Source organism: Nicotiana tabacum, chromosome 13 (assembly GCF_000715075.1).
Source record: "Nicotiana tabacum cultivar K326 chromosome 13, ASM71507v2, whole genome shotgun sequence".
NCBI lineage: Eukaryota > Viridiplantae > Streptophyta > Magnoliopsida > Solanales > Solanaceae > Nicotiana > Nicotiana tabacum.
Window position 1 is genome coordinate 88,555,011 of NC_134092.1, and position 72,089 is coordinate 88,627,099.

General features: G+C 36.9%; 1 protein-coding gene across 6 annotated transcripts; it reads left to right on the forward strand.

Moving 5' to 3' along the window:
* The first annotated feature begins 15,813 nt into the window (after positions 1 to 15,813).
* LOC107810545 (pentatricopeptide repeat-containing protein At4g33990-like) lies at positions 15,814 to 36,209 on the forward strand. Of its 6 annotated transcripts, none has more exons than XM_075228127.1 (7): positions 15,814 to 16,150; positions 18,908 to 19,102; positions 21,447 to 21,615; positions 25,603 to 28,211; positions 28,438 to 28,746; positions 29,320 to 29,441; positions 32,626 to 36,209. In XM_075228127.1, exons 3-4 carry the CDS (start codon positions 21,503 to 21,505, stop codon positions 28,052 to 28,054), a joined length of 2,565 nt encoding a protein of 854 aa, XP_075084228.1. In that variant the 5' UTR covers positions 15,814 to 16,150; positions 18,908 to 19,102; positions 21,447 to 21,502; the 3' UTR covers positions 28,055 to 28,211; positions 28,438 to 28,746; positions 29,320 to 29,441; positions 32,626 to 36,209. The 6 variants fall into 6 exon arrangements, with proteins under 6 accessions (XP_075084228.1, XP_075084227.1, XP_075084229.1 ...); XM_075228126.1 differs by lacking the exon at positions 18,908 to 19,102 and adding an exon at positions 20,525 to 20,694; XM_075228128.1 differs by lacking the exon at positions 18,908 to 19,102 and having other exon boundaries at positions 32,626 to 32,711; positions 35,848 to 36,209.
* The last annotated feature ends 35,880 nt before the right edge of the window (positions 36,210 to 72,089 follow it).

Genomic DNA, 72,089 nt, shown 5'->3' on the forward strand with positions numbered 1-72,089 from the left:
GTAGAATTTATCCATAGTTTTGAAGCGTACCAACAGCTACGCACCGAGTAGTTACCTATGTATAAAATAAATAAAAAATTTGAAATTATAAAATTTTCTAAAACTAAATTTCAAATGTAGATGTAAAATATGTAAACCTCAAAAATTTTGAGATTTCATAAGTTGTAAAACAACAATCAAAGGTTCATCTATAGATCCATTCAAGTGAGGTTGAATTTCATCCACAAGTTCACCCCATAAGGTTGTTGAAACCTCCTATATGTTTCAAGGTAATTGTTCATCAACGAAAATATATGTAGTTATATTGTAAAAGTATAGTTTGTATTTGTGAATGACTTACTGCTCATCTTCGAGTTCAACATTCATAAAGACACTTTTGTAATCTCCTTGCGTATAGGTCTGAACATTTTCATAGGTCACAACCTGACCAATCACATCTACAAATATAAAAGTTAGTCGCAAAGTTTACAAAACCTAATATTAAAATAAAATAGAAGAGAAGACCGAATAATTCTGCCTCATCGACATGATATTGATTTGTTAGCTTGTCAAAAGGACGAAGGATAAAGATTTTCATATGAAATGAAGAATCAGTTGTATCCTCAACAACTGTCCTCTGTGTAAATGTCAGCCTCAGATTGTGTGTCATAGTCTTTAATTTCAAGTTATTTGGCCAGACAACAAAGTAGTTCATACGATATAAGTCGAGTTCTTGTATCTTGGTCCTAAAGAACTTAATTACATTACTGATTGAGGCATGTATACGATCACCCTAGAAAGGTACATTCATTATTAGGTTGCATTGCTATGTGAGATGACCATATATAATATCTGCCAGTGATTTACTTTGAACATAGTTGATGTTATTAAGTACAAAGATTCACTATAGGTGAACTATACTAATCGCTACGGTTCGTTCCATATCAATGAAATAACAATTTATATAAATGACTGGAGCAACTTCTTAGACCTTTGAGGCTATGGGGAACAAAGAAATTTCATATCAGTCTTAGCAAGTTAAGTAAGAGAATCGTGTAAATATCACTCCACAAACAGAGCCTCCTACCTACTGCCGCTATATATCTAAAGCCCCAAAATGCAAAACATTTGTTCAGATCCAGATTGTGAAGAAAATATGTTAATACTACAAAAAAATCACTCCACAAATAGAGTCTCGTACTAACAATTCAAACTACAACTAATGAACAAATGACAATTCCATGTTCAGCACACTCATGCACCCTCTGAATATTTTTGAATGTTCAACACACTCATACTTGCTTAAATAAGCTTATTGGGGAAGTGATAATCAATGAAAGCTTCTACAGTGATACTATCACTATGTATGATTGTACTTTGCCTATTTGGAGTTATTTAAAATTATGGTTCCAATGTCAGTATCTATTTAGACTTAAATAAAATATGCAGCATCTCAGATGAAGGACATGGTTGGATTGGTATATATACCTTATTTCAGTAACTTGACGACTTGACGGGAAGCCATATACAACTTTCGCAGCATGTATTGTGTTTACCCAAAAAATCAGATATAGTTGAATTTGTATGTAGTTCTAAGGGTATGTGGTATAGCTTGATACAAATCGTAAAGAGAAATAGAAATATCTAATCTTGACTATAAGAACGAAAGATACAAACTGTTGAAAAGAGGAAATAAAATAAAGTAAGAGAGCTCAAAGGATTGATCTTTCAATATAAGGAATAATCTTTTGTTACAATGTGTGAATGTGTCCCTCAGAGAAACAACAATTATCCCCTTTATAGTGGAGTGGTCCTACTTTAGATATAATAAAAAATACATAGTGGAGAACCCATGACCATGAGGACCTAGTTTTTCCAAATTTCTACCAAGATTCTCTCTCCTAGTATGGTTGCAACGACTCTTGTCTGTGAGCTCATTATTGACTCGAGCTCTCGATCTTGACTCGAGCGCGATTCTGACTCGGAGTCTGGTATTGATTCGGGGTCAGTATCGGTCGGTCTATGCATCTTAAGCTCGATAATTTTGCCTCGCCACGTAGTTCGATTTGGATACGAGCTCGATAATGATACCGAGCTTGTCATTGATCAGTCCTAGAACTCGAAGCTTGATGACCTGACTTCGGACCTCGACCTGGTATTATGAAGCCGCGCTTCGATCAAAGTATTATCATACCGATCAGTCCGTACGACGGACTAATCGGTTTTGACCGTATATAGATAGTCCTCGCATTTCACGGAAAGAATGTAACGAGAAACGATATAATTTTTCAACTGTATGATTAGATATATACTGACGTGTGCATCGAATCCGATCGTGACGTACACGATAGTTGTCCCATCGGTTCAGTTTACAGAGGCATTTAATGCATGTCAGACGGTGGTCGGCCATTACCGATATTGAACCGCCACTGCTCAGCCTATAAATATCCCCTTCTTTCACCATTAATCAATTTTACATCTTCTAATCTCAAAATTCCCTAAGCATTCTCACATACCTTCTAAATTAAGTGCGGAATTTTCCTTCTGTGTTTTTTACTGCAAAATCTTTCATTGAAACACCACATCTTCTTTATTTCTTTCTTCTAAATTTAAAAAATGGTGAAAACATCAAAAATCGTCCCTCAAAAAGAAGAGGCTTCTTCTTCACAGCCCGCCGCCGATAAAACACCGGTGGAGCCACAACCTGAGGAGTTTGTTCCCGGAACATGTCTTCTCACCTCCGATTTTAAGGTCGATAAGGGCTCGTTGGTTCCCGGTCGGTGTGAGCTGGTATCGAGGTATTTGTGCTCGTTAACCAACAAGCAACTTGCTTAGTTAAAGATAGATTGCAACTGGGATAACAATGATGTGGTAATTCCGGCTCCCGATGACGATATTACCACCCACGTGGAAGGGTTCCTTAGTGTGTATACTTACCCTTTTATGTTAGGGCCTCTCAACCTTGTTATCATCGATTTTTGTCGTCAATACCGAATAACTCTAGGTCAGATTCATCCTTCCTTTTGGCGGATTGTTATCCTGATCCGTTTCTTTGCAAGCAAGATCGAGGGGATGCCTTTCACCCTTGATCATCTTATTAGATTGTAAAGTCCTCGCCTCTTTCGAGGTGGATTAATAAAGCTTCAATGTCGGGCTACCAAGGTACTGTTCTCGAGCATAGATGAGGACAAGGATCGAGGTTGGATGGGCAGGTTTGTTCAAGTGAAGACTTCGGACATGATCCTAACCGAAACGATGCCATTCCCCGAAGAATGGAATATGAAGCGTAAGTGTAATTTTGCTGCTTATTCGCTATCATCTTGTCTCTTTGTTTCTTTCTCACTGATATCTCTTTTGTGATGCAGCGGTTCCTTGGATGCCCCGGTGTCGTTCCCGATCTTAAGAGATGGGTATAGGCCCTGGCTTCGACCTCTACATACGCCGAACGTTCGTGGAATGATTTGGCAAAGGGCCAATGGGAGGCCAAAAATCATGGTAAGCCTATTTCTCATGTTTTGAGAGTTCGAACAAAATATTTTTCACATATTCAACCGATTTTCTTGGGTGTAGGCCTGGGCAGAGATGCGGTTTTGAGGCCCCTGCCTGGCAAGGAAAAAGCCTCAGACCCTGTTTCTAAACTGGTGGAGGGAAATAAGAGAAAAAGGGTCTCTACTTCCGAAAATCCAAAACCGAAGGCAAGGTTGACTCGTAAGTCGAGGAAGAATACCATCCCTTTGACCTTAGAATCAATTCAGCATCTAAGAGATAAAGATGAGGAAGAGGAAGACGACGGGTCTGCACTGGTGGCCCGATCGAAGAAGACCACCGACATTCCACATGCAACTGGATCGATGGTGGTTTATAAGGCTCCGCCTCGAACTGAGGATATATCGGAGAAAGATTCGGGCAGAGTCCCCGAGTCATTGGATATCGAGGATGCTTCCCATCGAAGCCAACAGATGGGGGATATGTCTGAAGGGGCTCTCCCCGAATCTCTTCGAACCGAAGAGAATGCCCCAAGTGACTCACTTGGGGCAGTAGCAATCTAAGACTTGCCCACCTTCCCTGTTTTTTTCGATGGGGCGATTCGGGAAGCCCAAGCTTTGGGGGGCCTCGAACTAGACAGGCCTCATGAGGGAGAGGATCCTTTTTGTGACCTGTTTACCGGTATCGAGGACGCTTCCGGCACTAGTGATGCATCGGATCTTTTTAACGAAGTGCAGCAAGCTTTGAATCAGGTAAGCCTTAAATTATTTTGTTGGTATTATCTCTTATGTCTGTTTTTCTTTTCTTACTTTGTTTCTTCTTTCTTCGTAGGCTGTGGTAGCCCATCGAGAAGCATGTTCTCGATCCCGAGCTGAGTTGCGTCTATACGAGGTCGATCTCCGACGAGCCCCAGAGGAGAGTAAGGCCCTTAAACTCCTCTTAGGGCAAAGTGGAAAAGAAATCAAAGACCTCCAAGCTGAGTTGGCCAAAGCTCACCAAGATCAGACTGATCTGTCCGAGCAGGTAATGACACTATTAAAAACCTATGGACTTGATACTGGAACAATAGTTAATCTTTCGATCTCACAGCTGTAGCAGAAGATTGAGATGATCAGGATGCTCCGTGAGGAAGTCGATGTGATAAAGGCGGAGTCCTTGAAATGGAAAGAAAATATGGACCGCTTTGTTGCAGAGAAAGAGGCTGCTCGAGCCCAATTATCATCGGCCGAAAATCAACTTTAGAGTCTGAAGGAGAAAAACTTGGTTCAAACAAGGAAAACAGAGAAGCTCGAGGCTCGGTTGGCTTCTAAACTTGCCAAGGCTAAAAAGACAAAGGCCGATGCAGACGCATTTGTGGCTGTTTATCGGACCGATGCTGAGGCCGCTCAGTCGCATGCGATAGAAGTAGCCGAGATCGCTCGAACTCGAGCACATTGGATTGCCGAATTTGCCAAATGCCAATCTCGAAGGGAAACCCTCGAGGAGATCCATTCTCTAGGATTCGATCTTACTGAAGAGATAATAAAGGCAAAAGAGCTTGAAGCCGATGATGGGGCCTTGGCCTCCGGTGATGATGATGACGATGACAGTGATGGGAGCAAGAGCGGGTCTCAGAGTGGGGAGGAGCCCGATGGAGAAAAAGACTGCTCCCGTAGATAATTAGGGCTTTTATTATTTTGATCTTTTCGTGTAAGGTCCTGATCGGGAATTTTGTAAACATATATATAAAGGTCTTTTTCTTTTCCCAACTTGTCTCTGTTTTCTTTTCTGCCTAGTAAAGATTTTGTTTTACTTGTGTCTTATGAAAATATTCATAAGTTTGAGGATTTAGTTGAGTGAGTGTTTGCTCGAACTTTTAGTAAAGCAACCCTTAGGATTAATAGTTGAGTGAGCGATTGCTCGAACTCGAAGAGATATATTCCTTAGGCTCAAGAGTTGAGCGAGTGATTGCTTGAACTCGAAGTATTTCAGCCCGTAGGCTTTATGGTCGAGTGAGTGATTCGAACTCGAAGTAATGTAGCCCGTAGGCTATATGGTCGAGTGAGAGTTTGCTCGAACTCAAAATAAGAGTAGCCCGTAGGCTTAGTCGAGTAAGTGTTTTCTCGAACTCGAAGTAATGTAGCCCGTAGGCTTAATGGTCAAGTGAGAGTGTTTGCTCGAACTTGAAATAAGAGTAGCCCGTAGGCTTAGTAGTCGAGTGAGTGATTCGAACTCGAAGTAATGTAGCTCGTAGGCTTAATGGTCGAGTGAGAGTTTGCTCGATCTCGAAATAAGAGTAGCTCGTAGGCTTAGTAGTCGAGTGAGTGATTCAAACTTGAAGTAGTGTAGCTCGTAGGCTTAATGGTCGAGTGAGAGTTTGCTCGAACTCGAAATAAGAGTAGCCCGTAGGCTTAGTAGTCGAGTGAGTGATTCGAACTCGAAGTAATGTAGCCCGTAGGCTTAATGGTCGAGTGAGAGTTTGCTCGAACTCGAAATAAGAGTAGCATGTAGGCTTGATGGTGTAAGTTTTTTCAAACTCCTTCGGTAGTGGTCGACCCTTAAGCCTATTTGAATCATGAAGCAGGACAAAAATTTTCAAAATATGAGTTATCGGTAAAGAGGTCATTATACATATGTTCGTATTTTGTGCCATGGCTCGACCAAAACTATGCGGGCATGGTTCGTTTTGACCATTTGGCCCTTATACTTTTCCCTATCGAGACCCTGTTTGATATGACTTTGGTACGAAATAACCTTTTTGTATCGAAATCGATTTATTCGATGGTAAATCCCCCACTATTCGAGGTTGATTATAAAGAAGCCTTGGATACTATTGAAATGTCCTCATGTAGCACATAGTTGTTGTCTCGTTAAAAACTTTCCCGAAAAAACCCAGTTGGGATAAAAATCGATCTAAGGGAAAAAGAGTGCAACGCGTACTTTAAAACCTGAGGTCTCGATGTTTTTGGCTGAACTCCTGCAATGAGTTAGTATCGAATATATATAGACGAAGGAATGGAGAAAATCATACCTTAACAATAATATCGTTTGAGGTGTGACACGTTCCAAATGATTGGTAATTGTTCGTCATTTATAATACCGAGTTTGTAGGATCCTTTACCGACGTTTTCGAGTACTTGATATGGTCCTTCCCAGTTCGGACCCAGTTTTTCTTCGTTTGGATTTTAGGTGTCGAGGGTGACTTTCCTTAGCACTAAGTCCCCGATTTTAAAATGGCGAAGTTCGGTTCTTCGATTATAGTATCTTTCGATCCGCCGCTTTTGGGCGGCCAATCGGACGAGAGTGGATTCTCGTTTTTCATCCAATAATTCGAGGCTAGTATTCATAGCCTCGTGAATTGACTTTTCTGTTGTATATAGAAACCTAGCACTGGGTTCTCCGACTTTGACTGGAATCAAGGCTTAGATGCCATATACTTAGAAGAATGGGGTTGCCCCCGTACTGGATTTTGATGTTGTTCGATACGCCCAAAGAACTTCGGGTAGGATTTCTCTCCATTTTCCCTTGGCGTCGTTTAACCTTTTCTTTAGATTTTGAATGATAGTTTTGTTCATCGATTCGGCCTGTCCGCTCATACTAGGGTGATACGGTGTTGATAATATCCTTTTTATCTTATGGTCTTCGAGAAATTTCGTCACTTTGCTGCCGATAAATTATTTTCCATTGTCACACACTATTTCGGCGGGTATCCCAAATCGGCATACGATATGATCCCAGATGAAGTCTATAACCTCTTTCTCTCTAACTTTTTCGAACGCATGTGCTTCAACCCATTTAGCGAAATAGTCAGTCATAAATAAAATAAACTTATCTTTACCTGGGGGTCGATGGCAGAGGGCCGACGATATCCATTCCCCATTTCATGAATGGCCATGGGGATAGGACTGAGTGAAGTTGCTCTCTGGGCTGATGGATCATCGGTGCAAACCTTTGACATTAGTTATATTTTCGAACAAACTCCTTTGCATCTTTGTCCATATCGATCCAATAATATCCTGCTCTGATTATTTTTTGGACTAACGAATCTGTACTGGAATGATTTCCACAAGTACCCCTGTGAATCTCACGTAGGAAGTAATCGGTGTCCCCTGCTCCTAAGCATACTGCCAATGGTCCATCAAATGTCCTTCGGTATAATGTTCCATCTACAGTCAATATGAACCGAGCAACTTTGGTTCGTAGGGCCCTCAAATTTTTAGGGTCCGATGGGAGCTTTCTGTTCTTTAAGTATTCAATATACTTATTCCTCCAACCCAGGTTAAGCTTGTAGAGTTTATCTCGGCGTGACCTTCCTCGATCACGGATCTCTAGAGTTAAACGACAGTCCCCAAACTGATCTCATCTTTCCCGACCGATAATCCCATATTTGCAAGTGTATCAGCCTCACTGTTTTATTCTCGAGGTACATGTTGTAAGGTCCATTCTTCGAAACTGTGCAAAGTTACTTGTAGTTTGTCCAAATACCTTTGCATTCTATCTTCTCGAACTTCGAAGGTTTTGTTTACTTGATTTACCACCAGCAAAGAGTCACACTTGGCTTCAATGATTTCTACTCCCAAGCTTTTAGCTAGCTCGAGACCTGCAATCATAGCCTCATACTCGGCCTCGTTGTTAGTCAATCTAGTAGTTTTAATAAATTGTCTAATAATGTTACCCGTGGGCGGCTTTAAAACGATGCCTAACCCGGACCCCTTCACGTTCGAAGCCCCATCCGTGAAAAGGGTCCATACCCCCGATGATGTACCCGATTTCAATAAGAGTTCTTTTTCAACTTCGGGTACGAGTGTCGGTGTGAAATAGGCCACGAAGTCCGTTAAAATTTAAGATTTGATGGTCGTACGGGGTTGATATTCGTTATTGTACCCACTGAGTTTGATGACCCATTTGGCCAATCGGGCTGATAGTTTAGGCTTGCGCAAAATATTACGAAGCGGGTAAGTGGTTAATATGCATATGGGGTGACATTGAAAGTATGGTCTTAACTTTCTAGAGGCGCTTATCAGTGCAAGTGCCAATTTTTCTAGGTGTGCATATCTAGTTTCTTCTTCTCCTAAGGTTCGACTTACATAATAAACGGGAAATTGCGTACCTTGATCTTCTCGAACTAGGACACCACTTACCGCGATTTTCGATACTGCCAAGTACAAGCAAAGTTTTTTGTCTGTTTTGGGAGTATGAAGCAGTGGTGGGCTCGATAGATATTGCTTTAATTCCTCTAATGCATGTTGACATTCCGGGGTCCAAGCGAAATCGTTCTTCTTTTTTAGTAGAGAGAAAAATGTGTGACTTCGATCAGACGACCTTGAAATGAATCGGCCTAAGGCAGCAATCCGTCTCGTTAGACTCTGTATGACTTTTACACTGTCCACGATGGCGATGTCTTCGATGGCCTTGATTTTATCGGGGTTAATCTCGATCCCCCAATTTGATGTCATGAAGCCGAGGAACTTGCCCGAACCGACCCCGAAAGTGCATTTCTCGAGGTTGAGCTTCATGTTGTATTTCCTTAATGCAAATGAGCCAAATGGTCCTCTACGCGCAGGAACTTAACTAGCATGTCATCAATATAAACCTCCATTGATTTACCTATTTGTTCCTCGAACATTTTATTTACTAGGCGTTGGTAAGTAGCTCCTGTATTGTTTATCCCGAAGGGCATCACATTATAACAATATGTTCCATATTTGGTGACAAATGAAGTCTTTTCTTGGTCTTCCGGGTTCATTTGGATTTGATTATACCCGGAATAGGCATCGAGAAATGTAAGTACCTCGTGGCCGACCGTGGCATCGATCATGCGATCGATGTTGGGCAGCGGAAAAGAATTTGTAGGACATGCCTTGTTTAAATCCTTATAATCTACACACATTCTAAGTTTGTTCCCTTTTTTAAGGACTACAACTATATTGGCTAACCATTCGGGATATTTCACCTCCCGAATGGACCCTATTTTGAGAAATTTAGTTACCTCGTCTTTTATGAATACGTGCTTTACCTCGAACTGGGGTCTTTTTTTTTTCTTCACCGGTTTGAACCTAGGGTCCAGACTTAGCCAATGCGTTGTTATATCCGGTGGGATCCCTATTATATCTAAATGGGACCAAGCAAAGCAATCTATGTTATCGATAATAAATTAAGTAAGACTTTTCCTGAGTTCGGGGGTTAATCCTGTTCCCAGGTATACCTTTTTCTCGGGAAGATGCTTGATCAATATAACCTATTCTAGTTCCTCGATTGTTGTTTTGGTGGCGTCAGAATCTTCAGGGGTGATAAAAGTTCGAGGCGTCAGAAAATCCTCCTCATCTTCTTCCATTTTATGCTTCCCTGATTCGGTCGAGATTGGCGGCTGTGATTGCTATTTGACTTCTCGCTTACCTTTAATGCTCGATATTTCTGAGGTTGAGAGTGTTGATATCGGTGTTACCCCATCGACTGCAAACATTTCCTTTGTAGCATGTTGCTCCCCGTATACTGTTTTCACGCCGTCCGATGCCGGGAATTTCATTACTTGGTTGAGAGTCAAGGGTACTGCTCTCATATTGTGGATCCAAGGCGATTACGTGGAACTTGGTACTTTGGATGGTCCCAGCCACGTTCACCGGTAGAATAATCTCCCATTTAGTTGTTTTACTGGCCATATTGAAGCCGTTTAAGACCCAAGCTGCGGGCATGACTTGATTTTGCAGACCGAGCTGCTCCACAACCCTCGATCGGATGATGTTCGCAGAGCTACCTGGATCCACTAAAACACGCTTAACTTGAACTTTATTTAATAGGATAAAAATTACCAAAGCGCCATTGTGGGGATGAGAAATGCCTTCTGCTTCTTCGTTGTCGAATGATAAAGTGCCTTTGGGCACATAATCTCAAGTTGGTTTTACCCCAGTGGTCGGTACTTTATTGCGTTTGAGTACGGATCCCTATGGAGTGTCGACCCCACCGATGATCATATGAATGATATGTTGAGGTTACTCTTGTTCATTTTTTCTATTGGCGTCCCTTTCTCTAAAGTGATTCTTGGCTCGATTGCTGAGAAACTCTCGAAGGTGGCCCTCATTGAATAGACGGGCTACCTCTTCCCTTAATTATTTGCAATACTCGATCTTGTGGCCATGCGTACCATGATATTTGCACATCGAATTTGAGTTTCTCTGGAAAGGATCGGTTTGCATGGGTCTGGGCCACATAGTGTCTTTGATTCTTCTGATTGCTGATACAGTGTCAGATGCATCGACGCTGAAGTTATATTCTGATAACCGAGGTGCCCCTATATGATCGGCATATTTGTCAAAACCACCCTTGTTCATAAGTCCCCGAAAATTCTGATCTTCGATTGTTCCGGACGGAATTGTGTCCCGAACCATTGTTCTTTCGATATGCAATGTAAGGTTGATATCGGTCTCTGTTCGACCTTGGCTCTCTGTCGATGTACCTTTGGTTTTTAATAACCGACATAGCCGACTTGTTTGGATGTACTAATCTGGGATGAGCTCTTCATTGGTCTTCGACCCTGGTTTTTGATTGGTATCGATTGTGTACATCTGCCCAAATTATTACTGGATACTCGATCAAATTTTATTTCAACCGACGTGATGCTATCGAACTTCGCTAGTTCAACCTTTGGGTGAAAGCTTGAACGGCCCAATCGTCTATAACCGGTGGCAATTCCATGCGTTCCATTTGAAATCGGGACACGAACTCCCTCGGCATTTCATTATCCCTTTGTTTTATTTTGAAAAGGTATGATTTCCTTGTTGCGACTTTTATGGCATCAGTGTGTGCCTTTATAAAATAATCTGCTAACATGGCAAATGAGTCGATGAAATTCAGTAGTAGGTTGTGATACCAAATCATTGCTCCCTTCGAGAGGGTCTCTCCGAATTTTTTTAACAACACAGATTCGATTTCATCATCTTCTAAATCGTTACCCTTGATGGCATACGTGTAAGAGGTGACATGTTCGTTGGGGTCGGTCGTTCTGTTATATTTGGGAATTTCGGGCATACATAATATTTTGGGGATTGGTTTTGGGGCTGCGCTTGAGGGAAAAGGATTTTGCACAAATTTTTTGAATCCAACTCTTTTATCATTGGTGGAGCCCCCGGGATCTGATCGACCCTGGAGTCATATGTTTCTACTTTTCTATCGTTGGCTTCCACTCACTTTGTGAGCTCCTCGAGTATTTTAGCAATTTCGGGAGTAGTCCCCGATTCTTGCTCATTTGACCTCACTATGGCTAGCTCCGTTATGTGGGCAACTTCTCGAGGTGGACTGGGCTCCGGCCTGCTCGGTAGCTGGGTTTGGCTCTGCAACTGAGCTATCGCTACCTGTTGGGCTTGCAACATTTCAAAAATTATACGCAAGCTGACGTCGTTGTCCTCAATGTTATGGGTGTCTCGGGCAGATCGAGTGCCACCATTGATGCTATGTTCAGGTTCAGAACGTTGGTTTGCCTTAAGGGCCGCATGCGAATTAACGTCTAGTAGTACTTCGACTCGAACTTCAATGACATCGACAAGCGACTTTCCGACTCTAGGCGTCAAGTTGTTGGTTTCATCTTGAAGGCCGGCTTCGTTGTCGATAGGTAAAGCCATTAATTAGGGGTTTGTCCTTGCTAATCCGAAGCCAAAGATACTCTCGAAAGACAAGCGTAAAACGGTGTGCTTTGCAGGTTTGTATCAAACAACCACTGTTATCCCTAGCCTCACGGTGGGCTCCAAACTGTTTATCCAAAAAATTATATATAGTTAAATTTGTACGTAGTTCTACGGGTATGTGGTATAACTTGATACAATTCGTAAAGAGAAATAGAAATATCCAATCTTGACTATAAGAACGAAAGATAAAAACTGTTGAAAAGAGGAAATAAAATGAAGTAAGAGAGCTCAAAGGATTGATCTTTCAATATAAAGAATAATCTTTTGTTACAATGTGTGAATGTGTCCCTCACAGAAACAACAATCATCCCTTTTATAATGGAGGGATCCTACTTTAGATATAATAAAAAATACATAGCGGAGAACCCATGAGGAACTAGTTTTTCCATAATTCCTGCCAAGATTATCTCTCCTAGTGTGGTTGCAATGACTCTTATCTGTGAGCTCGATATTGACTCGAGCTCTCGATCTTGACTCGAGCTCAATTCTGACTCGGAGTCTAGTATTGATTCGGGGTCGGTGTCGGTCGGTCTATGCATCTTAGGCTCGATAATTTCGTCTCGCCCCGTAGTTCGATTTGGATACGAGCTCGATAATGATACCGAACTTGTCATTGATCAGTCTTAGAACTCGAAACTTGATGACCTGACTTTGGACCTCGACCTGGTATTACGAAGCCGCCCTTCGATCAAAGTATTATCATACCGACCAGTCCGTACGACAGACTAATCGATTTTGAACGTATACATACTGCCTATCGGCTACGATAAGTAGTAAGCTTTTCAGAATATAGTGATGTATTAGATATTAAAGAGCCAAGAAAATCCGATTGCCGAAATTCTGTTCCTTAATTAGAATAACCTTAAAATTGAAAATTCATCTAACAAAATATTTGGTTCACCCTACAAAGCTACATTCATTATTAGAATATATCATATTGTTATGTGAGACGACCATATATAATATCTGCCAGAGATTTACTTTGAACATAATAGATGTTATTAAGTTAAAGATTCACTACAGGTGAACTATACTAATTGCTATGGTTCGTTCCATATCAATGAAATAATATTTTTTTGGAATTGGAGTATATTTCTTTTACTTTTCGGTTTTAAAAAATGTGTGCCTAAAAATATGGGATTTCATGATGTGAATAACGAATTTGTTAATTCTTTAAAAAATTGTAAGTTTTTTTTTCTATTTCAAATTTTTTTTAATCTCCAAATTTATTGAAGTTTTGTCTTAAAACATGACATATGTTGATATTTCGAAGTGACACTTGGCATAATGTTTATTTTTCTTTTCTTCCTATTTGTATGTGAAAAATAATTGTAGTAAATTTTTTAGGTTTATAATAAATTAAATAAAAAACTAATGAAAAAATGTGGGAGTCCATTTTTTGAATAGATCGTGGAGTGTTTTTTTATTACTATTTCTATGTAAAAAAAAATTCTTGAATTTTTATTTATAATAAATTAAACAAAAAACTTATGAAAAAATGTGGGAGTCCATTTTTTGGAATTGGAGTATTTTTTTTTACTTTTCAGTTTTAAAAAATGTGTGCCTAAAAACATGGGATTCCATGATGTGAATAACTGAATTTGTTAATTTTTTAAAATTTTGTAAGTTTTTTTCTATTTCAATTTTTTTTTGAATCTCCAAATTTATTGGAGTTATGTCTTAAAACATGATACGTGTTGATATTTCGTAGTGACACTTGACATAATATCATGGATTTGCTTCTCCTTTTATATATAAATTTATTACTATTTCTATGTTAAAAAAATTGTTGAATTTTTATTTATAATAAATTAAACAAAAAACTTATGAAAAAACGTGGGAGTCCATTTTTTTGGAATTGGAGTATTTTTTTTACTTTTTAGTTTTAAAAAATGTGTGCCTAAAATCATGGGACTCCATGATGTGAATAACTGAATTTGTTAATTCTTTAAAATTTTGTAAGTTTTTTTCAATTTCAATTTTTTTTTTGAATCTCCAAATTTATTGGAGTTGTCTTAAAACATGACACATGTTGATATTTCGTAGTGACACTTAGCATAATATCATGGATTTGCTTCTCCTTTTATATATATATATATATATATATATATATATATAAATAGGTTTATTACTATTTCTATGTAAAAAAATGTTCAGTTTTTATTTATAATAAATTAAACAAAAAACTTATGAAAAAACGTGGAAGTTTATTTTTTGGAATTGGAGTATTTTTTTTTTAATCTTTTCAGTTTTAAAAAAGAAAAATTGGCATCCTATAACAACACATAACATGAATTGGTAATTTTTTAGCCTTATATTAGGTTTGTCAAAGATAGCCCCAAACAATTGGTATTATATAGCCAAATCTTAAAAAAACTACTCTCTTTTATATTCTCTCTCAAAACAAACTACACGCTTATTTTGGCTTCCCACCCCTTTTCTATCCTTGTATTTCTTCTTCTATCTCTTCTCTTTTCTATCATAGTTTAGCAAAATTTCTTGCAAATTATGCAAAAAAAAAAAGATCAGTTGGATAAAAAGGTAAGGTTGATCTCACATCAGAGAAAATCAGAAGTAAAAACTAAGAGAGAAAAAATATATTTCAACTTTGTTTTTCTTTTCTCTTCTTTTTTTGGTTGGATTAAATGAGTGGGTGTAATTGAAATTAGTTGAAAATATCTAAACGAGGCTATATACAAAATTTGAGCAAGATTAACAAAAACTAAGAGAGAAAAAATATATTTCAACTTCGTTTTTCTTCTCTCTTCTTTTTTCTGTTTGGATTGAATGAGTGAGTATGATTAAAATTGGTTGAAAATATCTAAACAAGGCTATATACAAAAATTGAGCAAGATTATAAGTGATTTAGACTGGTTTCAGGTAAAAAATCAGACCTAAAAATCCAAATGCGACATATGTATATCACGTTGTATATCGTGTACATCAGTGTATATCACACAAGTTGTATATCGTGTACATCAGTGTATAGTTGTATATCTATAACTAGGGCTATTTTCTACCAATTATATGAATATGTTGTTATACCATGCCAAAATCCCTTTAAAAAATGTGTGCCTAAAAACACGGGACTCCATGATGTGAATAACTGAATTTGTTAATTCTTTAAAAATTTTAGGTTTATAATAAATTAAATAAAAAACTAATGAAAAAATGTGGCAGTCCATTTTTTGAATAGATCATGGAGTGTTTTTTTTAATTACTATTTCTATGTAAAAAAAATTGTTGAATTTTTATTTATAATAAATTAAACAAAAAACTTATGAAAAAATGTGGGAGTCCATTTTTTGGAATTGGAGTATTTTTTTTACTTTTCAGTTTTAAAAAATGTGTGCCTAAAAACATGGGACTCCATGATGTGAATAACTGAATTTGTTAATTTTTTAAAATTTTGTAAGTTTTTTTCTATTTCAATTTTCTTTTGAATCTCCAAATTTATTAGAGTTATGTCTTAAAACATGACAGGTGCTTGATATTTTGTCTTAAAACATGACGTGTTAGATATTTGATAGTGACACTTGACATAATATGATGATTTGCTTATCCTTTTATATATAGATAAATAGATTGATAGATATAATTTTTTTTCTTTATAATATTTTTTTACGTAATAACAATTAATTAACTTTTAACCAAAAAGTTAGGCAAAATAATCAAGTTTATTAGAACCTTCCATTATCTCTCAACAAACATAAACCCAAAAGAATACCCAGATCATATAAGGCAAAAAGAAGGATTCTTTATGGAATTAAACCTCAACCCATAACCAAATTCGATAAATCAGAAATGAGAACCAATTTGGCGTTCATACTATTTGTGCGTGATTGAGATTTCTATAATTTTTCAATTAGGGTTTCGATTAAAATTATAATAATAACTTGAAAGAATGAAGAAGAAGACGAGAGGTTGACGCTAAGAAATAACCAAAACACAACCAAAGTTTCTTCCATCTCTTCGATCCCGTTTCTCGCTGAAAATTGTCGCTGGTAATTGTGGGAGAAACCATCGCTGTAAGTTTTTTTTTTTTTTTTGGATAACCACATTCGTTGGTTGTGTGTTTGAATTAAGCTTTCAGTTTTAGTGTTCCTTGTTACCCTAGTCTTTGATTTTTATTTTTATATTTGGGAGTATTTGAGCAATATAGTCTGATTGAATGCGTACAAACAATTCTTATGGGCTGTTCATATCTTGATTTACTTTCTAGTATTATTTGAATTGATATGCTTTTCTGGAGTTTACATGTTTTGACAATCAGTAGGGTCTGCATCAGTAGTTTAAATTATGTTTCTGGAATCACATTTTAAAGTTTAATATTGCAAGATCGAATGGAATTGAGTTTGAAGAGGTCCCATCAGAACTCTACAGATCCCGATTTTGTTCTCCTGAATTTGAAACTTCAAACCTGTTTTTTCTTTTTCGTATCTCTCATTTTCTCTATCTAGGGTAAGAGTTACTTGAAAAAAACTAGAGATTGACTATCCAGTTTACGATCGGAAGCTCTTCAGTTCAATCCTCCATCAGCTGTCCATGTTAACCATAACTTCAATCTACTGTGCTTTTGGTAATTATTATCTTTCTAATTAAGCTTTTGTTAGTGAACTGTTATGTGGACTTTCATTGTACTTCCATCAGTCCATGTATGATAACCCCTATTTCTTATACAAAAATTAAAATTCTTTTTACTTTTATAAAGGATATAATCTTTACTCTAATCGAGTCAAAATACTGTTATTGGCTTTCTTTATGGGACTCCTAAGTTTCTTAGTGAGTATATTATTTAACCTATTTATGTCACAATTTCAAATTCCTCCAAACAATAAATCTTGTAAATATTTCTTGGTTCAAGTAACGATCATTCAATTAAGTGAAAATGACTCTCATCTATATCTAAGTGTGATGAAGAATTCTTAAAGTACCTCAAGGATATATTTGCTTCAAATCTATTAGTTCTCTTTCTTTGCCTTAAATTTTTGAGCTCTCTTTCTTGAATGTTTTGCTTTTCAGTTTGTGGTGTCTTTGGATTTTTTGATTGCATGTCTGTGATTGTATCTTGAAACTAAGTTTCGAATTCCTTTTTGCTAGCTTTCTTTTAGGTTACTTGCATTTTTTGGTCTGGTTATGAAGCGATTTTTTTTGGCCGGTATAAAATACTTACGTCTAAATTGCTACGATTTTTGGTTAAATATGGAGATTTTACAACTATAGAATGATGTTGAGGTAGAGAGGTAATTTGATTTAATTATCTGAAAGGTCTATACTTTGTGTCCTGTTTGTTCTTTCAGTATAAATGGATTAACCCGCCCTTAGTAAACCATTAAAAGTAGCAACTGTTGATTGATAAAACATACTATTTGCTTAGTGTTCTGGTTTAGTTAAGTAAATGGTTAGGCATGACCTTTTTTGTTACTGTAGGAATTTTGCAATCAGACTATTTTTCATCTAACGAAAGACAATTTTTTGTTGTAACTCTTTTTCTTTTATGATAATATATAGTTAAATTTTTATTCTAAATATATCATACATGGCCAAATCAATCGCCTTTTTCTTTCCTTCTTTTTTAGTGGAGTTTGATCACTTTTTTTCAAAAAATACATTTTAAATCACTTTGTTGTTGTGATCTTTCTTTTATTCTGAGGGGAAATCATGGATGTAGCTTCAATATATGTATGCGATACTAGTTTCGTATATGTTCCGATTATTTATTATTTGTGAGAAATTAAACTTATTTAAGGTTAGGACCTTATGAGTCTATTCCAGTCAATTCTCAATTTAATCTTCTAACTATGGTTCTAAGAAGGATGAATAGTCACTTTAGTTCCAACAAAAATTAAACTTCACTGTCTTTCTTTCTTTTCTCGGTTTTATGCTGTTTTTTTTGTTCAATTTTAGCGTGTTATCTCTTGTCCAACTGATAGATATCTTATTCGTGCTGAATATGCATTTTACATGAGTACGTAATTCAGATGACTCCCAGACTTTAAAAGGGGTAGCAAACACAACATTTTAGGTTTTCATGAAAATTACATAGGTTGGTTGCTCTGTATTGTTTTTTGCTAATAAAGTTACTTTAAAAGAAGTTACAGTAGAAATTCATCAACCTTGATAAGAATAGAAGAATGATAACATTATAACTTTAGAGGTTTGTTATCGGATTGAATATTAGAAACAATGTTAACAAACAATTCACATTATAAAAGTTCGGAAGTTAAGCAGTGTATGGTAAACTTACTTTGAGAGTCAATATCAAATTTTAAAACTGATTAACAACTTATTTGATACTAGTATATAATAAATGTTAATCTCTAGGCAGATTATTCAAGACTATAGACACATTAACGGAGGCTATGGGCACTAACAACAATCCCTGAGTAGCTGCTGCTCCTAGTGTTAATTGTTAAACAACCATCACTAGTGTGAACATTGGTGTGCTCTAGTAAACGTAGCAAAACACAAAAATGAAACTTTAGTAGACCACGTTAAATTATTTTATAAAGCATCTAAGCTTACTTACTACTGCAAGTTAATTTGGTCTGGATATCAAGTTTCTTGGAATCATGCAGGATCTCCATGGTAAAGTTTGTATATTGAGGGCATCTGCATCCTTAATATTCATGAAAATGTTTCAGTGTTTGTTCCAGAGGAAAAAAAGACTAGAGATTTTATCTTTGTACAGAGAACATCCATTTGATTTGCATCTACTTATCTGCTTTTTTTTGGTAAATAGATAAATTACTATCTGTCTTTTTTTTCTTTTTTGGTGAAAGCAGTTGCAGAGATTGCTTTGGCATCTAAATTCCGTTAAACCTAGCAAAATTACAGTAACGGTGTCATGAAAATTAAATGGGAGAGAAAATTAGTACTCCGTTATATCGCCAATCTTCATCGGAGACCCATTATACCGCCTCTTCGCTACCGTCCAAATACTTGCTGGATTTGAAAAGTTAAGAAATTTATAGCGAAAGGTAAAGGGGAGTGGATGTTTTTTGTTTAGGAATTCCATTTTCTGTTACGGATTGGCTCTTTTCAGTTTAAGTTAATGCTTTTTTGTCAGTCGTCGACCAAAAAGTGTCCCATTTTAAAATTTAAAGGATATTAGTATTAAAGGTTAATATACTCAGAGTGATTTTATGGACATTAGTTGTGTGATGCCTCTTTTTATCTCACACATTTGTGGACCCATATCTTACACATTTGGGTCCACAAAATCCTGGGACAACAAAGTTGTGAGACAAAAAGGTGGCCTCACACAACTAGTGTCAGTTGTGTGAGACATAAAATAAAAATTTCCATATACTCATAAAAGATCAACTTAAATCTAGCCTCATACACTAGGGACAAATTGAAATTGTCCTAATTAGCTAGTTTTCCAAACGAAGGGTCTATTTTATTCGGTCGCGAAGGCAAATCTCCTCCTCCCCTTCTCTATGTATCTTCTCATCTTTCATCCTACACACTTGAGGTAAGTTTCCAAACAAAGGGCAATACGCCACTTGCTTAAATGCCTCAAGATTTTATGTTTGTTGGGTCTAGTATTAATACTGCACCAACTCACTACTCCTTTTTGTTGCTAACTAGTGTCTAAAGGTCTCGTCTTTATATGGATTCAAATTTTGCCGGGTCAATGGATGTAAACTTAATGTAAATGTATAATATAAACTATATTTTGCTGTTTGTTGTTTTAGAAGTTGTTTTTTTAGCCATTATACTTGTTTTCTGTTTTATTGTTGGGTCCTTTCTTGAGTAATAAGCAGAGAATTGAAAACCTTATTGATAATATTGTCTTGAGCCTCTTTTTTTAGTTTCAGCTCATCTTGTCGCAGTTTTTATGCTTGAAATCATAAGCAGTTGAACCTATACATTCGATTGTTCTTTGGCGTCCCGAGCCTCAAAATTTTTCTGTTTTACATTTGCATTTTATACCGTAGAATTGTTAAAAGTTCTTTCTCCCGTTATTAATATTTTACGTTTGATGATTATATTAGGTAAGTTTGAATAACACTCAATGTGATATATCATGAGATGCTATTTTAAGTAGCGATGCTGACATGCTGTAGTGCCGGTAAAAGTGAAAGCTTTTATGGGCAGTTGGATTTATGTGCTCTTCATTTCTTTTTTCCATTCCATTCAGAAAAAACAATGGTTGCACATTTCGAAGGATGATGTCATTTTGTTGACCAAACCCTAGAAATTTTGAGAAACATCTTTCATGTAGAGATTCTCTTTGTTAAACCATTTTATGTGCAACCAGTCAAGGGATGGAAATTGAGCTAGTCGTTTCACATTTCTATAGATAAAACAACCTGGTAGTGATTGCGTTATGCCTTGGTTGGTTAGTTTTCTGGTTGTATGTTTTATTTCTCTTTATTTTGGCACATGAATGACAGGGATTATGGACATTTGTAGATTATCTTGCTCACTCCTATTTAGAAATCAATCGAGCAGTTGATAATCCAGAGATGGACAAAACCTGCTTTTTGATGAGTAACATGGGTGTGGATACTTTGTGCAAGTTCTTCGAGAAATGAACAAACCTCATACATCTATCCTGAGATTTGTATGCTTTTCTTGTTTGTAAAAACATTTACCTTTCGGAAGCCTGCTATTATTCACTGATTTTATTTTTTTATAAACAATGCTTTGACACATGTTTTGCCTTTAGCCTTTTTCTCAACTGCAATAAAGGAACAGTACCAGTAAGTAGTAATACAGCTGCTGAAGGGCAGAATTCTCCTGTAAGATTAGATGTTTATTTCCATAATCTTAATTTTATATTGCAAAAGTTGATCTAAATCAAGAATATTCATGACAGGACAGTAGGAAAAAAAAGAGATAAGGTTTGGGTGATTAGCTCCAGCCAAAGGTTTAAACAAGTCTAAATTCCAGCCTTGATTTAAACAGGAAAACGAACGACAAGCTTCTTTGCTTAGTCTTTCTCTTTCCCGATTTGGCAGCTAATGTATATTTATTCTGATTTGCAAAGAAAATAGAAGTTTGACTGATCATATAGTGATTATAATGTGGTTTATCCTTACCATTCTCAAAAACATTAGTGATCATGATGTGGTTTGTAAAAATGTGATGCGAACATTCTGAACATTCTTCAGTACAGGGGGAATTTCCTTACCCCTGTAAGTTGCCCAATCAATTTTTTGGATTTTGTTAGCTCCCTGAACTTGGCTTAGCCAACATTGTACTGGAGCTAGCATTGCTTTTGTTTTTTGTAACTACTTTGCATTTTCTTGATGCCTTTCAATGATAATGCTCTTACTTCAAAAATTAAAAAATAAAAAAAAATTCTTCGGTCAGTGTGTAGGAATGGAAATGCTGTCATTTGGAGAATGTAAATTTAGCCGAAACAGCTGATGCTGCTTTTTGGTTGCGCAAAGAGGCGCTTGCAAAGAGATTGCCAATATCTTGTCAGGATCAACAGTGCCATGTCAGCGCCGAGGTCAATGTTGCTATGTCACAGAGGTGGGTAAGAACAATGTGGTTTAACTTTTCTCTGTTGGATCCGTATAATAGTACTGCAAACATTTATCTAAATTATTCTTGTTTGATTGAAGATGTGTGGCAAGACATCTATCTAACATTGTTTAGATTTTAATTGCCGACATTAATTTGAATTTCGAAGGAATACAAAGTTCAAACACGGAAATGATAATCCATGGTTTTTTTAGTTGTTAGCAACTCTTGCTCTTTCTTGGCTAGGTGGTAAAGAACTATATTTGTTTTGATAATTAGGTAATAAAGAATTGTAAGAGTTAAGGGAAGCATTTTGCATGCTCGTTAAGTTTTTCCCCAGATAAAATGGCATAATTAGTTCAATTGGAGAAAAGTACCTAGCCTACACCATTATCAATAAAATACCTAGCCTACATGTAGATAATGACAAGCCTTAGAAAGCATGTGGGCTAAGTTACTCGGTTGTAGCTTGAATTGCATCCCCTAACAGGTTTTCTCTCATTGAGAAAAAATCTTTTTTCGGAATTGCTGCTTTTCTGCGAAGTGCTGATGGAGCTCGTAGGCCTTTGTGAGAGGACATCTAGCAAATATAAGTGAAACATGTGGAGTACTCAAACTAATATCACAAACACCGAATGTTGTATGTAGTACAATTGATAGGACAACCTCCAATGAAGTGAGGCCTCAAGTACTGACAATCTGTAGTTCCGTTGGTTTGAAGGAACTATTCAAACTTAAATCACACGGTCATCGATCATAAACTTCATCCATATGTAGTGCTGGCAAAATTTCAATTCTTTTGATAACCCGCCCAACTGCATGTGGGTTGGGTGAGTGATTTTTGTCACATGGGTAAAATATGGCTTAACCCATTTAAACCGCAATAAATATGAGTGAACGGGTCAGCCCATTTCCCCTATTCTAGGTGTAAATAAAATCTGATTCTTTTACTTCTCTTATGCTCTCTATCTACTTGGGGAATGGAGATCCCACCAGCTCCTCCTCCTATGGCGAGTAGTTCATCGTGAGCGGAATTTATAGGGGAGAGGGGATTTGACTGGCAGACACGTGGCTCATTATGCATTGCCAGATCATAAGGTTTAGCAATTCGATGGTGTAAGGCAATCGGCACCGTTGATTTCTAGTGATATGAGCCTGATTGAGGTCCTTTTGATAGTGCTGAGGAAGAACATAATTTACTGATTAGAATCTTCAATATCACATTAATATTGCTGATGATCTCTTTTTGTGCTTCTTGATATGATAGGTTTGCATATTAGAGAACATCTAAACAGTTGAAATTCATATTGCAAAAAGGTGTTTTGGGCGTTGAGGTCTGAATTTGGAAATTTGTTTTTAGATGACATTTGTTGGTTATACTTTTGAATAAAAGAGTGGATTTGATTCATAGGCTGATTCTCCTTTTCCATTTCTTCCTTTTAATTATTTTAATTATTTATTTTTGCCTTCAGTTTTCATTTTTCGCTTCACTTTGCCTTCATTTATTGAGCATTTAATTTGAGACTGCAGATACATCTAAAAAGAAAGAGGTATTTCCCTAGTTCTTGTCCAGCACCAGCTTTTTCTCAACTCTACAACTATAAAACAAATGATATTTTGTCCTGTTTTTTGTTTGTTTTAGTTTATGAATAGCAGTAGGATACATATGGTCTCTCTTAAGGATTAGCAATTTTTACAATTATGTGTGAAGTTTGGAATTACTTAAGTTTTGGACTTTTGGTTATAAAAAGACCAATCTATAGTTTTTGTTTTGCAGCGCAGAGGTTTACTTAAGCTAAAAAGCTGAAGGTGTAGAATATATGGGTTGACCCATATAATCCATCACTCTACCCATTTTCAACCAGTATTAAATATGGGCAGGTTGGGTTTTTACCCATTTTCCCTCAACCCATCTTCAACCCGCACAAACCCAACCCAGTCTGCTCACTTACGAGCACCTATTCATATGATACAACAAGTTTAATCCATAGGTAGTGACACTAGTTACAGAAAATCTTATACCCCATCGGGAACCTAAACCATCGAAATTTAATATTTGCTAGATTCTCAATGTTATGGTGGTAAGTCGTCCTAGATTATTTTAATAACTTATGAGAAGCTACCCTAAGCACTGGCTAGATGGGGATAATGAACCTACCCTCAAGCTGTTGTCAAGCACAAGCACCAATGTGTTTCATTAAAGCTTATCAATTCATATTAAGATAAATTGACATAATTTTGTTCCTTATAAACAAATAACTTGAATTGACACTCGCAGCCATGTACATAAGCTGCTACTAGTTTGTGATAACAATCTCAATCTTTAATATGTGAAAGACTTGCTTTATTTTACTTTTGATGGGCTAAACAAAATGACTGTTGTAGTAATGAAATGGAGAAGGGAAAAAGGCAAGGGAAAAAAAGAGAAAGGGGAGAAATAAAGAAGAATAACAGAGCAAGAAGAAAGAGAAATAAAGAGAGAGAGAGAGAGAGAGAGAGAGAGAGAGAGAGAGATAGGGGAGTGGAGGAGAGAGGGAGAGATAAAGGGTAAATGAACGCGAAGGAGGAGGAAGTAGGGAGAGAGAGATTGTGTAGAATCAGTTCAATTCGGCAAGTTATCTGTCCTTAATAAAATATACAGGTCGTACCTATATAATAGGCAACCCAATAAGTTATAACTCTTGAAACAATAGGTCTCTAAGATAGATATGACCTAATTCAAACTAAGATTTAAACAAAATCAAACAAGAAACAGGGATTAGGCTAGACGTTACGAGCTACGTCAAATGTTTTGTTTGCTGAAATCAGAATTAATGCTATAATTAAAAATAGAACATAACATTTAGCAGAACAGAGACTTCAAATTTCCTTAGTGAAAAGGTCGAGGGATATAAAAATGACTACGGCATCCTTCTAGCCCACACATGATCCACTGAAAGAAATGTAAATAGCATGCAATGCAACTCTTTGTAAACTCTGTCCATTCCTTTTCCTTTTCCTCACTGAAACCAATTATGTAACTGCCACAAACTCCAAAAGAGCAGATAGGCTGAATCTCATTGGAATTCTTGCACATATAAGAAGAATTGAAACTTAAAAATTTGCAAGACCTTCTCAACTGTTGGAGTTGATTAGTGTTTAGACTACCGTGAACATAAGAACCATTTGAATGTCTTAATTTTCAAGGGTTCTGAATGAACAAGTTATGACAAAAGGATGAAGTGATGAATTGGTCGAATACGAGTTTCAAATGCAAGTGTCTTGATAGTTGGGTATGGTCTCAAGAAGCTAAAGAGAGTCCGAGATTGTTCACCTCTTTATTCAAGTTCTGAAAGAAGTGAATAATTGAAAGAAAAAAGATTCATATCCCAAAATTTGTAAGTTGGGAAGCATCGGAACATGTAGATTGTCAAGAAATATGCACATCCTATGAGTCCTCTTGAAATTTATGGTGTATGTATCCTTTAGGATAAAATTGGGATCATAGAAGGATATTAGTGATGATTTTGATAGCAAATATTTTAGTCATTCAAATGCCTACAGTCTAATTTACAAACAAAGTATGTCTCATTTACACCTAAGAAGAATTTTACCGTCTCAAATTCTATTAATTTAGGTAATTTGTTCGCATGCCTGGTTGCAGTGCTTAACCCAATAGATCTAGCTTTTGAAGGAGGGTAGTCATTATGAACTCTCAGATGTAACTATTAAGTCTAGCCTCAAAATCTACCGCATACACATTAGCTCCATGTGATCTCTAACCTCAATTTGGGTATTCTGCATGTTATCTTGAGGAGCTTATAATTCAATTGTTTATTTATTATCCTATTTGCATTAGTGGTGGCTTCAACTTCCCATTCTGTTCTTTATATTGTCATGGCATTTTGACTACTGATATGATGTTTTCTTCTTCCTATTGTACTTTCCAAAGAGGGGAAGAATTTTAACATGTAATCTTTGGGTCTTCATATTGGTTTCATTTTCGGCTTTGTTTGTGCAGATTATTACTGTCGTTCAAAGGTGGGCGTTCCACAAAATCTCTACCATTCTTCTCTTTCTGTTGCAAGTTATACTCAAGTAGAAGTTGCAATGAGGTGTTATCAAATGGTGTTGCAAGCAGGAAAAAAGAGATCAACTTTGAGCATTTATTCAAATCCTGTACCAAAATCTACATTTTGAAGTGCCTTCATGCCCTTCTTGCTGTGTCAGGGAAGGCTCAGAGTATCTTTATCGGCACTAGACTTGGGAATCTTTATGCTCACTTGGGTGATGTTTCTTTGTCTCAGAAGACTTTCTGCATGATAGAGAATAAAGATGCTTATACCTGGAATTCCATGATATCATCTTATGTTCGTAATGGCCATTTCCGTGAATCTCTGAATTGTTTGAATGAAATGTTGTCCACGGCTGATGTTAAGCCTGACTTTTACACTTTCCCTCCAGTGTTGAAAGCTTGCGGTAATATACTTGATGGTGCAAGAATACATTGCTGGGCTTCGAAACTTGGCTTAGAGTGGGATGTGTTTGTAGCTGCCTCCTTGGTGCATATGTATTGCCGTTTCCAATCATCTACTTTTGCCTTTAAAATTTTTAAGAATATGCCTTTTCGGGATATGGGTTGTTGGAATGCTATGATATCTGGATTTTGTCAGAATGGAAATGCTATAGAGGCATTGAGCCTGTTGAATGAGATGAGATTAGAGGGTATAAAAATGGATTCGGTGACTATCGCAACAGTACTTCCTATATGTGCGCAGCTTGATGATATTGTGCACGGGATGTTAATTCACTTGTATGTTATAAAGCATGGCCTAGAATTAGATGTCTTTGTATCGAATGCCTTAATAAACATGTACGCCAGATTTGGTGAGTTAAGACATGCACAAAAAGTATTTGATGATATGATTGTAAGAGATTTAATATCATGGAACTCTTTAATTGCTGCGTATGAGCAAAATAATGTACCTGAAAAGGCACTGAAGTACTTTCATGAGATGATGGTAAATGAGATTCAGCCTGACCTGTTGACGATAGTGAGTTTAGCTTCTAGTACAGCTCAGACCAAAAATTTCCATTGCTGCAGATCTGTTCATGGATTTATATTGAGGAGATGTTGGATTCAGGAGGATGTTATTGTGTGTAATGCTGTTGTGGATATGTATGCAAAATTGGGTTTTATTCATTGTAGTCGTAAGGTATTTGACGAGATGCCGGTTAAGGATGTGGTCTCCTGGAACTCAATGATCTCAGGTTATGCTCAAAATGGTCTTGCAAGTGAGGCTATTGAAATTTACAACATGATGAAAAAATGTGATGACGTAGCACCAAACCAAGGAACTTGGGTTAGCATTTTGCCAGCCTATGCTCATCTAGGTGCGTTGCGAGAAGGAATGAGGACTCATGGGCATGTTTTCAGAGTAGCTCTTAATTTGGACGTCTTTGTTGGTACCTCCCTCATTGACCTTTATGGTAAATGTGGAAGACTGGATGATGCCATGTCTTTGTTTTACGAGGTGCCTAGGATGAGTACAGTCCCTTGGAATGCCATAATATCATGTCATGGTATTCATGGAAATGGCAGGGTTTCTCTGAAACTATTCAATGATATGCTGGGTGAAGGTGTTAAACCAGATCATGTAACATTTTTATCTCTATTGTCAGCTTGTAGCCATTCAGGATTAGTTGATGAAGGTAAGAGATACTTTCATATGATGGAGCAAGAGTTTGGCATCAAACCTGTTCTAAAGCACTATGGTTGCTTCGTTGATATGTTTGCTAGGGCTGGGCGCCTAGAAACAGCATACCGTTTTATAAAAAGCATGCCTTTGCAGCCTGATGCTTCAGTTTGGGGTGCTCTTCTAGGTGCATGTCGAATACATGGAAATGTTGAGTTGGGTAAATTGGCTTCAGATAATTTGTTTGAAGTTGACCCGGAGAATGTTGGGTACTATGTCGTGTTGTCTAACATCTATGCTAATTATGGGAAATGGGAGGGGGTGAATGAAGTGAGATCATTGGCTAGAGACAGGGGGTTGAAGAAGACTCCTGGATGGAGCTCAGTTGAACTGAACAATAAGATTGAAGTCTTTTACACAGGAAATCAATCTCATCCGCAATGCCATGAGATATACGAGGAATTAAGTATTTTAACTGCTAAGATGAAGACCCTAGGTTATACTCCAGACTATACTTTTGTATTACAAGATGTTGAGGATGACGAAAAGGAACAAATCCTTACCAGTCATAGTGAGAGATTGGCTATTGCTTATGGAATTCTTAACACTCCTCATAGAAGTCCTTTACGGATCTATAAAAACTTGCGGGTTTGTGGAGACTGCCACAATGTGACTAAACTTATTTCTAAGATAACAGAGAGAGAGATTATTGTGAGGGACTCTAATCGCTTTCATCACTTCAAGGATGGTGTTTGTTCATGTGGGGATTACTGGTAACATGTGCCCATAATTCTGGACAGAAATTTTGACCTTTAAGGTTGATATCGTTATGGTATAGGTGCTGCAGGAAATTTATTTGTTCTTCTCAAGCTGCTGTACTGTCCTGTGAATGATGAATCCCGAACTCTGTAATGGAATAGAGATTTTTATGAAGGCAATTCTTTCATTCTTTTAAATATTTACTTTTCTCTAGTGGGTGTAGTTACATAACTGTCATTTGTTGCAAGTAAAGTTAGAAATTTTAGACTCTTTTAAAGCACCATAACAAATTCTCTCTTGGAAACAAGAGTACGTATCTATTTGTTAGTTTTAAGGTTTTACCAGACATTTCTAAGTAAGCTAAGTTTTCTAAAATTAATTGATATGCTTGTCTACTGCAGTGTTGTGAAATGCGAGCGCTTCCTCGCTTAAAGCGAGAAGCGAAGCGAGGCGAGGCGAGCCATCGAACGCTTCTGTTAGCTGAAGCGTAGCAGGTTTAAAAAAGCGCTCGCTTCCCATTAAAAAGCGAGAAGCGTAGATGCGAAGCGATGCGTAAGAAGCGAGCGCTTCTCTGTATTACAGGGCTGCCAACCTATTTAATTAAAAAAGCTGTTCTTTTTTTAAAACATCATCGACCAGCAGAGAAAGAGGCGTCCTAGGGTTCAAGTTTTCTACACTTTTCAACTTCAAGATCATCAAGTTTGGTCCAGGTATGTGATTTCTTCTTCCTCCTTCTTCTTCTTCTTCCTTTTTTTTTTTACCTTCAGTTCTTCTTTCTCATTCTTCTCCTCCTCTTCTTCTTCATTTTCTTGCACTGTTTTTTCGTTTGAAATGCTGCCCAATTTTTTCGTTTCAGTTATACTTATTCTGCCCTTCTTCTTATTTTCATATCCTTTATTCTTAGTTCTTATTGCCTTTCTTATGTGTTATGTAGTTAGTTCTTTTACTGGCCTTCTTCTTAGTTGTTCTTATTTTTTCGTTTCAGTTGTTCTTTCTTATTTATTTATTTATTTTTTAAAATTTCGCTTCACTTCAAAAAAGCGAGTGCTTCGCTTCTCGCTACGAAAAGGGGCATGTCGCTTTTCCTTGCTTCACGCTCTTCACAACACTGGTCTACTGTGAGGCAGTGACATGCTCATTTTTTTCCAATTTCAAACTAATATATAATTTATCAATTACCTTTTAAGAATTTGTCTGCCTGAGAAATGTGGGGCATATTAAAAAAGAAAATCAAGAAATGGAGCTTTCACTTATATCATTACTTTCTATATTTCCTGTTGCAGGCTGGACAGATTCATGTACTGTATATCCGTCCCTTGTTTGTGCTGGTCCTGCTGACCAACTCAAACACTGTTTATGCTTCAATTCACCAGCTCTGCAGAAGAGAATACTATTGAATTTGCTGGTAAGAATTTTGTGATTTACTGAGTATGAAGAAGCTGTCTGTGTTTTTTGAAACCATTCATTGAATGTGTGTATGTCTCATGAAACTTTTGATATTAGGTCATGTGAATGGGCTAAAGCCTAAGCTTATTGCTCATGATTTTACCCCGTGCTGTGTAAGTAGCTGATATCTAGGATTTGTATTCTGGAGTCTCGAACATGTAATCTCAAATGCTTTACTGGCCTTCTTTTGACATTCTTAAATGGTTGCACCTGGAGACGTCCAGGCATTTTCCCCTTTTACTCCCTACTCCCGACAAAATCAAAAAACAAAAATGAATAAGAAAAGAATTAAAAAAGCTAACCTATGACAATTGTCACCTGTTTGAGTCCTTTTAGCCAACTCTTGGACTTTTTTTTTTCTTTTTTCTGAAGAAGTTAACTCTTGTACTTTTACTCATTGGACTTTGATGTCTTCTCTTAGATTGAGTTTGAAGAGGTCCCATCAGAACTCTACAGATCCCGATTTTGTTCTCCTGAATTTGAAACTTCAAACCTGTTTTTCTTTTTCGTATCTCTCATTTTCTCTATCTAGGGTAAGAGTTACTTGAAAAAAACTAGAGATTGACTATCCAGTTTACGATCGGAAGCTCTTCAGTTCAATCCTCCATCAGCTGTCCATGTTAACCATAACTTCAATCTACTGTGCTTTTGGTAATTGTTATCTTTCTAATTAAGCTTTTGTTAGTGAACTGTTATGTGGACTTTCATTGTACTTCCATCAGTCCATGTATGATAACCCCTATTTCTTATACAAAAATTAAAATTCTTTTTACTTTTATAAAGGATATAATCTTTACTCTAATCGAGTCAAAATACTGTTATTGGCTTTCTTTATGGGACTCCTAAGTTTCTTAGTGAGTATATTATTTAACCTATTTATGTCACAATTTCAAATTCCTCCAAACAATAAATCTTGTAAATATTTCTTGGTTCAAGTAACGATCATTCAATTAAGTGAAAATGACTCTCATCTATATCTAAGTGTGATGAAGAATTCTTAAAGTACCTCAAGGATATATTTGCTTCAAATCTATTAGTTCTCTTTCTTTGCCTTAAATTTTTGAGCTCTCTTTCTTGAATGTTTTGCTTTTCAGTTTGTGGTGTCTTTGGATTTTTTGATTGCATGTCTGTGATTGTATCTTGAAACTAAGTTTCGAATTCCTTTTTGCTAGCTTTCTTTTAGGTTACTTGCATTTTTTGGTCTGGTTATGAAGCGATTTTTTTTGGCCGGTATAAAATACTTACGTCTAAATTGCTACGATTTTTGGTTAAATATGGAGATTTTACAACTATAGAATGATGTTGAGGTAGAGAGGTAATTTGATTTAATTATCTGAAAGGTCTATACTTTGTGTCCTGTTTGTTCTTTCAGTATAAATGGATTAACCCGCCCTTAGTAAACCATTAAAAGTAGCAACTGTTGATTGATAAAACATACTATTTGCTTAGTGTTCTGGTTTAGTTAAGTAAATGGTTAGGCATGACCTTTTTCGTTACTGTAGGAATTTTGCAATCAGACTATTTTTCATCTAACGAAAGACAATTTTTTGTTGTAACTCTTTTTCTTTTATGATAATATATAGTTAAATTTTTATTCTAAATATATCATACATGGCCAAATCAATCGCCTTTTTCTTTCCTTCTTTTTTAGTGGAGTTTGATCACTTTTTTTCAAAAAATACATTTTAAATCACTTTGTTGTTGTGATCTTTCTTTTATTCTGAGGGGAAATCATGGATGTAGCTTCAATATATGTATGCGATACTAGTTTCGTATATGTTCCGATTATTTATTATTTGTGAGAAATTAAACTTATTTAAGGTTAGGACCTTATGAGTCTATTCCAGTCAATTCTCAATTTAATCTTCTAACTATGGTTCTAAGAAGGATGAATAGTCACTTTAGTTCCAACAAAAATTAAACTTCACTGTCTTTCTTTTCTCGGTTTTATGCTGTTTTTTTTGTTCAATTTTAGCGTGTTATCTCTTGTCCAACTGATAGATATCTTATTCGTGCTGAATATGCATTTTACATGAGTACGTAATTCAGATGACTCCCAGACTTTAAAAGGGGTAGCAAACACAACATTTTAGGTTTTCATGAAAATTACATAGGTTGGTTGCTCTGTATTGTTTTTTGCTAATAAAGTTACTTTAAAAGAAGTTACAGTAGAAATTCATCAACCTTGATAAGAATAGAAGAATGATAACATTATAACTTTAGAGGTTTGTTATCGGATTGAATATTAGAAACAATGTTAACAAACAATTCACATTATAAAAGTTCGGAAGTTAAGCAGTGTATGGTAAACTTACTTTGAGAGTCAATATCAAATTTTAAAACTGATTAACAACTTATTTGATACTAGTATATAATAAATGTTAATCTCTAGGCAGATTATTCAAGACTATAGACACATTAACGGAGGCTATGGGCACTAACAACAATCCCTGAGTAGCTGCTGCTCCTAGTGTTAATTGTTAAACAACCATCACTAGTGTGAACATTGGTGTGCTCTAGTAAACGTAGCAAAACACAAAAATGAAACTTTAGTAGACCACGCTAAATTATTTTATAAAGCATCTAAGCTTACTTACTACTGCAAGTTAATTTGGTCTGGATATCAAGTTTCTTGGAATCATGCAGGATCTCCATGGTAAAGTTTGTATATTGAGGGCATCTGCATCCTTAATATTCATGAAAATGTTTCAGTGTTTGTTCCAGAGGAAAAAAAGACTAGAGATTTTATCTTTGTACAGAGAACATCCATTTGATTTGCATCTACTTATCTGCTTTTTTTTGGTAAATAGATAAATTACTATCTGTCTTTTTTTTCTTTTTTGGTGAAAGTGGAGATGATCTTCCATTATAATTACACTGATTATCTACCGAGTTTCAGAGGTATAAATTTCTGAGTATCAAAAAAAGAAGAAATTTGCAGCTTAAAAGCGTGAAAATGGTACGATCTTTATAAGAACCATGCGGCATGGACTTCCAAGAATACCAGCTATTCATTTGGCTTAAAAGTTGTTTTATTCTAAATTTGTTTTGTTTCTTCGTCTTTTGGTTTATCTTGATTATTGCAACATTTGGTTTCTTCTGTGATTTTCTAATAAGTATTAAATTTATATTGTTTTCTTCAGTGCTCGTTCACCCGGAGAAGCTTCTCCTGCACAACAAGATGCTATTCAACTAATAAATCGTCTATCTACTGGCAGTAACAATCAGGGTTAGTACTTACTCCAAATGTTACACTTCTTCTCCTCCAAAAGATGAGGCGAGTTTGAAGCCATTTTAAAAGAGCTATGGCTCTTAACATAAGTATCCAAATTAAGTTTTATGGGTTTGAGTGTTTGATCATGAGAGGAGCAGATCTACGGCTGAAGAAATGCTAAGAGGATAGCGAAGGAGGAGGAAGGGGGTGGGGGCAAAGAAGCAGAAGGGATTTTGAAGGTGGGAATGCGAAAAGAGGGGCCCATTTGTTAAAGATGATAAGAAAATATAATAAAGTAGTAAAAAGAAGTGGATGGGCCCAAATTTATTTTATCCGTTTTAGGCTTCAAACTCGCCTCATCTTTTTTTTTTTTGCCACATCAACATTTGGGTGGTATTAGTTCCACTAAAAATAAGAATTGGAAGGTAATAGGTCATCCGAAAAGATTAAGTGTGTATGTGACTTTTTCGGACAACTATAGGGTGTAACTTATGTATTTTCCCTATAAATTATACTATTATGCAACAAACATATATCATATATGTATGCACAGTATAATACTTATAGATATTAATTTTTCATATTTAAAATATTAGTGAAATATTAACAAGTTTGTTTGAGGAATATTTTAAGTAAATTAATAATTTTTGCTCACAGATATTTAACTTTCCTTTTAAGTGAAATTATGGTCTAAATACAAGTTCCAAGTTCTAAATACTCTTCTCCAACTTCAACTTTAATTTCAAATACTTCTTTTTCCTTTTATCATTTCAAATACTTATTTTTTTAAATTTCAATCTAGTAATCTCTTCTCCGCTCCTTTCAATTTGAATTTCACATGAGAATTTTAGAATTTTGATAAAAAATGAAGGTCGTTATGTCTTTTTTATGCTTTAGGCATCTCGTATTTGGAACTTACTAACCTAAGTAATCAGATTCACGCTGAGCTGATTGGTAGAGGGAAATGGATAAATTTACAAACAACCACTTTAACAAAAGCTATTTGAATAAAAGTCGCAATTCAAAAATTGATCTATATTTAGTGACATTTAAGACAAATTACCCCAATTTATTTATTTAAAAGAAGACATTAACTACAATATGGAGTTGAAAATGATGAAAATATTAGAGACGCGCGCACCTTCAGAGCTTATGGTGAAAGCAGTTGCAGAGATTGCTTTTGCATCTAAATTCTGTTAAACCCAGCAAAATTACAGTAACGGTGTCATGAAAATTAAATGGGAGAGAAAATTAGTACTCCGTTATATCGCCAATCTTCATCGGAGACCCATTATACCGCCTCTTCGCTACCGTCCAAATACGTGTTGGATTTGAAAAGTTAAGAAATTTATAGCGAAAGGTAAAGGGGAGTGCATGTTTTTTGTTTAGGAATTCCATTTTCTGTTACGGATTGGCTCTTTTCAGTTTAAGTTAATGCTTTTTTGTCAGTCGTGGACCAAAAAGTGTCCCATTTTAAAATTTAAAGGATATTAGTATTAAAGGTTAATATACTCGGAGTGATTTTATGGACATTAGTTGTGTGATGCCTCTTTTTATCTCACACATTTGTGGACCCATATCTTACACATTTGGGTCCACAAAATCCTGGGACAACAAAGTTGTGAGACAAAAAATAAAAATTTTCATATACTTATAAAAGATCTACTTAAACCTAGCCTCATACACTAGGGACAAATTGAAATTGTCCTAATTAGCTAGTTTTCCAAACGAAGGGTCTATTCTATTCGGCCGCGAAGGCAAAGCTCCTCCTCCCCTTCTCAATGTATCTTCTCTGCTTCCATCCTACACACTTGAGGTAAGTTTCTAAACAAAGGGCAATACGCCACTTGCTTAAATGCCTCAAGATTTTATGTTTGTTGGGTCTAGTATTAATACTGCACCAACTCACTACTCCTTTTTGTTGCTAACTAGTGTCTAAAGGTCTCGTCTTTATATGGATTCAAATTTTGCCCGGTCAATGGATGTAAACTTAAAGTAAATGTATAATATAAACTATATTTTGCTGTTTGTTGTTTTAGAAGTTGTTTTTTTAGCCATTATACTTGTTTTCTGTTTTATTGTTGGGTCCTTTCTTGAGTAATAAGCAGAGAATTGAAGACCTTGTTGATAATACTGGCTTGAGCCTCTTTTTTTAGTTTCAGCTCATTTTGTTGCAGTTTTTATGCTTGAAATCATAAGCAGTTGAATCTATACATGCGATTGTTCTTTGGCGTCCGAGCCTCAAAATTTTTCTGTTTTACATTTGCATTTTATACCGTAGAATTGTTAAAAGTTCTTTCTCCCGTTAATATTTTACATTTGATGATTATATTAGGCAAGTTTGAATAACACTCGATGTGATATATCATGAGATGCTATTTTAAGTAGTGATGCTGACATACTGTAGTGCTGGTAAAAGTGAAAGCTTTTATGGGCAGTTGGATTTGTGTGCTCTTCATTTCTTTTTTCCATTTCATTTAGGAAAAAACAATGGTTGCACATTTCGAAGGATGATGTCATTTTGTTGACCAAACCCTAGAATTATTTTGAGAAACATCTTTCATGTAGAGATTCTTTTTGTTAAACCATTTTATGTGCAACCAGTCAAGGGATGGAAATTGAGCTGGTCGTTTCACATTTCTATAGATAAAACAACCTTGTAGTGATTGCGTTATGCCTTGGTTGGTTAGTTTTCTGGTTGTTTGTTTTTTTTCTCTTTATTTTGGCATATGAATGACAGGGATTAAGGACATTCGTAGATTATCTTGCTCACTCCTATTTAGAAATCAATCGAGCAGTTGATAATCCAGAGATGGACAAAACCTGCTTTTTGATGAGTAACATGGGTGTGAATACTGTGCAAATTCTTCGAGAAATGAACAAACTTCATACATCTATCATGAGATTTGTATGCTTTTCTTGTTTGTAAAAAAAATTACCTTTCGGAGGCCTACTATTATTCACTGATTTTATTTTTTTATAAACAATGCTTTGACAAATGTTTTGCCTTTAGCCTTTTTCTCAACTGCAATAAGGGAATAGTACCGGTAAGTAGTAATTCAGCTGCTGAAGGGCAGAATTCTCCTGTATATTTCCATAATCTTAATTTTATATTGCAAGAGTTAATCTAAATCAAGAATATTCATGACAGGACAGTGGGAAAAAAAAGAGATAAGGTTTGGGTGATTAGCTCCAGCCAAAGGTTTAAACAAGCCTAAATTCCAGCCTTGATTTAAACAGGAAAACAAACGACAAGCTTCTTTGCTTAGTCTTTCTCTTTCCTGATTTGGCAGCTAATGCATATTTATTCTGATTTGCAAAGAAAATAGAAGTTTGACTGATCATATAGTGATTATAATGTGGTTTATCCTTACCATTCGCAAAAAAATTAGTGATCATGATGTGGTTTGTAAAAATGTGATGTGAACATTCTGAACATTCTTCAGTACATGGAGAATTTCCTTACCCCTGTTAATTGCCAGTCAATATTTTGGATTTTCTTTGCTCCCTGAACTTAGCTTAGCCAACATTGTACTGGAGCTAGCATTGCTTTTGTTTTTTTTAACTACTTTGCATCTTCGCCTTTCAATGATAATGCTCTTACTTCAAAAAAAAAAAAAACAAAAAAAAACTTCGATCAGTATGTAGGAATGGAAATGCTGTCATTTGGAGAATGTAAATTTAGGTGAAACAGCTGATGCTACTTTTTGGTTGCGCAAAGAGGCTTGTAAAGATATTGCCAATATCTTGTCAGGATCAACAGTGCCATGTCAGCGCCGAAGTCAATGTTGCTATGTCACAGAGGTGGGTTAAAACAATGTGGTTTAACTTTTCTCTGCTGGATCCGTATAATAGTATTGCAAACATTTATCTAAATTATTCTTGTTTGACTGAAGATGTGTGGCAAGACATCTATCTAACATTGTTTAGATTTTAATTGCCGACATTAATTTGAATTTCTAAGGCATACAAAGTTCAAACATGGAAATGATAATCCATGGTTTTTTTAATTGTTAGTAACTCTTGTTCTTTCTTGGCTAAGTGATAAAGAACTATATTTGTTTTTGATAATTAGGTAATAAAGAATTGTAAGAGTTTAGGGAAGCATTTTGCATGCTCGTTAAGTTTTTCCACAGATAAAATGGCATAATTAGTTCAATTTGAGAAAAGTACCTAGCCTACATGTAGATAATGACAAGCATAAGAAAGCATGTGGACTATGTTACTCGGTTGCAGCTTGAATTGCATCCCCTAACAGGTTTTCTCTCATTGAGAAAAAATCTTTTTTCGAAATTGCTGCTTTTCTGCCAAGTGATGATGGAGCACGTAGTCCTTTGTGAGAGGACATCTAGCAAATATAAGTGAAACAGGTGGAGTACTCAAACTAATATCACGAACACCGAATGTTGTATGTAGTACAATTGATAGGACAACTTCAAATGAAGTGAGACCTCAAGTACTGACAACCTGTAGTTTCGTTGGTTTAAAGAAACTATTCAAACTTAAATCACACGGTCATCGATCATTAACTTCATCCATATGTAGTGCTGGCAAAATTTCACATGGGTAAAATTTGGCTCAACCCATTTAAACCGCAATAAATATGAGTGAACGGGTCAGCCCATTTCCCCTATTCTAGGTGTAAATAAAATCTGATTCTTTTACTTCTCTTATGCTCTCTATCTACTTGGGGAATGGAGATCCCACCAGCTCCTCCTCCTATGGCGAGTAGTTCATCGTGAGCGGAATTTATAGGGGAGAGGGGATTTGACTGGCAGACACGTGGCTCATTATGCATTGCCAGATCATAAGGTTTAGCAATTCGATGGTGTAAGGCAATCGGCACCGTTGATTTCTAGTGATATGAGCCTGATTGAGGTCCTTTTGATAGTGCTGAGGAAGAACATAATTTACTGATTAGAATCTTCAATATCACATTAATATTGCTGATGATCTCTTTTTGTGCTTCTTGATATGATGATCTGATAGGTTTGCATATTAGAGAACATCTAAACTGTTGAAATTCATATTGCAAAAATGTGTTTTGGACGTTGAGGTCTGAATTTGGAAATTTGTTTTTAGATGACATTTGTTGGTTATACTTTTGAATAAAAGAGTGTATTTGATTCATAGGATGAATCTCCTTTTCCATATCTTCCTTTCAATTTTTTTAATTATTTATTTTTGCCTTCAGCTTTTTCTCGACTCTACAACTATAAAACAAATGATATTTTGTCCTTTTTTGTTTTGTTTGTTTTAGTTTATGACTAGTGTGAAGTTTGAATTACTTAAGTTTTGGACTTTTGGTTAAGCGTGAAAGGTTTGAAGAAAAAGCCAAGGTTTTAAGGCTACAGAAGAAACATGCAAGATAGAAAAACGACATGATAATTTTAGCACTTTTATCTAAAATAATCTAAATATTCCTATACGGGACACATGTGCGACGTATAAGTGCAAAAACTAGTATATACTCAATATTAAATTCTAATATATATTCAAAATGACTCGTAACAATTGCACGTTAGAAATATGGGAGATACACGCAAAACAGTGGCGGATGTAGTCGTCTATTACTATCAGGTTCAATTGAACCCCTAACTTTTGATGCTGAGTAAAAATTTATGTGTAAAAATTTATTAAAATTACAAAAATAATAGATATGAACTCATAACTTTAAAAGTTGAACTCATACAATTTAAATTTTAGGTCCGTCTCTGACGCAAAGTGTAGTACTTAATATACATAATTTGAATAGAAAAGGCATTAATTGATCTCAAAGGATAATAAAGAGTGAGAGTACAATACATCCATCAAGTGTCCAAAAGAAAAGATTTTTCACAGTTTGACCACCATATGTATATTCTGATGATTGAGTAATACTCCTTTCATATAGGAGTAGTAATATATTGGGACCAGACAACTTATGTATGAAAGTTTTCTGACAACATGACCAAATGAGGAAGAAATTGCAATTACTATACAAACTTCGGCGCGCAATAATAAAAATTATGCCGGTGACCATGTTATGTTGTGAAATTTAGTAGTAGCAAACATTTTTTTGATATAATATAGCAGTCCAAAATTAAGCTGATTATTTTTTGTTGTTGTTGTTGTAGTTGTAATATAGCAGAGTCTAACAAATGTATGAACCACAATGATTTATGTTATTTAATTGAGCCCGTTTGGACATAAGAATATTTTCATATTTTTTCGATTTTTTTTTTACTTTTTCGAAATCAGTGTTTGGTCATAAAATTTTCAATTTTCACTTTAAGATGAATTTTGGAATTTTTTCGAAAATTTGAAAAACTCCAAAAAGCTATTTTTCAAAATTTTCACTCAGATCACTCACAAAATTTCAAAAACAACCCAAAATTATATTCATGTCCAAACGCAACTCTAATTTTCAAATACGATTTTCACTTGAACTTTTTTTTTGAAATTTTATAATTCTTATGTCCAAACGCCCACATAGACTATAGAGTAATGCAAGTTTTTCTATACAATTCATGCATTTAACATATTATAAGTGGTTATTTTATCACGTAATCAATTAATACTTATCATAAGGTATACCTAATTGTAACGATCCGACCGTTCGTTTTGAGTATTACAGCCCCGTTCCCCCATTTACTGCTCAATTTATGCCTTACAGTTAATTTATGACTTAACGGGTTAGTTGGTTCGGGTCGGGAAGGATTTCGGAGTGAAATGAGACATTTAGTCTCATAATTGAAAACATAAGTTGGAAAAGTTGACCGGATATTCACTTATGTGTAAACGATCTCGGAATTGAATTCTGATGATTATAATAGCTCCGTATGGTTATTTTGGAATTAGGAGCGTGTTCGAAAAATTATTTGGAAGTCCGTAGTAGAATTAAATTTTTGAAAAGTTTGACGGGGGAGGGGGAGTTGAGTTTATGATATCGGGGTTGGAATCTGATTTTGGAAATTGAAATAGTTTCGTTATGTCATTTATGACTTGTGTGCAAAATTTGAGGTCAATCGGACTTGATTCGATAGGTTTCGGCATCGAATGTAGAAGTTGGAAATTTCATAATAGACTAAAGTTTCAAGTGAGTTCGCACACGACCCAACTTCAAATGAGCATAACTCTCATGATACGAAGTGTTATATGGTGTATTACCTATAAAATGAAAGATCTTTGAGTATAATTTCTAACGCTTTAAACCGTTCGTCATTTGAACATTCCTACAAGAAGTTATGACCAAATTACCAAAGGCTGAAAAAATACAATTCTGCGACCAATTATGCGATCGCAAAATAGTTATGCAATCGCAAAACTGCTCCTGCGATCGCAAACTGGTCGCAGAATGGACCAGAAGAGCCCAGTTCTAGGCACCGATTTTGCGATTAACTTTGCGGCCCGCATACCCATTCTGCGGTCCATTATGCGACCGCAAACCTGCTTTCGGAGTGTTAATTTTTCTATCTTCATAACCCGATCCCATTTTGATAAATAAGCTTTGGGACTCATTTTGGAGCAAAAATCTGACATTTTTAGAGAGAAGGGAGAGTGTTCTAGAGAGAGGAAGAAGCTCAAGTGCTTTGTTCATTAAGATCTTGTTCAAGCTTTGAAATCTAACAAGAAAATATCACAAGATCTTCACCCAAGAGGTAAGTATCTAACCCCTAGTCTTCAATTTCGAGTTTGGATAAAGATGGGTGATTAAGACTATAATTTTTGAGTGTAATAGTATTATTTATACATATCAATAAGGTTTATAGAAAGATTGTTGAGTTCAAATGGGTAAAGATTGGGTTGAAAATGGTAGAAATCTTCAAAGACTTTAATTGAAGATTTGAAGGTCGAGTTGATGTCAGAATTTGGTAAAATTTATATGGTTGGACTCGTGGTTGGATGGACGTTCATATTTTATAACTTTTGTCAGGTTCTGAGACGTGGGCCCCACAGGCGATTTTTGAGTTAAATTCGGATTTTATTGAAAAATTAGTATCTCCTTATGGAATTAATAACAATAATTGGTATTGGCTGAATCGAATTAATTGTGGCTAGATATGAGGCTTTCGGAGACCAATTCTCGTGGCAAGGGCATAGCGGAATAAAGAATTACACGGTTTGAGGTAAGTAACAATTATAAATCTGGTCCTGAGGGTATGAAACCCCGAATTTTTGTATCATGTGATTACTTTGGAGGTGACGCACATGCTAGGTGACGGACGTGTGGGCGTGCACCGAGGGAATTATGACTTGGTCCGTCCCGTAAAACTGTAAAGTTGAATATCTTGTTGTTAGCTATATTCTCTCTATGTGTTGTGGAAATTTGACTGTAAGCCATGTTAGAAACCATGTTTAGGCTATATGTTGTTATTGCTGTGACCCACAAAGGTCGGGTACATGTTGAATTATCTGTTAAATTGTTATTTGGTACTCAGTCACAATTTACTTGTTTATTTTATCTCAGTCTCTATTGTTCATTATTGATGCATCATATCATTGTTGTTTGGGTTGATTTCATGATTATTGAGAGCCCGAGAGCCTGGAGAGACTTATGACTGAGTGAGGCCGAGGGCCTGATTGTGAGATATTGATACTATAGCACGTGAGTTGTCCGTGCAGCACTTGAGTTGGCCGTGCGGATCCAGATATGGATACTATAGCACGTGAGTTGTCCGTGCAACACGTAAGTTGGCCGTGCGGATTCAGATATTGGTACTATGGCATGTGAGTTGGCTGTGCAAATTATAACGCTTGGGCTGTAGGAGCCCCTCCGGAGTCTATACACCCCCAGTAAGCACGAGTACCCATTGAGTGTGAGTGTTGAGGGCTGGGAGCCCAATGAGTGATTGTTGTCCTGAGAGACTGTACTTACTTTTCATTTGTTGATGCATTTAGTTGCTATCTGTTATTATTGTGAAATTCCTGAAAGATTCTTTATCCGGATTACGTGAACTTGATCTGTATAAAATTGATTTGACTTAAACTGTAGGATTTGAAAGCATGTCGATTCTTTGCTGGAATTACTGAATTTGAACTGTAGTTGTGTAGCTCGTCACTATCTTCAGTTCTTTATTTATTATTATTACTTACTGAATTGGTTGTACTCATACAATACCCTGCACTTCGTGTGCATATCCAGGTATTCCCGGTCATAGCGGGTGTTGATTCTCTCGCACAATTGAGTTTTCGGAGATTTAGAGGTAGTTGTCATATTTTGCAGACCTTGTCTCTTCTTTCTTATCTCCTTGTTTATTGTATTTGGTCTCAGACTATTATAGACCGTATTTTCCATACTTTTATTAAGATTAGATACTCATATACTCAGTGACACCAAGTTTTGAGAGTGGTTGTATCGGTATTTGTAAGATTTATGGATTTTATTTAAATATTATATTTTCAAACTTAAGAGAAATTGTGGTTTATTGAGATTTTCGACTTGCCTAGTATTGAGATAGGCGCCATCACGACGGGTGAGATTTTGGGTCGTGACAAGTTGGTATCAGAGCTTTAGGTGATATAGGTCTCACGATTCATGAGCAGGTTTAGTAGAGTTTTGCGGATCGGTATGGAGGTGTATGTACTTATCTTCGAGAGGCTGCCGAACCCTTAGGAAAATTTTACTTTCTTGTATTCTATCGTGCGGAATAGATTCAGCTTGAAACATAACTCTTTGAATTCCTTCCACGCATTCGTATGCGCACATGAGCGCTCGGTATCAGTTGTGCATCGCCGACTTTTGATTCTATGAACGAGGTTCGAGCGGTGTATTCTGTGTTTTGGTGATGGGCCAGTCTGGAGGACTTGAGGCTAGGATTAGACCGCAGCTTAGGCTCGGTAGTTTCAGTTGTGTGAACTTGTACAATTGGACTCATATGTCTGGCAGTGTCCCTATGAGTGGAATTTGTAGCTCGATGAATGGCTGGGTGACCATATGATGATTTTATTGCGACCGCGGGATGTATTCAGATTTTTTGAAAGTGACGGGAAAAAGGGATGTAAACAAGGGACTATTAGGTATTTGATTTCTGTCTCGATTTGACATAGAGTCTCGAGTATGAATGTTTTGAAGGATCTTTCATGTTGTTAAATTTTGGGACAAATTAAATTCTCATGTTTTGTGAATGAGTTTGAACTCAAGAAGAGTAAGTGATTGTGTAGTAATTTTGGTTGCGAATGGGTATTTGTGATGTTGATGGATCGAGAAAGATGATCTTCGAAGAGACTTAGAGTCGGTAACATTTTATTGGTTCAGATGAGATAGAGATGCATTTCGATTTGATGCAACAGTTGGGCAGCAAAGTATGAGGGAAGATATGACGGGAAGTGTTTCGCGGTGGTTGAAGTACTAGCAGGTCAAGTAGGAGAAGTAGAGGTTGATAAGTGTCTTAAAGGAGATGATTTAACCGAAGTAAGAGTGGCAGATTAGCATATGAATTCAATAGTAGGGTAGTCGTGCACCTTGAGAAAGTGTAGAACGGTTTGGAATCATGATAGAATGTGATTTGGCCTGCAAACTTTGTTTAGAGTGATGGTTACTGTACGCAGAAAGATTGAATAGGGCAGAAAGGAGTTTGTTTGAAATGAAGAAGGATGTGAAGATCTGATTATCGTTTCAGGCGCAATATGACTTGAGTTCGGAAAGTATTGTTGAACTTTCAGTTGATGTCAATAGGGAAAGTGCAGACTTATTCAAATGGTGGGCGAGCACGAGCTCAGGAGAATTTACTGATTACGTAGTCGTTGCACCCAGTGCGGCGTCGTTGGAAGATGTCGATAAGGAATTCCACAGGTGGGTTATCTCATGTGAACAGTTAGCGGTGGCATGATGTTGATGAAGCTTCTACGAGGAATATTACTTGCTACCCGATAAGAGGTCGAGTGTGTGACGGTGGCTGGTGATTCATAATGTTCATGAAAAGCCTAACAAAAGATTTCGAGAAGTCTAGCGGGTTAATGGTGCGAGATCTTGGTAATTGAGAAGGAGAAATCCTTGCGTGTTCTAAATTTTATATAACTTCAGCTTAAAGCTAAGCGAGGGAGCCCGCTATTGACAATTTGATTTCATGGTTATGTGTTGAATTTTAGTTTTGGTTGAAGACATACATGTGGATCAGTTATGACTTGCAGAGATGGAGATCGAGGATGACTCGGTTAAGTAAATTCCTGGATATGGGTTACGTTGCACTTTATGAAAATATGAAAATTATGGAATGATTAAGTTGTTATTTTAAAAGGATGTAGTGCACACGAAGTATGAATTTGATTGGTCGTGTTAAGGCAGGGTTACTTATTTGAGTGTTGATTGTGCTAAAGGAGCACATGTCTTTCGGCCCGTTTGGGGCGGAGTAAATGAGATTTGAGCAGAGTGGATGACTATCGAGAGGGTTCTAATAGATTCAAAATGTATATGTGGAAATTGAAAATTTTTCGAATTTGTATATCACTAGAATCAGTTACTTACATTAGATGGTATCGGGATGTGCGGTAATTCTGTTTGAGTATGGATTCTATATTTCAGTATAAGAAGGGGAAGAGGAACAATTTTAAATTCGCATTAGGTATTTTCAGAGTGAGTGTTACGATTGGAGTATTTATGAAGGTGCTTAAGAAGAATACAATGGCTTATGGGCCTTAGGGCGATGTGGTTTTATGTTAGGATATCTTGTAGTTAGCTTTGGGTAAGGATAGAAGTGTTCTGACAAGGAGAAATGTCAACTTGAGGGTAATTCAGAAGAAACTCGGAGAAACTAGGACAAATGGGTAACATGATGGATCAGTATGGTAATGGTATGCTCGGCTCTTTTGGTTCTTAAGATGAGGTGGGGCTTTACGAGTGTTTTGTGGCAATACTCTCGGATTGGCAACCTGTGTGGCTTGGTGGAGTTAAAAGAATTCGGTTCTAATGGCTTGGCTATGGGCAAAAGGATTTCGAAGAGTTCTCAATAGTTTTTACCACGGTTCGAGGAGTATATTTCCTGCCGGCGTGAGGAATATGTTGCGTATTGGGATTTTCTCCGGGAGGAGATCAAATGGAAGGTTTCTGATTGATCGGGTATGTATTCTGCTTGTGACTCAGAGTGATTACGAGATTCTTGTACTCTTCACAGGATGGCATGGTAAACGCGGTGTATTGTGTGGGATTGAGATTTACCTGTGCAAGGTGGCCGTTCATTCTTGAAAGGAAGATCACGAATTTTAGACAGCATGGTCAATTTCAGATAATTAGATGAATGTTACAACTGCTCGGTAATCCCTGAGAAAGGTGCGCATTTAAAAAGGCGCATTGTGTTTTGACTTACGGACCTTTATTAGTATTGCAGTACTCACCTGGTTGATAGACTGCTGATATTTAAATTATTGCTATGTGGCACGGACGAATTATGAAAGTATTTCTTATGGGAAAATTGCGAATGGAAGATGTTTTAGTCATTCTAGTGCTGGAGTTGGGATCAGTTACGGTGATTCATGTGTTCGATGAATTTGGAAACTGGGAGTTCTCAGAAGTATATTGTTTCGGGTTGCGGCCTGTTTGAGGCGAGTATTTTATTTTAACTCAGTGGAGGCACTAGTTGCGCTAATTATTTGTGATAGCTACGCGCTATAAGTGTGTATATATGTGAGGCTTGAGCCAATGTGCGGGAATCGGGGCAAGTATTTATACTCAAAAGAATGCTTAGGCTATGATATGCCTAGAGTTGACTGTTAAACGTAAAGTTCTAACGTTTCTCGTGCTCGTACCTTTGTTGAGGACTATCTAGGCTACAATTGAGGTTACCAAGAGGCTAATTTCCCTGAATAAACGGGGTAGTTATTATTTCTGCGTTAACTTGTCGATTTGGAGTATGATAGTAGACTTTGCACATGCTTACACTATGGTGTGCTATTTATACCAGTCCAGGAGCATGGAAATCTTATTTCATTATTATATACAAGTGTACTTGTTTAATTGCTCCTGTATGATATGCTGGGACTGGAGGCCTGCGACCATGTCGGGCAATTCATATTATTGGCACGTGAGTTGTCCGTGTCGTGTGTGGGAATTTCATTTCCATGATAATTTATCTGATTCATTAATTTCCCTCCTCTACAATTATGCACATGTACCTACGGTTATCCTCTTCACGAAATTTGAGTAGTTGGTTGTAACATTGCGGTTGTGGTGGTGCTTGTGGAACTTGCAATACGGTTCTCTTCCTTGAGACATCTCCCATATTTGGGTACATGGAGTGCGCAGTTGTGGCTTGAGTTATATTGATGTGGCGTGTTTGTGGGATAGTTGCGTTTAATAAAATAAAGTCGTTGGACCTAGAATGAGTACTATCAGGCTTAATCATGGTATATTCGGGAGGATAATATTGAAAGTCGGCTTAGGAAAGGATTGTGGTTCTGGTTGGGGCAAGAGAGTTCCATGACTAGTTGATCTGATGAGTGATTATGAGTTTTTGATTGTTTCTTTCATCTTTGGCACTGTACGAAGGTTTTTGAACGAGATTTTATTTGATATGGGGTTTAATACTATTACCGGATTACTTTGGAGTAGTTAATGTGATAGAAAATGGTGATGCGAGCATGCGATTTGTGTAGTATGTTAAGTAATTAAATCTGGGGTTATGGTTATGGCTCAATACAGCTTGTTCAGACTCATACAACGTGATGATGTGAGATTCAGGTCTTGAAAATAAATTCTGAATGTTGGAAATTGAATTCCAAGGTTTATGGGCTAAGGTTGAAGCAATGATTTTTAATTATGTTGTGTTGTGAGGCCTATACAATTTACATGGAATAGGGCGGCGTGGGATCACCCCAGGTATGTGCGTGGTAAGGTGGAATAGAGATTTGAAGGTTAAGAACAACTCTTGACACGTTCGAGGACGAACATATGTTTAAGTGGGGGAGAATGTAACGACCCGACCGGTCGTTTTGAGTATTAGAGCCCCGTTCCCCCATTTACTGCTCAATTTATACCTTACAATTTATTTATGACTTATCGGGTTAGTTGGTTCGGGTGTGGAAGGATTTCGAAGTGAAATGAGATACTTAGTCTCATAATTGAAAACATAAGTTGGAAACGTTGACCGGATATTCACTTATGTGTAAACGACCTCAGAATTGAATTCTGATGATTCCAATAGCTCCGTATGGTTATTTTGGACTTAGGAGCATATCCGAAAAATTATTTGGAGGTCCGTAGTAGAATTAGGCTTGAAATGGCGAAAGTTGAATTTTTGAAAAGTTTGACGGGGGGTTGACTTTTTGATATCGGGGTCGGAATCCAATTCCGGAAATTGGAATAGGTTATTTATGTCATTTATGACTTGTGTATAAAATTTGAGGTCAATCGAACTTGATTCGATAGGTTTCGGCAGAAGTTGGAAATTTCATAATAGACTAAAGTTTCAAGTGAGTTCGCACACGACCCAACTTCAAATGAGCATAACTCTCATGATACGAAGTGTTATATGGTACTACCTATATAAATGAAAGATCTTTGAGTCTAATTTCTAACTCTTTAAACCGTTCATCATTTGGACATTCCTACAAGAAGGTATGACCAAATTACCAAAGGCTGGAAAAATACAATTTTGCGACCAATTATGCGATCGCAAAACTACTTATGTGACCGCAAACTAGTCGCAGAATGGACCAGAAGAGCCCAGTTCTGGGCACCAATTTTGCAATAAACTTTGCGGCCCGCATACCCATTCTGCGGTTCATTATGCGACGACAAATCTGCTTTTGGAAGGTTAATTTTTTTATTTTCATAACTCGATCCCATTTTGATAAATAGGCTTTGGGACTCATTTTGGAACAAAAATATGACATTTTTAGAGAGAAGGGAGAGTGTTCTAGAGAGAGGAAGAAGTTCAAGTGCTTTGTTCATTAAGATCTTGTTCAAGCTTTGAAATCCAACAAGAAAATATCACAAAAACTTCACTCAAGAGGTAAGGTTCTAACCCCTAGTCTTCAATTTCGAGTTTGGGTAAAGATGGGTGATTAAGAGTATGATTCTTGAGTGTAATAGTATTATTTATACATATCAATAAGGTTTATGGAAAGATTGCTGAATTCAAATGGGTAAAGATTGGGTTGAAAATGGTAGAAATCTTCAAAGATTTTAATTGAAGATTTGAGGGTCTAGTTGATGTCGGAATTTGGTAAAATTTATATGGTTGGACTCGTGGTTGGATGGGCGTTCATATTTTGTAACTTTTGTCGGGTCCCGAGATGTGGGCCCCACATGTGATTTTTGGGTTAAATTCGAATTTTATTGGAAAATTAGTATCTCCTTATGGAATTAATTATAATAATTGGTATTGGCTGAATCGAATTAATTGTGGCTAGATACGAGGCTTTCGGAGACCAATTCTCGTGGCAAGGGCATAACGGAATAAAGAATTACACGGTTTGAGGTAAGTAACAGTTATAAATCTGATCCTGAGGGTATGAAACCCCAAATTTTTGTATCATGTGATTACTTTGGAGGTGACGCACATGCTAGGTGACGGGCGTGTGGGCGTGCACCGAGAGGATTGTGACTTGGTTCGTCCCGTGAAACTGTAAAGTTGAATATCTTGTTGTTAGCTATATTCTCTCTATGTGTTGTAGAAATTTGACTGTAAGCCATGTTAGAAAATCATGTTTAGGCTATATGTTGGTATTGCTGGGACCCACAGAGGTCGGGTACATGTTGAATTATCTGTTAAATTGTTGTTTGGTACTGAGTCATAGTTTACTTGTTTATTTTATCTCAGTCTCTATTGTTCATTATTGATGTATCATATCATTGTTGTTTGGGTTGATTTTATGATTATTGAGAGCTCGAGAGCCTGGAGAGATTTATGACTGAGTGAGGCCGAGGGTCTGATTGTGAGATATTGATGCTATAGCACGTGAGTTGGCCGTGCAGATCCAGATATTAATACTATAGCACATGAGTTGTGCGTGCAACACGTGAATTGGTCGTGTGGATCTAGATATTGATACTATGGCATGTGAGTTATCCGTGCATCACATGAGTTGGCCGTGCAGATTATAATGCTTGGGCTATAGGAGCCCCTCTGGAGTCTGTACACCCCTAGTGAGCGCGAGTACCCATTAAGTGTGAGTGTTGAGGGCTGGGAGCCTAGTGAGTGATTGTTGTCCTGAGAGGTTGTACTTACTTTTTATTTGTTGATGCACTTAGTTGCTATCTGTTATTGTTGTGAAATTCCCCAAAGATTCTATATCCGGATTACATGAACTTGAACTGTATAAAATTGATTTGACTTAAACTGCCGGATTTGAAAGCATGTCTATTCTTTGTTGGAATTACTAAAAATGAACTATAACTGTGTAGCTTGTCACTATCTTCAGTTATTTATTTATTATTGTTATTTGCTGAGTTGGTTGTACTCATACTATACTATGCACTTCGTGTGCAGATCCAGGTGTTCCCGGTCATATCGGGTGTTGATTCTCTTGCACAATTGACTTTTCGGAGATTCAGAGGTAGATGTTGTATTTCGAAGACCTTATCTATTCTTCCCTATCTCCTTGTTTATTATATTTGGTCTCAGACTATTATAGACCATATTTTTCATACTTCTATTCAGATTAAATACTCATGTACTCGGTGACACCAGATTTTGGGAGTGGTTGTATCGATTTTTGTAAGATTTGTGGATTTTATTTAAATATTATATTTTCAAACTTAAGAGAAATTGTGGTTTATTGAGATTTTCGGCTTGCCTAGTATTGAGATAGGCGCCATCATGACGGGTGAGATTTTGGGTCGTGACACTAATTTATTTAAATTTGTAAATAATTTTTACGTCATTACCATAATTTATATTATAATTTATTTAATTGTGTTAAAAGAATTTACATCGTTAGCATAAGACATTAAGAGGTTGTATTGGTAATGGTAGTAAATTGTGACACCAGCTTATATTAAAAGTATGAAACCTTTTACCGACTTGTTATTCTTCTTTTTTACTATTTAAAATTTAATTTTACATTGGATAAAATTATATTTTTAAATTATTTTATAATATTTAAAACTTTAAAATACTCAAATTTTACTTATTAAATTATTTTTCGCAGTTTACCTCACACTTCTGGAGGGATGTACAATGTAAGTTAGACACGCGGGTTGAGTTGAGTACAACGTTTCATCCACAGACAGATGGACAGTCAGAGCGCACTATTCAGATATTGGAAGATATGCTTCGCGCTTGTGTTATAGACTTTGGAGGTTCTTGGGATCATTTCTTGCCACTTGCGGAGTTTGCCTATAATAATATCTACCAGTCGAGCATTCAGATGGCTCCATATGAGGCATTATACGAAAGGCGATGTCATTCGCAGTTGGCTGGTTTGAACCGGGAGAGGCTCGGTTGTTGGGTACTGATTTGGTACAGGATGCCTTGGATAAGGTCAAGATTATTCAGGATCGACTTCGCACATCTCAGTCTAGGAAAAAGAGTTATGCCGATCGTAAAGTTCGTGATATTGTATTCATGGTTGGAGAAAGAGTATTGCTCCGGGTTTCACCTATGAAAGGCATAACGAGATTCGGAAAGAAGGGCAAGTTGAGCCCTAGGTATGTTGGACCATTTGAAATTCTTGAAAGGGTGGGCGAAGTAGCCTACAGACTTACATTACCACCTAGTTTATCAGTGGTTCATCCAGTGTTTTATGTGTCTATGCTCCGAAAATATCATGGTGATCCGTCCCATGTGTTAGATTTCAGCTCAGTCAAATTGGACAAGGATTTGACTTACGAAGGGAAGTCGGTAGCTATTCTAGCCCGGCAGGTCCGACAATTGAGGTCTAAGAGTTATCCTTCAGTTCAGGTGCAATGGAGAGGTCAATCAATTGAGACGGCTACCTGGTAGTCCGAGTCGGGCATGCAGAGTAAATATCCACACCTTTTCACCAGCTCAGGTACTTTTCTAATTCCGTTCGAGGACGAACGTTTGTTTTAGAGATGGAGAATGTGATGACCCAAAAGGTTATCTTTAAATTTAATAATTATTTCTGTATTATGAGACCTCAAATTGTACTATTCATCATTCCTCGACTAGCGTGCGCAGTATGTATAATTTTTCGAAAAGGTTTTATATGAAAAATTGATTAAAATATGAAATTGAGCTTTAAAACTCAATTAAATTGACTTTGGTCAATAAATTTAGCAAACGGACCCGAATCAGTATTTTGACAGTTCCAGTAGGTCCGTATCGTGATTTGGGACTTGGGCGAATGCCCGTAATTTAATTTGGGGGTACCAAGCTCAAGTTATGGCCATTTAACGGAAACTAGGAATTTAAAGGCTAAAGATTTCCGACGTTTGACCACGGATTTGACTTTTTGATATTAGGGTCGGAATCCGATTCCGAAAATTTGAATAGGTCCGTTATGTCATTTATGACTTGTGTGCAAAATTTGAGGTCAATCGGAATTGATTTGATAGGTTTCGGCATCGAATATAGCAATTAGAATTTCTTAGTTTTATTAGGGTTGAATTGAGGTGTAATTCGTGCTTTTTAACCAAGCTCTTATAGTAATAACTCCAACAAAACAGTCACTTACTCTAAAAAAACTTCACATAATTTTTCCTGTCACAATATGCAATCACTTGAAATTATTTTCAGTACTTAAGAAGAATGAAACATTTAAGAAAAGACAACTTTTCTCAAACAGTAGCAAGGACGTGGTTCAAACATTTTAATTCTCAAATGGCAATAAACGAAATTCCCAATAGTCACACATAGTCTTCTTTTATCTTCAAACATTCATTTCTACTTAAGAACCCTTGGAGAAACTTATAAAAGGAAAAGAAAACTTTTAACGTGCACCCTCTATTTAAACTAAAAGAAGAACAAAAGAAGCTAATATTTTATTTATGTAACACAGTATCTCAAAGTACTAAGTATGTTTCACTGACGGGGTTTTAAACTAGACACAAACATTTACTCTAAGCTATAAACTATCAGAAGATTTTAAAATTGATCTTAGTCACTTGTTCCTTAAACTAAATTGTACTATTATACAAATTAGGTCTACCAACAGTCTCTCAATTAGGTCTACCAATTGAGACAAATCATATACAACTTTTAAACTCACAAAGAAATTAGAAGAATCTGGAACTTAAAGGAAAAAGAGAACATATGTTTCATTAAGTTTGAACATTAATTCTTTCATTTATGAGTTAAAGAAACAGTAATAACATATCAACACATTCATCGCCATAACTTTATGCAACTAAGAATTAAAATATAGAGTTGGAAAAAATAATATTTTGCATAAAATAGAAGGGAAATGACAAGACAGTGAACCAACAAGCCAAAACTCCAACCAAAACGGAACAGCAACAGCAGTAAAAAGCAGTGAACTCGGCGGTAATGAAACTCGGAAACACAATAACTTTCGAATGAGAAAGAAGTCAAAAACGACTTCAAAAACTATGTATGTTTTTTGGAAGGTTTTTGCTCTCTGAAAAATTTCCTCAAAGTTCTCAAGCTTTGTCTTCTTTTTGAGTCTGCTGAGAGCCCCCCATATGTGTATGATAGAGTATTTTTTTATATAAGTAAGAGAGAGTGGGAGTGTGAGTTGTTAAAGAAGAAGAGTGAGAGTGGGAGTTGTTAAAGAGGAAGAGTGGGAGTGCGAGTTGTGAGGGAATAATTGTGTTGGTGGTAATATGTGTGATATAATCTTCTTAAGTAATAACTATAAAAGGTGAAATAAGAGCTAAAATATGTAGATTGAAACTTAAAATATATCTACATACTAAAAGTGGTGAAAAATTCAAACATGGTCAAAAATTAGGTGTTCACAATTCCCAAAGGCTACAATCAACAAGAGGGTCTAGATTACCAAGAAACCTTCACTCCAGTCGTTAAGATGGTTACCGTCAGAGCAATCATCTCTGTAGCAGCAGCTAAGCATTGGGACATTCATCAAATGGATGTCTAAAAAGGAGATTAAGATAAAGAGGTTTCATGATCTTGCCTCAAGGATTCAGTCATCCACAGGGAAAGTTTCAGGTGTGCAAGTTACTTAAGTCCTTGTATGGACTCAAGCAAGCCTCAAGGCAGTGGAACATCAAGCTTACCCATACCCTTTTGTCCTATGGATTCACTCAAAGTCACTTGGATTATTCCTTATTCACTAAAAAGTCTATTGGCAATATTGTGGTGGTGTTGGTCTGTGTGGATGACCTATTGATCACTAATGATAACTATGGATGTCCAACAGGATGGGACGGGACGAGACAAAATTAACGGGACAGAACGGGACGGGACGATATTTAGCCGAGACGGTGGCGGGACGGAACGGGACGGGACGAAATGGGACGGGACGAAACGGTAGGCCCATCCCGTCCCGCTAACAAACGGGATGGGACGGGACGGGACAGGTTCGCGGGCCTTAAGTGCCATTTTAAAAAAAAATTTATTTAAACATTGAGTTTGGCAACGGATATTATTTTGACAATGACTAAGTTTTTAAAGTTTGCAACATCTAGTTTTTTGACTTATTTAATAAACTTAAAAATTAAACGAAAATTAGGAAACTAAGTAAAGAATTATAAAATATTAAAACAAAAGACTTGTAATGAAATATTCTAGTAATTATAAATTTATAATAGAGTTATAATTTATTTAATATAATTTCAAGCCATTAAATAACTAAGTAAGAGTGTAAGACAATTCATAAAACAAATTCAACGCTTGCCTTTTATTTTATTAATAGAACTTTCAAATCTCACATACAACTATAATTCTTTTGAAGAGCACCTAATCTACGCAGCCACCTTCTAGGAAGGGTTGTGTTTGAACTAGGCCTCTTAATAGCCAATTATAAATTATCATACTAATATTTGTAAGCTCCTATATAACTTCGTTGTAACTTATCTATAATTTCTCTCGGACATTATTCTGGAATTGACAATGTAGATTGATGTTCCATGAGTTCTATGCCGTCATCGCTCCCAGTGCTAAGTATCTTATTGTATTCTTCTTCTTCCCTAGTGGTTAATTTTTCAAAACCAAGATTTCTTCTTTCTGAATTAATCCAATCTCTGAATAATACGAAAATCTCTAGGCTGTCCTCCGCTAATGAATGTCTATGATCTCCTATTTGAAATTTTGCCGCGCTAAAAGCACTCTCCGATGCTACTGATGATGCTTGAATAGCAAGGATATCTCGGGCCATTATTGAAAGTGTTGGAAAAGCCTTGCCACGCTCCCTCCACCATGCCAAAAGTTGTTCGTTGCCTTCTTCGTCTTTAATACTTTCCAATCCTTGATTAAGATAAGAATCAAGTTCATCATCAATAGAGGAATCAAAACCTGTTATATCATCCATATCTCCCTATAGAACTTCTACTCTAGACTTAGAAGTAGAAGGAGCAGTTTCACCACATGTTGTTTCCATAGATTTATATTTATCAAACATTGATCTAACATAAGAATATATATTAGTTTGGCATTCTTCGAGAGATGGTTCTTCATTTTCTTGAATTGCTAAATTCTCATAAATTTTACGAACAAGTCCCTTTGCACCTCTTAATTTTAAAGATGAGTTAAGTATAGTAAAAATTAAATAAACTTGGGGAATAGGGAAAAAATACTTTTTAAATTTTGCAATCATTTCATTAATGACCGGTGCATAAGTTGGATTAGTTTTATACTTACCAAATATAACAAAAATTTCACAAATATACCATAATATTTGTGTAATAGTAGGATAATATATACCAAAAAATTATTTTGTAGCATAATAAAATTTTTCTAAAAATTTATTAAGCTCTTTGATCTGATCCCAATCAGAATCAACAATTTGATCAGCGGGGATACCATTATGCATATTAAATACCTTTTGTATAGGCACCCGATAATCATAAGCAACTTTAAGCATTTCATAAGTAGAATTCCACCTAGTACAAATATCTTTTGGAACTTTTCTATATGGAAGGTTAGCACTAGCACATTGTTGAGCAAATTCACGAATTCTACTCGCTTTATTAGCACGAAAAATATAGCCGCAAGCATGTTGTACTTTACTACAAGCATCAGAAAATAAATTAATACCATCTTTTACAACCAAGTTAAAAATATGGCATGCACATCTAACATGAAAAATTACCGGATTAATTGGACAGAGTCTAGTTCTTAAGCTAATTGCTTCAGTTGTGTTAGCAGAAGCATTATCTAAGGTGATAGTTAAAACTTTATCAATGAGTCCATAAAATCAAGTATTTGTAGAACAGTAGTTGCAATATATGCTTCAATGTGTTTTGAATCAACAAATTTATAACCAATAATACGTTTTTACATGTTCAAGTGATGATCAACCCAATGACATATAACATTTAAATAATCACAACCATTAAGACTATGACCTATATCAGATGTGATAGACACTTTACAATTTAAGTAAAAAAATACACAACGAATATACTGAAGATATTCGGTTTGAAATTTAAAAACATCATTTCTAACTGTAGTCTTAGGAAAACCCTGAAAAGCAAGATTATAAGTTTCTTGTATATAATGCACAAAAGCAGAGTGAGAAGGAAAAGTAAAAGGTAAGCCACATACAACCATCATTTTTGCTAAGTTCTCACGATCTCTATCTTTGTTATAGGGGCATAAAATAGTACCAGAAGCAGGGTCAAGCTGCTGTTGTAAAAAATTAGAACTCCCGCCAGATCCACTAGGAGTGCTAGTACCGGTGCTAGGATCCGGTATTTGTCCGGTCTCCAAATTCATCAAACCCATGAATCACCAGTCTATTTTAGCTTGTATCCATAAAGCTTTGTGGTCCCTACCTAAGTGCCTAGATAAACCCCCCGTCCCACCACTTTTGGTATGCGCAAATCGTTGCTTACATATTTCACATGTAGCACGTTGATTGACTTTATCATGTTTAAAATATTTCTATACAAGTGATGTTTTGGGACGTTCACCCTTAAGCTTACCCCTTACAGGAGGTACAAGGGGTAAAGCTCCAGACCGAGATTGACTCTGAGTTGGAGCTTGTGTTGCGGGACTGGTGGGTGTTTCATCTAATTCTTCTTCCTCATTTTCTTCATCCTCATTTTCTTCGTCCTCAATAAAAATATCATTGCCAAATTATCTTTGTAAAATTTCATGATCTAGTTGTTCTCCGAAATTAATATTATAATATGCGGGGGGTTGAAAAAATGAAGTTTCATCAACATGAGTCATTTCATCTATATGTTTTCTAATTATAGGAGAAGGGCTAGGATTAGGACTAGGATTAGGATTACTACTACTTTCACCTTTACTACTTTTTTTACTAGTTTTTTAAAATACGCCAAATACATTTTTAGGTGCCATAATTTAAATACAAAATTAAATTAAAAAAGTTAACACAAAAATTAAAAACACAAATGAAATACGAAAATAGAACACGTAAAGTAAACACAAAAATTAAGCACTAAAATAATGCGCAAAAAATATATATTAAAATTAGGAGATGGAACGAGTGCACCGTGATTAAATATTAAAACTTGAAGAAACTGCCCAAAATATTGCTCTAAATACTTGACGAATTAATTTGAAGCTTGAAAGTTGCTCCAAACTTTTGTCCAAATACTTGAAACTTATCACTTGATTGCGAGAAAATTGAGAGAATAATATAGATAGAATGTAAGAGATTTGAGAGAGAATGATTTATTTTTTGTGAAAAAATGAAGAAGGATGAGGGTATTTATAGTAGAAAATAGGGCCAAAGTATAATTTAATAAACTTAGGGATTATATTAAAAGTTTTGGGGGGAGGGGGGTAACAGGTGTTTTGGGGGAGTGGGGGCCAAATATGGCCGTTTTTAGCCGTTGGGAACGACTATTTTTGCAATTATAACTGTTGTCCAACGACTATAATTCAGAAAAAAGGGACGCGGGATGGACAGGACGGGTGGGACGGGACGGGACGGGATGGGACGAAATGAAACGGGATAAACGGGACGAAATAGCCATCCCGTCCCATCCCGTCCCATCCCGTGTCCCGTTTAACATGGGCCCATCCCGTTTAAAATTAAGTGGGACGGGAAATGCGGTACGGGACCGGGATGGGTCAGGACGTCCCGTCCCGTTGGACAGCCTTAGTGATGACTCCCTTCTGATTCAAGAAACTAAGGCCAACTTGTAGTAGAGTTTCAAGATCAAGGACTTAGGTGCCTTGAAGTATTTTTTGGGAATAGAGTTTGCAAGAGGAAGAGATGGAATACTTATACATTAGAGAAAATATGCTCTTGAGCTCATCTCAGACTTGGGCTTATCTAGAGCAAAGCCTGTAGGTGTTCCTTTTGAGCTCAATCAAATGCTCACTACTGCTGAGTTTGACATTCACTTTGGAGTTCATGATGATCCTGGTCCTTATCAGAGACTACTTGGAAGATTGTTGTATTTGATCATTACTAGGCATGACATTGCATTTTTTGTGCAATGCCTCAGCCAATTCATGCATTCACCTAAGCAGTCCTATTTGGAAGTAGCCCTACGTCTAGTGAGATATGTTAAGCATGCACCAGGGCAGGGGATCCTTATGCCATCAACCTCTTACTTTCATCTAAGTGCCTTATGTGATGCTGATTGGGCAGGTTTCCCTAACACCAGGCGTTCTGTCACTATGTACCTACTGAAGTTTGAAAATTCTTTGGTGTTCTGGAAATCAAAAAAATAGTCCACTATTTCCAGAAGCTCTGCTGAAGTTGAGTATAGGAGTTTGGCCTCTACCATCGCATAAATTGTGTGGTTGGTTGGGATATTTAGGGAGCTTGACGTGAACATTCAGGTGCCAGTTTCCTTGTTTTATGACAACAAATCTGCTATTCAGATTGTTGCAAATCCTGTCTTTCATGAGCGCACAAAGCTTATCGACATCGATTGTCATTTCATCCGAAAGAAAGTTCAACAAGGCTTAGTTCACATCCTCTACTTGGCTTCTTCTGAACAACCTGCTGATGTCCTCACTAAAGGCCTCACAATTCGTCAACACAACTACGTGGTATCCAAGTTAAGGATGAAGAATGTCTTCATTTCCCCTGGAGGGGAGGGGTGTAAAGGATACTGCATGCACTGAAGTCACTTAATCATAGTTAGCTTTAGTTAACTGTAGTAAGTTAGTGTAAATAATAGTTATAAAGCTCTAATTTAATTGATTCAGTTAGTGGAGGTTAGTAGTTACGTGTATATATGCTAGTGTAAGAACTCATTTCTTAGTTGACCAAGATAGAAGCAAAATTTGAATTGATTTCTCTCTGTTTTCTTTTCTATCAATTTTCCTCTTCGAGCTCCATTTCTGTTACTTCATTTCTGCTGCAATTCAACAAATTCATCTCTTAATCGAGGAGATTTAGCAGCTTGACAGCCTATCTTCAGTAGGGTCCTTTAATTTTTTGATTAGAGTAGGGATTGCGAGAGTCGAGAGAGCAGAGCTTATTGCCCTGACATAGTCACGAGTCTGTTTATAGTTGTGATTGTTGTCATAGTGAACAAGGTTGAAACTTCGAGGAAAAAAACTTTGAATTGGGTGGGCAATCCTCCCGGAGGGCTGACGGTACCCCAAACCAACGCAGGTGAACAAAATTTTTGGCTTAAAATATGTACATATATATATTGTGAAATTTGTGTTAAGATGAAGAGAAGGAAACCAAACATAACGTGGAATTTCCTGGTTGGATAGTTTTACAACCCCACAGATTACTTTGCACATAGCATTTCCCAAAATAGAATCAATTTTTTTATTGTTAAAGTAGCCATACTCCCACATTCGGTAGAAACACAGCTACTTCCACTCTCACTAAGTTTTGTGAGTGCAAAATTCAGGACAACAAAATAACCGAAAAAATGGAGCAGACCTTCATCATGATCAAGCCTGATGGTGTCCAACGTGGCCTGGTTTGCTTCGATTCGATTTAGTTTAACTTTGTTTTATGTTTGTTGACTTTTAGAACCTTGTTCCCCTCAATAAAATTCCTTGTATGTGCTTTTAATAATTTATAACTTGCAGGGATAGTTGGTTTGGGATTTGAAAGTGTTATGGTTGAAATCGGAACACTTAGTTCCTTAGTTTGGCTTTAAAAGGCCAAGTTTGACTTCGGTCAATATTTTTATAAAACGACCCCGGAATCGGGATTTGATGATTCCAATAGGTCTGTATGATGATTTTGAACTTAGGCATATGTTCGAATAGGGTTTCGGACGACTCGGGGGCATTTCGGCACTTAATAGTGAAAATCAACTATATAAAGGTTTAAGATTCTTAAATTTTGGTTTGGAGTAGGTTTTGGAGTAATCAGGGTCCATTTGAAATTTCGAGTCTGGGAATAGTTCTGTATGGTATCATTCAGAGTAGTATAAGTATGATTCGGTACATTCGGAGGAATTTAGAAACTTGAAGTCCATATTTTGATCCAATTCGGTCTTGGAGTGCGATTATTAGCTTCGTTGTTGATTTACGTGTTTCGAGTGTTGGAGAATTTGGACGGGCTCCCGGGGGCCTCGGGTGTATTTTGAACCATCCGGAGCTAAGTTGGAAAAATCAGAAATTCCAGTTCTGGTTTCCTTCTTCGCGAACGCATAAGGTCCCTCGCGTTCGCGAAGAAGGAAAAATGGGGCTCGGCAATTTCCCTTCGCGTTCGCGTGAATGGCGATGCATTCGCGAAGTCTTAGGTTTTTTCCCTTTGTGTTTACGTGACAGGCGATGCGTTCGCGAAGCCCTGGAGTTTAGGCCTACTTGTTCGCGAAGGTCTACTCGCGTTCGCGAAGGAGGACTGGGACCGGGTGAAATTTCCCTACGCGTTCGAGAAGGGCAGGCCAGTAAGCCTTCGCGTTCGCGAGACCCATGTCGCGTTTGCGAAGGGTATTTTTAAAGCTGAGGAATTTTTGTCTTCGCGAATGCAAGGCACTGACCTCGTTCGCGAAGAAGGGGCCTACTGTGCCAGGCAGAATGTCTTAAAAATGGGATTCCATCATTTTTAACCCCGTTTCTTCCATTCTTGGGTGATTTTGAATTTTTTTAGAGGGAATTTCAACTTGCAGCTTGAAGGCAAGTTAATTATACGCACTTTGAGTTAAATACATAGATTATAGGTAGATTATAACCTGTAAATCGTGGAAATCAAGAGTTTAGATGAAAAACCTAGGTTTTAATAAAAATGAGATTTTTACTATGAAAATGATTATGGAATCTTGAGATTATGGGTATCGATTTCCTCCGAAAATTGCCGGAATCCGGGCATGTGGGCCCGGGATAAATTTTAGGAATTTTACCATTTTGGATCGGATAATTACTATACCGGAGTAGAAATGGGAACGCATTACTATGGACTTTGTAGTTGGGTTGTCGCGGACCTTACAGAAATTTGATGCAGTTTGAGTCATTGTCGACGGGTTGACCAAGTCGGCACATTTCATTCCGGTTGTGACTACGTATACTTCAGGGAGGTTGGCCCAGATTTATATCTAGGAGATAGTTCGATTGCAATGTATGCCAATTTCTATCATATCGGATAAAGGCCCTTAGTTTACTCCACATTTTTGGAGAGCAGTACACAGTGAATTGGGGACCCACGTAAAGCTCAGCACGACCTTTCATCCGCAGAACGACGGGCAGTCATAGCGGATAGTTCAGATTTTGGAAGATATGCTCAGGGTATGTGTGATTGACTTTAGAGGTCAGTGGGATCGTTTCTTGCCTTTGGCCGAGTTTGCTTATAACAGCAATTACCAATCCAGCGTCGAGATGGTGACATTTGAGGCTTTATATGGTCGGCGATTTCGTTCACCCATAGGATGGTTTGAGCCCGGTGAGGCTAAATTATATGGTACTAATTTGGTGAAGGATGCCTTAGAAAAGGTAAAGTTGATTCAGGAGTGACTTCGTACAACACAGTCCAGACAGAAGAGTTACGCGGATCAGAAAGCGCATGATTTATCATTTATGGTGGGTGAAAAAGTTCTCTTGAAAGTTTCGCCGATGAAGGGAATCATGAGATTCGGGAAGAAGGGCAAGTTGAGCCCAAGGTATGCAAGCCCATTTGAGGTGTTAAGACGAGTTGGGGAGGTTGCTTACGAGCTTGCTTTACCTCCCAGTTTATCGGGAGTTCATCCGGCTTTCCATGTATATATGCTCCGAAAGTATCATACCGACCTGTCACATGTGTTAGACTCCAGCACAGTTTATCTAGATAAGAGCTTGGGTTATGAAGAAAAGCCAGTTGCCATTGCTGATAGACAGGTTTGCCAGTTGAGGTCCAAGAAGATTTCTGCGGTAAAATTCCAGTGGAGGGGCCAACCAGTTAAGAAAGTGACTTAGGAGGCCGAGGAGGACATGCGGAGCAAATATCCACACTTATTTAGCACTCCATGTATAATTCTAAACTCGTTCGAGGACGAATGTTTGTTTAAGAGGTGGAGAATATAACGACCCAACCAGTCATTTTGACTTTTAGAACCCCGTTCCTCTAAATAAGACTCCTCGTATGTACTTTAACCAATTTATGACTTGCGGGGATTATTGGTTCGGGATTTGGAAGTGTTCGGGTTAAAATCGGAATACTTAGTTCCTTAGTTTGGCTTTAAAAGGCCAAGTTTGACTTCGGTCAACATTTTTAGAAAACGACCCCGGAATCGGGATTTGACGGTTTCAATAGATTCGTATGATGATTTTGGACTTGGGCGTATGTTCGAATCAGGTTTTGGACAACCCGAGAGTGTTTCAACGCTTAATAGTGAAAACAAGTTATTTGAAGGTTTTAAGGTACTTTAAATTTGGTTTGGAGTAGGTTTTGGAGTAATCGAGGTCCGTTTGAAATTCTAAGCCTAGGAATAGCCCCGTATGGTGATTTAAGACTTGCAAACAAAACTTGGTATCATTCCGAGTAGTTTAAGTATGTTTCGGCGCGTTTGGAGTAAGTTTGAAGAATTTAAAAATCTTAAGTTAAATCAATTTGGTTTGAGGTATGATTCTTAGTTTTGAAGTTGTATTACACGTTCCGAGGGTTCGAGCGAGTCCGTGTTATGATTTCAAACTAGCTAGTATGTTCGGGCGGGGGCCCCAGGGGCCTCGGGTGTTAACCGGACGAGGCTCGGACCAATTTTGGAAATTGGAGCAGCATCTAAAGCTTCCAGCTTCTGCTACAATCGCACCTGTGCTTGGCCAGCCGCAGGTGCGAGCTCGCAGAAGCGGCCAAGTGAAGGTAGCCAGAATGCGCAAATGCGGACGAGCTGGGCGCAGATGCGCGACCGGAGAAGCGGCCCAAGGGCCGCAGAAGCGGGAGCCAACACATGTGAGGCTCGTCAGCCGCAGGAGCGGCTTCGCATAAGCAAGCCATTTTTCCGCAGATGCGGAGCTTGGCCAGGCGAGGGAAACTCGCACCTTCGAGGCATTTTCCTTAGGTGCGGCTAACCCTTCGCAGGTGCAAAAATATTGTTGGACAAAATGTTAAAAGGGGGCGAGGCTCAGCCATTTTAGTCCGTTTTTCCTCCATTTTGGGGCGATTTTGGAGTTTGTTAGAAGGGATTTCAACTAACAACTTGAAGGTAAGTTAATTCTACACACCTTGAGTTAAAGACATAGATTATGGGTAGATTATAATCTGTAAATCGTGAAAATTGAGGGTTTAGATAAAAACCTAGGTTTTTATAAAAATGAGATTTTAATCACGAAAATGATTATGGGATTGGATAAAAATTGTATATTTGAGTTTCTAAGATTATGGGTAATAGTTTTCTCCGATAATTTTCGGAATTCGGTCACGTGGGCCCGGGATGAATTTTAGGAATTATACCATTTTGGGTTGGGATAATTAATTTAATAGTCTAATTTAGAATTATTGAGCATGTATTAATTATTTTGTATAACATTTGGATAATTTCGGATTTTTCGGTATCAAATTGAGAATTTAACGCGATGTTGTGATCGGAAAGTGGACTTTGAGACAAGGTAAGTCTCTTGTCTAACCTTGTAAGAGGGAATTTATCCCATATGTGATTTAAATTAATAGTTGTTGCTAATTATGGGGGCTACGTACGCACGAGGTGATGAGAGTCCATACGTAGCTACTATTATGCTAAGTTCGGGTAGTTTAGAACTCAAATCATGAATTACTTGTGATAATCGTATCTTTTATTTAATTAAAGTATTAAGATTATATTGTAAATTGTTAGAGAAAATTATAAAATACTTAAATTTTACATACTTGAATTTTGTGGCAAAATCTTTATCTCTTAATAGAAATTTGTACATCCTCATGTATTAATCTTATAACAACAACGACCCACTAAAATACCACTAGTAGGGTATGGGGAGGGTAGTGTGTACGCAGACCTTATCCCTACCCGAGGAGTAGAGAGGCTGTTTCCAAAAGACCCTCGGCTCAAGAAGAAGAAAAGAAAAGAAGAGAAAAGAGACAATATCAGTACCACCAACAGATACTATAAGAAAAAATTAACAACGTCATGAAAGTCAGAAAATAGGTGCAGAGCAAAAGCGGTAACCATTAAATAGAGTCGTCTCTATGAAAAATGAAAGAGTAGTAAGACACAACATTGCTACTAGCTGTCTTAGACAAAAACCCTACCAAGCTAGCGTCACAAATGTACGAACTAAGGTAAGACTCAACTACCTCGTAACCTACAACCCTAATATTCAACCTCCACAACTCCCTACCAAGGGCCATGTCCTCGAAAATCTGAAGCCTCGCCATGTCCTGCCTGATTACCTCTCCCCAATACTTCTTAGGCCGCCCTCTACCTCTTCTCGACCCTTCCAAGGCCAGCCGCTCACACCTCCTTACCGGAGCGTCTGGGTTTCTCCTCTGAACGTGCCCGAACCATCTAAGTCTCGCTTCCCACATCTTGTTATCAATGGGAGCCACGCCCACCTTCTCCCGAATATCATCATTCTTAATTTTATCCATTCTAGTGTGCCCGCACATCCACCTCAACATCCTAATCTCTGCTACTTTCATCTTCTGGATATGTGAGTTCTTAACAGGCCAACACTCAGCCCCATACATCATGGCCGGTCTAACCACCGCTCTATAAAGCTGTGTTAATCTTATATATATATATATATAAATTCTCATTCCGGAGGTTCATTAGAAAATGCCCTCCTTTCTTGTGGAGCAGGTCGAACACCTCAGCAGTATAGATGCATCTATGGATCGTGCCGCACATCCCTCGGCAGTGTACACGACACTCTGGATCGGGCCATACGATCACGTCGAAAATCGTGCCTAATAATAATAATTGCACGATAACTTGATATTTTATTGCAGTTGTGAAGCTAGTTGATAAATTAGAATTTATTGGAATTTAAAGAATTGATTATTTTATTTGCTGGTTAAGGAGATTATTGATGTTCACATAAATCATGTTTACTTAAATATTACTATCCTAATGTTATTGACCCATAGTGAGTGTCAAAGTCGACCTCTCGTCACTACTTCTTTGAGATTAGACTTGATACTTACTGGGTACACGTTGTTTACATACTCATGCTACGCTTGTTGCACTTTTTGTGTAGGATATGAAACATGAATCTTAGTAGTCCTACCGGTGCGAACCCACGTTATCCTGAGGCTTAGCGGTTAGTTGCTTCTCCTGAGCCGTTTCGCATCACCTAGTGTCTCTCTTTGTATTTATTTTCTGTCTATTTTGTATTCAGACAATATTTTGGATTTCTTTGTATAATCTACTAGATGCTCATACACTTGTGACATCAGGTCTTGGCACACACATTGGTAGAATTTTGGGTTTAAGTATTTTTCTTGGAATTTTTATTTAATCAAAATCTTTACATTTCTTAAATATTACAAGTAAGAATAGTTAAATTATTCGGAAAAATTTATTAAAATAATAGTTATATGTTAAATTCACTAGTTGGCTTGCCTAGCTGTGATGTTGGGCGCTATCACGATCTATAGGTGAAATTGGGTCGTGACAACTATTATTATCCATAGCAGCTAGTACCTACCAATATGAACTACCACTACTAAGGCTGCCAAGGGTACAAGGAGATTTATATATTAATTTATGCACATAGATATGAAATTAGAATGCTGAGTATTAGGTAATACATGAGTAAAAAACACTAAAATAACAAACCTAACTCTTATAATAGCAAAAAAGACTTCTTATTTTGTTTAAAAAGTAAACACATTTGTATACTAATTTTATTTTGTAATATATATATATATATCAAACTAAATGTTCAACAACAGATAAAGATAATCTTTATATTATATTACTAATTTCTATATAACTTGTATCCAAACGAAAGACCCGTTGAGAATGGACCAGGACACAGTTGTCATTCTTAATATATTATAAGTATGTCTTTTAGTATTGTCCAGCTCGTTGAAGCCTCGGTTTCCTAAGTTGAATTTGGTAAGGTTTGTAAAGAGAATGTCGTCTTACCAATAATTTCTTTCATTTATAGGACTCAAACCCAAAGTCTTTACTAATTGACACTTAAGCTTTAAAATAGCAAAAAGGTCGTAGTATTTAATTAAGAATTATGATTAAAAAAGTAATATTAATTAAGAATTGTAAATACAAAATAGGAGAAAAGGCACACAGAAAAAGGAGGAAAAAGATAAATAACATTTTAGTCTTTTCAAATTCTACCTTGAAGCTGCCATGCAATAGCTCATGAATGAAAAAATGAGGAAAATGATGGAACTATATTTCATCAAAAAATCTATCTAAAGAATACAATATAAATGTAACTACCTTAGAAAAAGAGCAAGAATCGATATACATCGAGCGGAGAGAAAACCCATAAGACAAAAGAAATTTACAGTCATCATCTTCTAACTCAACAAATAGATGAACCAAAAAATACTCCAATGTTTTGACATTTCAATCTAGTAACTTCCTCTAACGACAATGTGGCTTAGGGCATTTTTCATTCATAGCTATATAGTTGAAATGATAAAAACCAGGAGTCAAACTATCATCTTTTCCCCTTAGTCTTGCCTTTACCAGCCTGAGTTTGAGCTTTTTCCCCTCTGATTTTCTCATTTGATTCAACTGTGGTAACATAAACGCAAAAATCCAAATGTAAACACCATAAACTGAAAAGCAAAAAATAAATTTGACTAAATTTCATATACATGAAAAATAAGACAATAACCAAGAAAACACCATAATATACAAAAAGAGACATAAATCTTATCCAATTTAAAATACCCACAAAATTATACACACACACACACACACACACAAAGTTCAATTTGCAAAACAATTAGTTACCAAAAGAAAAGTTGATATTTGTTCAAATACAAGATACAAAGTATTCAAGAAATATTATAATACACAAGCAAAAGTATATCGATTTGATTTCATATACCCAATATTGGTTGTAGTAATCCAGTTACATATAGTGATTACAACGCAAAAAGGAAAAAAAAAAGTTTTGTTATGTTGAGATGATGACCTTTCATTGAGATATTGCACTCCATGGCAGAGGAAGATCACAACTTTTTATTGACAATCTGTAGGAATAAATATATGTGAACAATTGCATCCCTTTAAAATTTAGTATGCATTCCTGTGAACACAACCCCAAATATTAGGAGCTATTGCAAGGTGAATAGACAAAGACTTGAAGATTCAACAAAATTGATAAGAAAAACCTTACAGAAAGTTAAATAACAAAAGTTACAAAATGAACTCGTTGCTTACCTTTTAATATCGAACACCTTCACATTAGGTAGAGGAAGATCTGAAAATGAAACAAAACTTTAAAAAGGAAGAACATACATTAAAACAATAATAATTATGGTGTAACATAATACGCAATAAAGAATAGGGGAAAGTAAACGGTAAGCACTAATATTTCCTTAATAAACGTTGTAGCCTTTTAATAAGTTGGATTGAATGAAAAGACTAAAAGAAAAAAGAGAAATTTCAAGAAAAGGAGAAAAAAGATAGGTGTGTTTCTTGGGTAAAGAGATATGCCACATCATTTTTTTTAAAGCCTATATATATATATATATATATATATATATATATATATATATATATATATATATATATATATATATATAGAGAGAGAGAGAGAGAGAGAGAGAGAGAGAGAGAGCTATAAAAAATCTTAAATTTCATATTGTGGGTCGGGTACATTAGTAAAAGCTAAAGGAAAAAATAGGAAGGATCTCCTTCTCAAATTTCAACGCCTTTTGTGTCTTCATCACAGGTGCGCTCTCATTCCATATCGTTTGCTCACATTTTTGCATCTTAATTATCCCACAAAAGATTCCGATTCACATTCCGGTCAATTCTCACCGGTAAATCCCTCGTACACCGGCGAATTCCATCTTCCCTCGATCACAATGAATCCAGAGTAGTAAGTTCCTGATCACGCCCAACTATGCCTTATAAAAAGGACTAAGCGGTCGTTGCAAATATATTCCGGCTAATAAGTCCGGAGTCGAATCCCACAAGGAATTAACCTATCAAATACAGCTACTAGACTCGCACAAATTCACACAATCAATCTTCAGAAAGATTTAAGTAACAGATTGGTTTTTACTAACTAAATATTACGTAATTAAATTATAATAATTAACGACTAACTACGAACGGGTTATAAACAAGAATTGGAATGATCTAAGGTTATGATTTCCTCTATTGTCGGAATCTTTTCCGCTACGTTTTCTATAAATTTGCCTAAGTCTTCTCTACCGATCATGAGCGCTCTAACTGTCGTAACTCTCTGCCGAGTAATTACCACAATTACTAGACATATTCTCCCGAATTACGCTAGCTAGCATTAAGCACAGCTCACTCAGATCGCACCAAGGTTTCGTTATCCCTAAACCCACCTTTAAACCTCCGTATTGATCCCTCATATACGTTTAGGAGTGATGTTGTTCAACAACTACCTAAATATGTACTCTCTCCCGAGTAATACATACTAAATAGGCACAGCTAATTAAAGGCCCTTCAATCAACCACAAGAATAATATAGTTGAACAAATAGAGAAAATACTACGGCAAATCTATATTAACATAACAAGAAAATCATCCTTCAATAGGTTCCATCAAAACCCTAGATTAGGAAGTTAGCTACTCATAGTCATAATAACAATATCCCAAATATTTTGCATAATTACAATAGAGAGTAAAGATGAAAATATGTAAAAATGATGATTCTAACTCCAAAGAGTGATTCTACGAGCTCTTCTTGCCTCTAGCTGCAAAAAAAAAAACGTCCTTCCAAGTGGTATTTTAGGTCTATTTATATGTGTAGAAGAAATCCTAAACGTGTGGGCCGAGTCCTAATCAAATCCGGAATGAATTAAGTCTTCAAAACTCGGATTGGACCTGGCCTCAGGCCTGGCGTCACCAGCCTAACGCCTGGAATTTGGCTGGCTTCGCCAGGCTAAAGCCTGGTTCAGCCTGGCCTTAGGCTGGCCTCGCCACGCTAAAGCCTGGTCTAGCCTGGCCTTTGGCTGGCCTCACCAGGTCTTTCCTTTTCACTATTCTCGAGCACACCTTCGACGTTTAAGTATTTTTTTTGCTCTACTTTCATCTCCAATTCACCTACACATAAAATAGACTCCATTATGCACAAATAAAGTATAATTTATCATTAAAGCATGTAAAATGCAAGGCACATAATATACGAAACTATGAAATTATAGCCACACATCAATACCCCACACTTAAATATTGCTCGTCCTCGAGCAATCAAACTACACTTATAGATACGACCTTTTAAAGCAATTCTCCTAACTCATTATACCAAGAATTTTTAAAACAGTTTAATCACACAAGTGTGACATCTTCGCCTCAAGATTCGACTCACAAATACCATGCTTTATTCATAATTTACTTACTTACTCTGACATGGATATCAACAACATTACCTTTCCTTTATGAGTCATGTGCCCTTACCCAATCAAAGAGCTTAGTTCCACACACAATGAATTTTTAAGAACATAGGAACTCAAGATAGACAAAATTCACTCGCTCTCAGAAATAACCTTCATATGCTACAAATGATGCACCCTAGGCTTGCCCGTAGTGTAATACTCTATGAATCGAGTTCATTCAGTCTAAGATCAAGTAGGACTTTTATTGGTTGTAATGTAGGCTGCGGGTTGGGTATGATATATTTGGATATGAGTGACTACACCTCCCTTAGCACTTTAATACATATACTTTAACACACATCCCATACTTGTGCCAAACCAAACATTCCACCTTCACTTCAATTTATATTACCCCATATTTCTTTAAGCATAATTACAAAGAGTCGCCACTTTTCAACGAATATTCTCTTCTCTTTTTTTTTTTTTTCCGATTCAAGCAGCTCTTACCTTTTCAAAACAGTTCACCTTTCTCCTTATTTCATTGGTTCCACTCAAAAACCAAACCAATCATCCCACACTTTAACTTTTACAAAGTTCATAACAATTCAAGTGCTCATTCGAGGTGAAAAGGTTCAAATAGATGGTTAATTCAAACAATTGGGTAAGGCTTGTAGTGTGGTGGTTGCCAAAGAAACAGGATTACAGGCTCAAAGGGGTTTACTATGTTACATAACTTTTAGGTGGGTAAACTATATATATCTGGCTTAACAAAGAAATGCCTATATCACTTCTCAGACTGAACAAGACTACTATTTCGCTTTGCACACACACATGGAAAGTTCTAGACATCAAATTCAGTGCACAGAATACATACAAAACTCACACACGCATGACACATAACTAACTCAGGATTGGTTTCATCGCGACACTCCAGTCAAAGCAGCTAAGCAAAATTAGGAATCTACGATTTAAGGTACTTATGCGAGAGTCAAAAACCGAGCCTAAGCGTCACAACCTTAGTACTAACTATTCTCAAGGCATAACAAAGCTAAGAGATATTTCTACAATTAAACGCATAGCTTCGTGGTTCCTACTCCTAAAAATTAAAACTAACTACGCCTGGTTCAACTAAAAGCCCCTGGAAAAGAACCGCGGCCCAAAGAAAAACCAAGGGGGAATTACTACACTACCTGCACACAACAAAAAAAATCTTTTTGGTATTTTCTTTTGACTTACTTCCCTCAAGAAAACCGTTTGGGAGATCCATCGTCGGGATGAGTCCAACTCACTTTTTCTTTTTCTTTAGCCAAATCAATTACTAAACTACTAAAAACACATACTAACACAATTAACATTAAATAACTAAATGACTAAAATTAACCATGTACAAGTCCCCACCCCACACTTAGATCATGCAATGTCCTCAGTGCATGCACAAAATGACAAAACTTGAAAAATGAGTAGGGTATGAGAATACTCAGTATTACTGACAACATCAGTTATCTGACTGGGGGATATAACCGAATCCAAAGTCCATGTGGTTGGAAAATTAATTTCCTCCCACTTAAATGAATGCTCTGGCTCAGCTTCAAACTGCTCCGGTGTGTTGATATCCTCATCATTGGGTAGTCTGTATCCATCTCCTAACCCAACCAACTGCTGGGCATGATCATTGAGCGGGTACCGGTGCTCCAATTCAGTCCTCTCCTCAGATGTGGCCTGTCGACCTCCTATCCTTAGCTGCAAATCCATCATCCCATAGAGATGGGCCATAAAACTATTATCCCGAGCATTGCGCTCGGTACTTGTCAACGATGTCATGGCAGTCTCTTCTTTAAGTCGGAGGCTAGTGATGTCCGTTTGTCGTAGGGGCTGATCAATGGTGTGGTCAAACTCTGGCTCCTCCTCAACCTCCTCGTGTCTTAAGTACTGAGTTAGAAAATTGGCAAATGGCATTCGATCGATCTTTTTACTCGTTCTGACTACAGACATCTGGTAGCGGATCAGATGACCCACATTTACCCTTTGACCCGTCATGAGGAAGTAGAGTACACATGTCCTCTCACGGCTAATGAGTGTGTCATGATTGCACGGTAGGAGCCGAGCATTTATCAGTTTAAGCCACACTTGAGCCTCCGCCCTCATCTTCTTTTTGGGAAACCTCTTGTGCCGATTAGTTATCTTATCCCGGACCCATGCTGCTGTAGAATCGGCACCACAAAGCATGTGTCTCAACTCTCTGTATGTAGGCCGGCGAATGAAGTGGTCTAATGGCTCCACAGGAACATTTGGAGCACCTAAAAAGTTACATATGGCCGTGGGTGAGAAATCTATCAATCGTCCACGAATCGGCACTAGCTGTTTAGTACTCTGCGGATCAAACCCTGCACAAAATTCTCGGACAAAGTTGAGATTAATGTTCCTTGTGTTCTTGAATACATAGCTCAACCCCATATCCTGAATGCCCCTCCAAATTGCCTGATACTTCGCTTTCAAGCTGTGTTCATTGATAGCTGCTTCCGGGTGTACATGTTTAGGCCTACAATGCCTGTACCAATCCTTAGTGTGCGGTGGTATGCTGTTGATGCCAAACTCCCTTTGGCCTTGTGGTTGTTGACGCATAGCTGCTATAGCTGCCACAACTTGTACTCCACTTAGATTGGAGGTAGCTTCCCCCCCTTTCTCTTCTTTGGGGGAGGTGCTGAGGTCGCCTTTACTTTAGCCGGCGCAGTGGAAGTAGCCTTGGCTTTTCCGGTGTCTTTTCTGGGAGGCATCGTTATTCCTACACAAATAAGCAGTAGTTAGATAAAACTGTATTACACACTACACACATAATTTTTTTTGACTTCCCGAGGTTACTCAGACTTCACCTCGTCTTTCCTTAATATTAGAATCAAAGAACAATACATGGGCTACTCGCGAGCCACCCCACACTTAAGATTTTATCGTGGTGTATGACTTCATAACACTAGTCTATTAATCCCGGAGACTCGGGCTCCAATGGGACAAGGAATGCCATTGAGGCATTATATCAAACAATTAACGTGCATTATTGCCATGGTATTTCTTATGGACATGAGGGATTGCCTCATCCTCCCAAATCGGCTTGGGGGTTCTGTACTACCACATGTTTTCATAATTGCAGCACCATTCCTATGGGGTTTCATGGGGTTGGGGCACACAAACTCAATATCACAATGAAGAACAACCACCAATTTTTGTGTGTAATATTATACATGTACATCTGTCGAAACTGCAAAGGGAAGAAGTGAAATCATACCTTTGAAGCTTTTGAGTGGAAGAAGCTGCCTGAGAATTTCTGATTAGTGTGAAAGCATAGCAAGACTAAACTTGACTTCAATGGGGATGTGGGATACCACTATGGCAGTGTGTTGTTGAGTGTTTGTGGGTGAGGGAAATTCATGCAGTGTGTTTGGTTGAGAGCAACATTGATGAGAAGATGTGTGTGTTTGTGAATTTCTTTTCTAAAGCTTGATATGTTTTTGGTTTAAGTGAGGTTAGGGTTGTGTGTATTGTGTTCAGTGTTTAAGGGGTGTAATGTGAGGAGGTTCG

What these genes read in the sequence shown, in the direction of transcription:
- LOC107810545 (XM_075228127.1), top strand. Translation starts at nt 21,503, where the DNA reads ATGCTGCTTTTTGGTTGCGCAAAGAGGCGCTTGCAAAGAGATTGCCAA. An exon ending in TTGCTATGTCACAGAGGTGG is followed by an intron (nt 21,616 to 25,602) that starts GTAAGAACAATG and finishes TTGTTTGTGCAG; the next exon opens with ATTATTACTGTCGTTCAAAG.